This window comes from Rhineura floridana, chromosome 1, assembly GCF_030035675.1.
Source record: "Rhineura floridana isolate rRhiFlo1 chromosome 1, rRhiFlo1.hap2, whole genome shotgun sequence".
NCBI lineage: Eukaryota > Metazoa > Chordata > Lepidosauria > Squamata > Rhineuridae > Rhineura > Rhineura floridana.
Genome location: NC_084480.1, coordinates 104,486,528 through 104,558,616, shown reverse-complemented (window position 1 = coordinate 104,558,616; position 72,089 = coordinate 104,486,528). Strand labels below are relative to the sequence as shown.

Genomic DNA, 72,089 nt, shown 5'->3' with positions numbered 1-72,089 from the left:
TCCACTTTTAGAATTTATAGCCTTTGATGCAATTCCCAGTTTTTGAATTTTGTAATGATCTTTAGTTTTCTCATTCAAAGTCCCATTCTTCAGTCTTCACACTCTCCTGAGGTTGATGCTGTGGCCGTTGGGAAACAGAGGGGATTATATCCTCTCTCTGTCTGCTTTCTATTAGAATGCCGAAATAGTATGGTGAGAAAGTCCTTTAAATCTAAGATTCCAGCCTGGAATTCAGAGTCACATATTCCCTGATGTGGTTTCTGGAACAGAGCTATAGCTATTAAAAATCATAATTCTTCCACTATCCAGAAGAATTAGATTTCTAAACTTTTGCAGATTTTTTTAAAAAAGGAAACAAGCCCATTTGTTAAATGCTTTTAATTGCACCATTTTCACTTTTAATATATATATTATTTTATGAAATTATAAGTGTGAAATTGCATGTGTGTGTTTTAAAATAAAAACATGGGTTGGATCTAAAGATGTCTTCCAAGAGTAGAAGGACACCTTTAGATCCCAACCTATATTTCTATTATTTAAAAAATTAGGAAATGTGGGCTTTAAAAAAGTTTTTATTTTATTTTCCTGCCATTGTTAAAGGATTAAAAAAAATCAGTGCCATTTCCAAAAATTCAGATTTTTTACCAGAATTTAACTCAAGCAGAACTAAGGGATATTGAAATGTTGAAGTAATAACAGAACAGAATGGGGAGGGATCTGTTCCCCCTATTGCCTCTTTTACTTCTTCATTGCTGACTCTGTTGATATATGAATATGACTATTGCCCCCACCTTTCATGCATGTGTTTCTTACTTGTACAGATGTTTTATTTTATATCTCTACCTTGAAATTCCACTCAGAGGTTAATTACTTAAGAGTTTTCTGTTAAACTTCCTAGTGATGTGTTATTGTTGGCATCTGGATTAGTAACCTTCTGAAGGATATAAAGGTAGACCAAAAAGGTGTCAATAATAAACAGACCCGTGCTTTATTGGCAAAATACTTGGCACAATGCAGCCAAACATTTAAGACTTTTAAACAGTATTGATTTCAATGGGAAAGATCTAGGCAGTGCTGAGACTGGGGCTTAAAAGAGTACAATGCCACCTTCTGTGTACAATGGACAATGCAATTCAGAAACAGAGTAATCTACAAATAATTTGTATCACTGAACTGAAAAAAAAAAGCTGTTTTTAAAGCTGCTACTCATTTTTTTAAAATCTTGATTGATTGGCCAATGGATCAAGCAGTCCTATGGCTGGGAACCTGCAGGCTCTATGTCCCTGGTCTACCAGCAGTAGCTCTGCAGTTTCCAAACCATTCCAAACCTAGGAGGACAGGAGGAAACCTTGGATAAATGTGGGATGAGCAAATCTCCTTTTACCTGGTTCTCTCCAATTGGATTCAGTGGTAGGAAGGTTACTTGTGCCATTTCCTGTCTTGCTTTAGATTCCTACTGTTTGCGGGCAAGAGGGGGTTAGGAATCAGCATAGTTGAGCTCCTCCTCCATGCGGCATACTACACCCCGCCCACAATTCCAACCCATCGTCAGAGATCTGCAGGTGGAACTTGGTCAGCAGATGGCTTAGCTGGCAGAGCCTTTTTGCAGTGCTCAGAGACATGGGGGGGCATGTTGGCATTTACTCACTTCTGGTAGTGTCAGGAGCCTTCTGCCTCATCTGAACACTCCCAGACAAAAATCTGATCAGTACTGAATTGCACCCTAAATTATAGATCAGGAAAAAGCATGTATCATTTTTGCATGATAATGCATGTATTGGAGCAGGTATCACGTTATAAAGATACCTAAAAGTCTCATCCCTTATATGCCCAACTGATTACTGTGCTCACAAGGAAAGGGTCTCCAGCAGATCCCATCTTATCAGGAGGTCCATTCTGTATGATACGGGTATCAGACCTTTAGTGTGGTGGCACCTAGCCTTTGAAATTCCTTCCTGTTACATATTAGGCAGGTGCCATCTTTGTTGTCTTTTCAGCATCTATTGACCTTCCTCTTTAGCAAGGCTTTTAAGTGGAGAACTTTATCCCAGTCTGCATCTGTATTAGAACAATTTTTTTGTAACCAATTAATTGAACAAATCATTGATAACACCAGGGATTGGCAAGTTGTAGCCATCCAGATGTTGCTGGATTACAATTGCCATCATCCCTGTCTGTTGGGCATGCCAGCTGGGGCTGATGGGAGTTGGGGCCCAAAAACATCTGGAGGTCCACAGGTACCCCATCCCTGAATTAAACATTGCAGTCCTGCCTATTATAGTGTGATGCCTCAAAGTTTCATAATCTCCTAATGCAGATCCTAGTACACTTAATATTTTACACTCTCCTACTAGGCATAGTAAAAATTATATATAATCTGCTTTTTGTTATACAGCGAAGTGCTGTGCACATGCTCACAACTGATTCCATTTTACAATGTTTCTTTTAAAAATATTTATTTGAACAATTTTAATTAAATAAGAGCAATACACTAAGCAAGCATTTCATCAAATGCCAAACCACCAATTTTCACTTACACATCCTCTGTTCAGGTCACCAGAGATCAAATTCAGAATATAACACACAATATATTTTTAAAAATGCAATGTGTATGTGTAAGGTTGAGTTCAGCAGGTGTTTTACACATCCTCTTTTTAGAGTCAACACACTGGAAGTGGGAAGCATTTCCTCCTAGAAATTATCCTTGAAATCAGGGTGCAAAGCAACCCTGATGTGCATAGATATCCAGTCCATTATAAGCAGTTCCTATACTTTGTCAAACCACCCCTCGGAAGGTGGTATCTGGGGGCATTTCCATCTGAAGTACGTTGAATTTGGCTTCTATTAACAAAAAGGCCTATTAATTAATGTTGGTTAATAGGAATAGTCTCTTTCTGAGGAAGTAACTCAACAGAATGGCAAGTTTTACATTCTTCACTCTGAGAAGCCTTGGAAAAATCTTGTCTTTGCAAGTTTGTAAACAAGCATTTGTAATTTTTGTTTTTGAAAAATCATTAACTCCTAAGTACTACTGCATTACTCAAGCCTTTTGACAGATTGGTTTTCAAAAGGAGAAAATAAATAAGAAACTTGAGATAGAGCAGCACTCTTGTAAGACGACAGAAACTGAGGTCCCTGAAACAGAAACTTTTTAATAAGGATTGGTGCAGAGTACCAAGTAATCTGTTTTTAAAAGATATCTTTGAAGCAGTCATTTTGTTTAACCTTCTGTTTTACAAACTTGAGCTATTTTCGTTTTTGTTTAACTTCCATAAGCTAACTTGGGGAAGCACTAATTGAGCCTTAGGTGCACTATTTTGCTTTTTTTTTAAAAAAATCCACAAATACAATGTGAATGCAGTGCTGCTCTTTGAGATTCAAAAATTGTGTCTGATCTTCCAGAATTACAGGGACTGTTTCCTTGATTTCCTCACTGAATTTCTACCAGTTTAAGAAAAACAGTTGGGCAATGGGCTCAAATCAGTCTTCCCCAACCTGCTGTTCTCCATTTGTTGTTGGGCTCACATGCCCATCAGCCCTAGCCAGCATGGCCGATGGTCAAGTATAATGGGACTTTGTAGTCCAAAAACATCTGAATGGCCACAACTTCTCCATCCCTGGTTTAATCAATGATTGGTTAGATTAACTGATTACAAAAATTTTAAACTGAGACATCTGACTCTTCCAAGGGTAGAGAAAATTCTAGAAATATAAAATTGGATCTCCTAACATTCTGAGCCCCAATTTGATGTTAGGCATGGCTCCTGCTTTTAAGGGCATTCTTCTTGCATGTCTAGATCTGAAAGAAGATGCTGGCGTTATTGTATAGTCTCTCCTCATCTTGGTCTTCCTCCCCATGGTAGGAAAAGAGAGGAATGGTGAATGCTTTGTTCTGGAGCATCACTATAGCTTCAATGGGTGGTGGCAGCCTTTTGCACATTGTGATGGTGAAGGTGTTTAAGGATTGCTCTTCTGGTGATGGTATGTCCTTGGTCTGACATTGGGCTGCTGCCTGCTTTGGAACCTGTGGGCATTCACTCGAAGGTGCTTCTGTCCACTTTGTATTGCTGTAGAACTGTCAGGATGCGAAAGAGGCTTGTGGTGAGGATGAGGGGCACCCTCTGGACTGAGCTAGCACAGGCTGTTCCTAGAGATATTGTGGCAGGTTGGCACCTTTCTTACAAGCAGGGGCCTTGGGATGGGTTGCTATGGATGTTGGCTGAGTAATAGTAATTCTTGACAGTGGTGGCCTTTGCAGAGTTGGCACCTCTCACATTACCCTGAGATTCCCTAGGTGTGAAAAGGAGTCTACCTCAACTGGCCAGAGGTAGTCAGTGTGGGTAATTATTATTATTGCCTGCCCAGGGCAGGTTACAGAAATTTATGATGAAGTTTACCTGGATATTATCCCTGCAATTGCCATTGGTCTGGAACAATGATGCCACTCCCTGCAGTGTATGCTATAGTCATGCCTTTCTGGGCTTGGGGCAACAGTACTGAGACTTCTTGACACAATGTAGATTGTTTGCCAGGTGGCTGCACAAGAGGTGCTAATTATCCTGAGTCTCAAATTTTAAGCAAAAGGCTCTTTTTTACAGGCAGGATTCAGTGTTCCTGAAAAGCTCAGTTTTTTATTTTAGTTTATTGAGTTTCCATAAGGAGTTTAAATTTTTTTAACCTTACCTGTTTTACATGCATCAATGACTGTTGCTTGAATCCCCAGCCACCCAATTGCTGTTCTGTATATACTTTTAAGTGGTTTTAACAATTTGCATATAAGTAATTTTGATAGTCATTGTACACTGATTACGTTGCTGCGTTCACATTCATCCCTTTATATATGTTAGCTGGATGGACTGGACTGCAATCCCTTTACATTTTTTTCTCCACACAGTGCAGTAGCTGCACAGTGAGGCTATCTAGCTTGTGATGGAGGGCTTGTGGAGCAAGAGTGGGGCAAGGAAAGGAGGCTGTTGCCAGAGAAAGTTAGGAGTGAAGTCTTCTTTGGAAACAGCACCAGGGAGAGTTGCTTCATCTTGCAAGCAGTTTCATTTTCCAGTCACTCTTGTGTTATGGTTCTGTAGTTTAACAAGCATCTTCAGTGGAATGGGCAAACAAACCGTAATCAACAGAGGGTGCTGGGTTCAGATATGATACCAAACTACAGTTAAAAGAAACAAGGTGTGTAAGCCAACAACAAACCACGACTTTGGCATAAAACGGTGGTTAAATAGCTAGACAGAGTTTGAACCAACCAACCAACCATAGTTATGCTATACAAGTATGGTGGAACCAAACCATTACCAGCTCAGTTTGTCACTCCTGTGAAAAGTGGTAACTGCCCATTCAAAACACCATAAAACAAACACACACATACACACATCTTAAATTTACAACAGTATTATAATATCATGAACATAATGAGTGTCGATTAAAACAGAGTTGAGCTATGACTGCGATAAGCTAAACTAATAACCCCACCCTTAAATTAAACAAAGAAAGAAAGAAAGAAAGAAAGAAAGAAAGAAAGAAAGAAAGAAAGAAAGAAAGAAAAAGAAAAAGGCAGCAGAGGGACTTGCTTGCCAAGCATGACATGAAAGAAGATGCTGAGAGGGCAAAGTTCTGTAGTTAATATTAAGGGGGGGGGGAAGAATGCATGTTACTGTAAAAGCCTTGTAACAGTTATCCTGCCCTTGAGAAATCAGAAGTAATCACCCGAGGAGAGAAACAGCAGATGCAAAATCTACCAACAGAGTAATGATTGATCAAGAATGCATTGTTACCCTCTTCCCCAGTTTTGGCACAGTCATGGCCTCATTGTGTGTGTATGTATAACGGTCAGCCACACTCCTATAACACTGCCAACAGAGCAGACAGATAACTCGTGGTGCTAGTGTAGTCTTGCAGAAGATTTAGGCTGCAATCCTATACTCACTTACCTCAGAGTGATTGCAAGGAAACTCATTAGGACTTGCTTGCGATTAGACATCTTTTTATTATTGTTGTTGTTGAACAAGGTATCAGCTGCTTAATTAAAAAAACTCTAAGCAGTATACATAATATAAAATAATGAACTATAGAACCCAGATAAAATCATCAACATTCTAAAACACAAGTATATGTAACTAAATTATATGTCTGGGGAGGCTTGTTGAAATAAAAACCTTTTTAGCAAGCATCTAAAACAGTATAGTGTCTATTATGGATCTGTCAATTACAGTGCTCTCAGTTTCTCAGTTTTCCAGCCTTGCATTCAATTTCTTTGTTGTGTTTCCCCCCACTAATAGATTGATGTTGTGCACATTTTCCCCTAATACATGCATTTGTTTAAACGTTGGTTGGTTGGAGAACTGCACTGCAAAATTGGGGTAAGTGTGAATTTCAAAGAACGACTGTGCTTCTGACCTCACCTTGTTTTGGCAAGTGCGAATTGAGTAGTTTTGCCTTTAAATGTGAACTGAATTGAATTCTTCCCTTATCCCTAGTGCCTGCTAATGTTAATAGGTAGGGAGTTCCAAAGTATAGGTGCTACATTGGATTGTTTTGTTAACAAAGAATTTCCCCCCTGTCCCCAAGTGCAAGTGCAATAAAGCTTTCCTGCATTGCTCTGATTACATCTCACAGATTACCACTGTTGCTTTTGAAACACAAGCCTCACTTCATGTAGTGTAATAGCTATAGGAGGAAAAATTGGTTTTGGATCTGTTAGAATTGGAGATATTTGGGTACATTCCGCCCCTGGGCATTTTTAAACATATAAATTAGTTGGGAAATGCCCCACTGTGTGTGGGCTGCCTTCAAGTCGATCCTGGTTTACGGCGACCCTATGAATAGGGTTTTCATGGTAAGCATATTCAGAGGTGGTTTACCATTCCCTTCCTCTGAGAGGCAGTGACTGGCCCAAGGTCACCCAGTGAGCTTCATGGCTGTGTGGGGATTCGAACCCTGGTCTCCCAGGTCGTAGTCCAACACCTTAACCACTAGACCACACTGGCTCTCAGGAAATGCCCCATAGACCTCCTAAATTCTCCACCAGTAAAGTGGCTTTTCCATTCATTCAGCTTCTTTCTTCAACATGAGGATATGGGTCCCTTTGCTCGTCTGCCTATCTGGCCTACCCTGGGTTGTCTCTCAGTAAACTCAAATTGTCACCCTCAAGTGCCCTTTTCAGATTGCCACCTCCAAAGTGTATGGTTCAGAGCAACAGACAGACAGGAGATATACTAAAACAAACAAGAATACCCAGTGAAAACAACTGGATCTCACTGAAGGCCAATTGGAAATAATAGTAGCTATGAATGTCCATTGACACAAAAGGGTCCCACTGAAATAAAGGCTTGAATGTTCAATATGATGAAAACCAAATGACATATTAACTACCTACTTGAATAACTTTCTATCTTAGAATAGGAAGTGGACAGAAAAGAATCTAGAAAATTTCCACATACCTAGGCCTTTGCATTGTTCCTGGTGCTAGATGGGACTGGGGAGGGACAGAATCTAACCCTACCTTGCTAAAAAAGTAACAAATAAGAAAGTACTTTGGAGGTCAAGGGAAAGGGAAAGAGTTAGGCTACTTTGGGGGCTCTCATATACTGTACACATTCCTTGAATCCTTTGCCAAGCCCCCCTTTGTTCCTAGTTTACAAATTATAGAATGGTCTAGTACAGCCTTTCCCAACTAGTGGGCCACCAGATGTTGTTGGACCACAATTCCCATCTTTCCTGACCATTGGCAATGCTGGCTGAGGCTGATGGGAGTTGTAGTCCAACAACATCTGGTGGCCCACTAGCTGGGAAAGGCTGGTCTAGTATGTATGTAACTCCGTGCCCCCTACCAACTGGCCTTGCCCCACCTTCATCGGGAGCTTTTGATGGATCCTTGAATATAAAAAATGTAAATGTACTGCCTTCAAGTCGATTTCGACTTATGGCGACCCTATGAATAGGGTTTTCATGAGGCTGAGAGGCAGTGACTGGCCCAAGGTCACCAAGTGAGTTTCATGACTGTGTGGGGATTCGAACTGTGGTCTCCCAGGTTGTAATCCAACACCTTAACTACTACACCACACTGGCTCTCTCCCTTGAATATAAAAGGGGGGGGGAATCCCAAGATGCTGGAAAATGTGGTGTTTATTTTATAAAATTGTGATTTTATAAAATCATATTCCATGCTGTAATGTACTTTGTTTATTATGTGTAATAATGTAGTGTGTCTTTGCTATTTTATTTATAGCCCTTGACGAAGCCCAGACAATATAGTGGCCGAAACATGTTGGGCTTTTTTCAAAAATAAACACCACATTTTCCAGCATCTTGGGATCCCCCCCCCCATTTTTATTCTCGGCTTTTTGGATGCTCGCCAAATGCTCTGCTTTTGGATCCTTGAATACCCAAAGTGGAACCCACCCAGAAGTGGAAGCTCTGAGGAGCAGAGAACCAGGCAGCCCTAAAGGCCCACAGGGAAATTTTATTGGAATGCAGGAGCCAATTGTAGTGCAAACAAGAACCTTTAGGCACTTCCTGTGTGTGAGCGACAGGAAGGCTTAGGTTTAAATCTGAGACTGAGTCATGCAAACAGCTCACTTTTCAGGATGCTTGGCTAAAAATGCAAAAATAAAGCATACAGAAATGAACTAGGCTGCTGCAAAATGTCTTAAACCATCTGTTTTTTTTTTTTTTGGCTGAACACTGTTCAGCTGCTACTACTGCTACCACCCTAGTGTAAGAGAAAGCTGTTTTAAAATTCCTAAACAAAACCATGAAAACATGATAAAAATGAGGACAAACCACTTCCATCCAACAAGAATTAGAACTACAGCATCAGAAGATAAGCTATGTCAAAAGCTGGCCTGCAGTGCTGTACAAAAAAGGCAATTAATGAAAAGAGAGTCAGTTATTATCAAGGGACTGATCTGAAGTTTATTTAAAAATAAATAAAAAATCCCAGAACTAAAATTCTTTGAAGCTGTTAAGAATGGAAAAAACAACAACACATCTACGGTTGCTTCCAGAAAGCCTGTTGATTGCTTCTGGTATGTTTGCAGGAAGATTAGGTGACACCCCTTATTTATTGAGCATTCATTATGATTTGTTTGGGGGGGGAGTTAGACAACATTGCATCAAAAAATCTGACTTCTGTGGGAAGTGGGTTTGTTGCACAAGAGCTCCAATTTAGTTGTGCAATCTTGATTTGTCGGTATGCGATTCAATCCCACCTAAAAACAGTGGAAATGCCCTATGATGCCCATAAACTATGGCAAGAATAGAGGCAGGAAAAAAACCCGTTCCAATTGCTAGTACTGCAAGAGCTGACAGAGCAATAGATTGTTAAATGTAAGTGTTACATTTCTTTAAGGCTGTTTCTGGATGGGTGTTTGTTGTGGAATGGGTGCCCCTCATGCATGCACTTTTTCCACACAACACCACTGACATCAAAACACCAGCCCATTCTCCCCCTTCCCCCCCATCTATTCCAGATTTACCCTTTCTGGGGGAAAAAATCCAACAAGTTTTTTTAAAAAATAGAACCAAACTGTTGCCAACAACATGTTTTCAATGTTTGAACCTGTTTACAATTTAAAGCCCCTGTCTGGAAGCACCCTATCCTGCATTTAATCTTAAAATACATTTATAACAAATACTATTGGAGGTCACTGATTCATAGGGTCGCCATAAGTGGTAATCGACTTGAAGGCATATAGCAACAACAACAATGGTATTGTTTTATATCATTTATATTTTTAAGAAGTTTGTGAGTGCTTTTTTGCATGGTTAAAAAGTGCCCTTTTCAGTTTATTCCCTACCAGTGAAAATTCCTTGAAAATAATAATAATAATAATAAATTTAATTTTTGTGTCGCCTATCTGGCCGAAGCCACTCTAGGCGACGTACATATTAAAATTCAATAAAATACAATAAATACAGAATAAAATACAATGCAGTCAACACTAATGCAGGCATAAAACTATGTAGGGCAATCAGTAAACAATTTGCACAAAAACAATAAACAATCACAGAAAAATTAGCCCATCCCGGAGATCCCAAAGGCCTGTCCAAAGAGCCAAGTTTTTAAGGCTCGGCGAAATGTATCCAGGGAAGGGGCATCACACCAAATTCCGTTATTTCAGAATTTCTCTTGAATAAGCTAGAAATTCAGAATGGAGACTTAACTAAATATTGCACCTTCGAAATACCAGTACAGGTTTAAGAAGTAGGTATGCAATAACTGCAGTATTTCCCCACGTAGAGAATAATGGCTCTGATCCTAACAAAGCTTCTGCTGGTAGGAGTGTTCCCAGAGTGGAGTTTTGTTCATGATCTGCTCCCACCAGTGGAAAGGCAAGGTGACTTCCAGCAATTTCCCCTCCCCCTGTATCTCCACATGCCCCCCAATCTGCTCTGGAGGATTGGGGAGCCCTCTGGAGCTGCATGACATCTGATGTCAGCTGTGGGGTAGTAAAGATGTGGCTCCAAAGAAATAATCAGGAGCTTGAAGTGATCTCCCCATTTCTTCTTGGCACAAAGGCTTACTGAATGCTGGAAAGAGCTGTACTAAGAGGTTCCTGATGGGGTTCATTCTCAGTGCCTGCAGGGTGTCGGAGAGGTAAGGATCTGGCCCACCAGCCAGATCTAGTTCCCTTTCCTTACATTTATTCCTCCCTACTATTTCAATTTGTGAAAATGTACGTGGGGAGCAACCCTTGGACATGGGTATTACCCAAACTGGGAGGCAGTCAAAGAAGTTTTCAAAATGAGAGAAAGAGAAAAGTGAGGTAAATAAGAAGGAACTGCCTCTCCCTCAAAATGGGCACTGTTGTTAAGCTTGAGAAGACAGGGGAAGAGAAAGAATTAAGACCGTGCATCAGAGCAAATCAGAGGAAAGGATGTTGTAGGAAAAAAAGTATCAATTGCACCTCCTGGTGGCAAAACAGTTATCACTTTTCAGTGAATTTAGAGTATTTTCTGCACAGGGAATGCATGCATTGATAGATATATACAGAGAGAGGAGAGAACAAGTGTGCAAAATACAATTGAATGAAGTAAATATCAAACTTCACAAGGTCTATTTTCAATGAGAATTTTAAATTTATCCACACACCAGGAATACCTGTCATAGTTCCAAAAGTGACAAGAAGCAGAAGGCAATAAAATGTATGAATCTTCCTGTTAAGGTGGGATATATCAAACAAACAAAAACCACAGCCAGGTAGTATAATTGTATTACCACCATACTGATTAAAGGCCAGCTTTGATTCAATGGGTGCAAGAAGAGTAAGGTTCAAGGATGTTTTATGTACATAAATAGGTTAAAAAATGGAGTGGATCAGCACAATACAGGTGCATTTTTGCTTGCCTTTGGTAAGTATTCAAACTGCAGATGGGGACTCACATGACTGAATGCTCTTCGCTTCCCCTCTTCCCAGAATAAACAAGTCCCTAAAAATATAAGAAATTAATACATAAGAAGCTGGTTCAGAATGAAGACCCATCTAGTCTAGCATTCTGAGGCATTCTGTGAGGCAACACTTCTGTGAAGCAAGTGGAACTACACACAGTGCTCCAATTACAGCCAAACCACAGATTTATATAACAGCAGTGTGGTATTGGCATTTTTATTTTCAGTCCCTTTCCTACTGATCCCTAATATGAAATCAGCCATTTACATAGTTGCTGCACATTTTCATCAAGCTATCCATTATGATCCTAAGGCTTAATTCCTGGTCAGTCACCATCACATCAGACCTCATTAGTGTATATATGAAGTAAGGGTTTTTTTTGCCCCAGTGTGCATCACTTCACACTTGCTTACATTGAACTGCAATTGCCATTTCATGAACTGCCATTTATGTTGAATTGCATTTGCCCATTACTCCAGTTTTGAGAAGGAGCTCCTCTCAATCCATTTTTGTTTTAACCACTCTGAACAATTCTGTATTATCAGCAATCTTGGCTACCTCACTACTCACCCCTAACTCTAGATTGTTTATCAATATGTGCAGAACGATAGGTCTCAATACTGATCCTTGGGGGATTCCACTTTCTACATCCCTCCATTGGGAGAACTATCCATTTATTTCTACTCTCTGCTTCCTGTTTTTTTTTAACCAATTACTGATCAATAAGAGGAGCTCTCCTTTTATTCTGTGACTGTTAAGCTTACTCAGGGCAGGAGTTTTTGGTGAGGTACTCAGTCAAAACCTTTTTGAAAGTCTAAGTATACGTTGTTGAGTGGATCATTCTATATGCTCAGTAATTCTATCTTTTATAATGCTTTTCACCAGTTTTCCCGAAACAGATACTATACTAACCAGCCTGTAATTTTCCAAATCACCATGGATCCCTTTTTAAAAATTACTGTTAATTACTTAATGTTAAGAAGAATATTCTAGCCTCCCCAACCCCTGTCATGGAGGAAGAGTCCATTATGTGAGCCCCTACCTGTAGTCCAAAATGCCATCATCCAGACACAAGCTTATGCTTCAGGGCAAACTAGGCCTCCAGGCCAAATTGAACAGGGAAGTACTGTAGCTTAGTGGAAGAACACATACTTTGCAGACATGTTTTTGTAGAGTGCTTAGAGGTTTTCTGCAATCAAGTAGTATATCATTTTCTTAAATAAAAATAACTAAAATGGTTTGATCCCCAGCACTCCCAGGTATGGTCGGGAAACACCCGTCCTAATTTCTGCAGAGCTGCTGCCAGACTGGGTAATATTAAGCTAGATGGAACAATGGTCCAACTCAGTATATAGCAGCTCCCTGGACTGGACATAGAAGACGTGTAAGATGACCTCCCAAGGTTTTTTTTTTTTTAATTAAAAGCATTTGGAAGCAGCACAGATCTCTGGCTCCTTAATCTAGTCCCTAGTCTAGTCCTCCCCAAAAAATCAAAAAAACCAAGGGGGAGGGAATTGGACTGGGGCTGTGACACTGGGAGAGGGGGGTTAATGACCTTCCCAGCTGCACTGTTTCTCTGATGAAAAGCTCCCTCCCCTCACACATACTCAAGCTGCTGAAAAGAGGAAGAAATAACAGAAACATTTCAGGTACCTATATATTTCTCCCCTTTTTGTGGCAAACATCCCCTTGGGGGGATTTTGATTGGTGAAATGATCACCTTAATAATTGCAATATATAATTTTGCACTGATAGATTATAAATTATATCTCAATTTCAGCAAAGCTTTTGAAAAAGTATCCTATGATATTCTGATTAGCAAGCTAGCTAGTGGGTTGGATGGAAAAACTAGAATCGTACTCAAAGAATGCTTATCAATGGTACCTTCTCCAACTGTGGGGAGATAACGAGCGGAGTACTGCAGGGCTTGGTCCTGGGCCCAGTGCTCTTCAGTGACTTGGATGAGGAGGTGCAGGGAATGCTTGTCAAATCTGAAGATGATACAAAATTGGGAGGGATAGTTAATAACCCGGAGGACAGAAACAACATTCAAAGAGATCTTGATAGGCTGGAGCATTGAGCAGAAAACAACAGAATGAAATTTAATAGAAATAAGTGCAAAGTTCTACATCTAAGAAAAAGAAACCAAATGCTCAGTTGTAAGATGGGGGATACTTGGCTCAGCAATACTACACACAAGAAGGATCTTGGAATTGTTGATAACAAGCTGAACAGTATAAGCCAGCCTTTCCCAACTAGTGGGCCACCAGATGTCGTTGGACCACAATTCCCATCTTCCCTGACCATTGGCAATGCTGGCTGAGGCTGATGGGAGTTGTGGTCTAACAACAACATCTGGTGGCCCACTAGTTGGGAAAGGCTGGTATAAGCCAACAGTACGATGTGGCTGCAAAAAATGGTAAATGCTATTTTAGGATGCATTGACAGAAGTATAATTTCCAAACTGTGTGAAGTACTAGTTTCCCTTTATTCAGCACTTGTTGGCCTCATCTTGAGTACTGCATCAATTTCTGGACACTGCACTTTAAGAAGGATACAGACAAACTGGAACAGATTCAGAGGCAGGCAACAAGGATGATTGGGGACTGGAAACAAATCTCTATGAGGAGAGACTAAAAGAATGGGCATGTTTACCTTTGAGAAGAGAAGACTGAGGGGAGATATCACAGCACTCTTCAAGTACTTCAAAAGTTGTCATACAAAGGAGGGCTAGGATCTCTTCTCAATCATCCCAGAGTGCAAGACGCAGAATAACGGGCTCAACTTATAGAAAGCCATATTTGGACTGAACATCAGGAAAAACATCCTAACTGTAAGAGCAGTACAACAAAGGAACCAATTACCTATGGGAGTGGTGGGCTCTCTAGCACTGGAGGCATTCAAGAGGCAACTGGACAGCCATCTGTCGGGTATGCTTTAAGTTTGATTCCTGCATTAAGCACAGGGTGGACTTGGTGGCCTTATAGGTCCCTTCCAACTCTACTTTTCTATGTTTCTAAGTGTAAGATCTTTAAAATATTTATCACATGGCTATGTTATACGATAAATATGTTTATACTATAAGCATCCTACAGGCATATTAATAAGATATCACTATATTTTAAAGATGTTAAATGTATTCTTGAGAAATAAAAAGCACAATTTGTAAACTATTAAAATGAAGCCCTCACTTCCTCAGTGCCATTTTGAAAAGCAGAATGCTGGTTAGGAATCCTCTATTAATAACCCTATTATGGTAATCTGTGCTATTCAACATTTTAATGAATATATATAAGTGACTTGGATGAAAGTAGAAGGGATGCTTATTAAATCTGCCAATGTGCTGAAGCTGGGATGGATAGCTAACACCATAGATGACAGAATCAAGATTCAAAATCAGCTTGACAGTCTGGAACACTGGTTTGAAACCATCAAACTGAAATTCAGTTGAGATAAATGTAAAGTTCTGCATTTAGGTGAATTCCCCTCAAAAAATAAAAATCAAAGGCACAAGTATAAGATGCAAAACACCTAGCTTGGCATATAAAAAAGAGCCAGGTATCTTACCACTGATCACAATTTAAACATAAGTCAGCAATGTGGTGCAGATGCTAAAAAACTTAATGCAATCTTAGGCTGCTTTAACAAAAGTAGGGATGGGGTTCGCTAGCTGGATCCTATCCATTTTCATTCCAACAGTCCGGCTTTCAGTACCGATCCGCCATTTTTTTGTTCCCATTTGTTTTTGCAATTGCCGATCAGCTGATTTTTTAAAGCAAAAAATAATAATGTAATTTCTAACGAAAATGCTTATGAAAATGCTTGCTCTGTAGGTGCTTGTTCCACTCCCAACCCCCGAAAATTAACAAAAGAAAGAGAAATGAGTATGAGTATGAGCAGTTAAGGATGTATCAGCTTAGAGGAAAGCCAATTACTGAGACAATTCGTAGTGGAATTTTTTAAAAAAACAACCCCATGCCGATGACAGCTGCGACCTGCTAGTAATAAATAAATAAATAAATAAATCAGTGCCAGTCTGAAAACACAGTGGCTTGTCGGATGATGACAAAATCCAGTAATCAGTTTGGTTAAGATATTCTCTCTCATCTCTAAATAAAAGCATAATGTCCAGATCACAGGAAGTAATAGTTTCTCTGTTCTCTATTCAACTCTACTCTGAGCTGGTGAGACCACATTGGAGAACTGTGTCCAGTTCTGAGTGCCACATTAGCCCTTTTCAGGCATTTAAAAGAATGTGCAAGGGCTCAAACTGGGCAAGGGATGCGGGTGCACATCCCCTCCCTCACATCTCCTTGTGTGCCAGTCCCTCCTCTTCAGATCTTTGCAGGATGAGCATGAAGGTCTGCTGGCAGATTCCAACCTAATCACATTTAGCCGAAAAATGGTTAGAATCTGCTCTTTGATGGAGAACCCCGACTGCACAGGATTCCTGATCATGTGGACAAATCCTTCTTCAGACCTTCACACTTGGTATGTGAAGGTCAGGAGAGGATGGGGGTGGGGAACGCATGTACACCTATCCACAGCCTCTACTTAGCTTGACCCACACACACACATTATTTTCAATATCTCAAGAGTGATATATTTAAAAGGATATTTACACACTGGAGAGTGTCCCAAGGAAGGCAACCAGAGTGGCAGCAGATCTGGAAACCAAGTCCTGCAAGGAATGGTTGAAAGAGCTGGGAATGGTTAGCTTGTACAAGAGAAGATTAAGGGGGAGAACTGATAGCAGTGTTCAAATAGCTCAATGGCTGTCATGCCGAAGGTGGAGCAGACTTGCTCTCTGTTTCTCCGCAGAGCTAGGCTAGAAATGGCAGGATTGTATCCTCCACTGAACAGGGGTAGGATTGGATGACATCCAAGGTGCCATTCTATGAATCAAGGCAATGATTTTTTTCACCCTAAAGCACAGGTCCCTTCAATGCCTGCCTTTTTCTTTTTTGAAGCAACTGGTAAAACACCCAGCTCACATCAGCCAAGATATTAAGATACATAAGGCAGTTATAAAGTTACAATAAAAGGTTAATTTTCAACATCTGTTCATGCCCATTGCATCTAGGATAGTGCTGTTCAACATTTAATAACATAAAAACACACATTAATATCACAAATCCTCTGATCTACATAATTAGGAGATAGGTGTTCTTAACTGATGTCTATTCCTGATGGGTAAACTTGTTGATCATCTGCCCAGCCAACTTTTTCCAAGCTACCCAGCTGTCACGCTGCGGAATGTTTGCTGAATATCTGCTAAGTCAACTCTTTTCAGAAAGATATTTGGATACACAGCGGCCAGCTAGATGCCTCTGGAAAGCTGGCAAGCAGAACAACGATGTAGAACTCTTGTTTTATTCCGTAAACTAAAAAGCTTTGACCCTTTTAGCCCCATCTTCCTGTTTTAGTTACCTTTCTCTATATACTTTGCCTAGGTCCAGTATGAGTTTTCAGGATGTGTTTATAAAAGAAGAGGGTTAAATCCAGTTTGACAGTGTTTAGTGGAGACAGCAACAGGAAATGTATAGATGTCTATTATCATTAAATTGTAACAAGTATAGTTTTTCTTCTTTACGATTATGTACGCATTTCTTGTTATCCTGTTTGTTTCATCCTATGAAAACCCATGCAAGGACACAATTAAATGTGATATGGGAGATCTATGAATAGCATTTCCTGTTTTTTTAAGTAGCTAGAGCCCCCTTCCTCCATCAGATTGGGACTAACCTCCTCCCCCATGACATTTTTTTATTAACATTGTCCCCTGAAACTGTGTTTGCTGGGGGGGGGTTTCATATGGGTACATATAAGTTTCCTCCTGCAAAATGTGTGTGTTTGGAGGGGAGGGGAGGGTTCTAATTCGGTTCAGGGGGGAAGAGTTGAACCCTCCTCCTCCAGTGTCATAGTCCCAATCTGATTCAGGGATTATCACAGCAGTTAATGATGTTTTGTTGTTGTTTTTTAACTGGGGATCATAATCATATTTCTCCCATGTCACTTCTCATTTGCTTCCAATTCAGTGTACTGTACTGTGTAGCAATAGCAGTGTATATATCATGCTATTAGGATTGCCCACATGCAGCTACCAAAATTTACCAGGTGCAGCTTTTTCTAAACTTAACATGCAGTGATGAAAAAAGCTTCACTTGTTGAATATCTGCCTAACTACTGCTGGGAAAAACACTGGAACTGCCAGAAACCTACTAATTGAGAGTGCGCCTCCTCAGAATGCCTAAAGTGGCTGAGTGCTGGCTTTGTGCCTGAAGCTTCCCAACAACCCATCTGAATCCAGAGTGAAAATTTGGTTTTTTTAGATATACCTTTCTATGAACTGAATCTATGGTCAGTTCACAGTTTTATAAATTCATGAGCAGCTACAGCCGTGCAGTGGGGGAAAACAAGTGTGAATTGAGTTGCAAATGGAGAGATAATGGTCTTGCCAGCAAGGTGCAGTTACAGAGTGACTGTGGTTCTGTCTGTATATAGAATCTCCGTGGCGCAGAGTGGTAAGCAGCGGTAACGCAGCCGAAGCTCTGCTCATGGCCAGAGTTCGATTCCAACAGAAGGAGAAAGTTGAATCTCTGGTAAAAGGGGTCGAGGTCCACTCAGCCTTCCATCCATCCATGGTCAGTAAAATGGGTACCCGGCATATGCTGGGGGGTAAAGAAAGGCCGGGGAAGGAACTGGCAATCCCACCCCATATATATGGTCTGCCTAGTAAACGTCGCAAGGCGTCACCCTAAGAGTCGGAAATGACTCGCACTACAAGTGCGGGCACACCTTTACCTTTTAGAGTTGGAAGGGGCCTATAAGGCCATCAAGTCCAACCCCCTGCTCAATGCAGGAATCCAGCTCAAAGCATTCCCGACAGGTGGCTGTCCAGCTGCCTCTTGAAGTACTCCAATGTTGGAGAGCCCACCACCTCCCTAGGTAATTGGTTCCATTGTTGTAATGGTCTAACATGAATTTTTTCCTGATGTTCAGTTAAATCTGGTTCCCTGTAACCGGAGGCCATTATTCTGTGTCCTGCCATCTGGGACGATTGAGAAGAGATCCTGGCCTTCCTCTGTGTGACAACCTTTCGAGTACTTGAAGAGTGCTATCCTATCTCCCATCAATCTTCTCTTCTCAAGACTAAATATGTCCATTTCTTTCAGCATCTCCTCATAGGGCTTTGTTTCTAGTCCCCTGATCACCCTTGCTGCCCTTCTCTGAACCCATTCCAGTTTGTCTGCATCCTTCTTAAAGTGGGGTGTCCAGAACTGGATGCAGTGCCGAACAGAAGGGAACTAGTACTTCACACGATTCGGAAACAATGCTTTTGTTAATGCAGCCTGAAGTAGCATTTGCCTTTTTTGCAGCCACATCACACTGTTGGCTCATATTCAGCGTACGATCAACAACATTTTCAAGATTCTTCTTGCATGTAGTATGGCTGAGCCAAGTATCCCCCATCTTATAGTACTAGTCACACTTTGGTCTACACCTGGCTGATGACAGGATACTGCTGGCTCTGACTTCTCTCTCTGCAGAAGTTAAATATCTATACACTAAAATATAGAACATATGATGGAATCAACACTGTGCTAACCAAGAATAAGGAGTAATTGGGTACAATATATGATCGTAGGGCTCATCCAGATGATTGTAAAATGTGTGACATGATCACTTTGTGTTTTCATTATTTTTCGGTCGTCCATATGATGCAGCGCGCTTTTGCGCATTTTCGTGCGGTTAAATCCCCTCCTGCAATACCGCAAATCATGTGATTTGCTTTTTTAAACTGGGAATCATCCGCTGTACATTCAGGCGCTCAGATGCAATACCGCGGACTTTACAGCTGTGGGCGTTTGATGGGCGGTCCTTGGGCGGTTCCCCATATCCCTGCCCTCATTCTCAGCCAATCACGTATTTCCTCTGTTGCGCATGTGCATGAATGTCTGGGGAAAGCCCAGGAAAAAGCAACCTATCAGAGCAATGGTGTGGTGTTGCCCCCCCCTGCAACTTCTACTGCACAGATGCAAAACAGCACATTTGCGCAAAAGCAGCAACAGCGGTTAATTTTTAGCCAGCCTGCAAACTGGGCAGCCGCTCAGGGTGAGATCTGCAATTGTGGTTGTTTGTAAACTTTTTTGTGCCGCCGAGCCGCATAATGGTCCGGGGCTGAACTCTGCAGTGAATGAGCCCAAGGGTTACGGGGGGATTCGCCCGGCGATTACAAGCACTGATCCCTTGCACTGTCCACAATCCTTCTGGATGGTCAGGGGCACCTGGAGATACCCCCCGGCCGGCGCTGCTCCAGAGTGGTGAGCAACAAGGAACTCCATTACAGCCACTTACTACCATACCATCAGGAAATTCAAACTTTCACGCTCGTACGTTCAAGCGCATGCGCCTTGTTGTCCTTTATTGCAAAGGGGGAGAGGAGCATACATCATATTTTTGTGGACCAATTGGCTGATGGGGGGAGTGTTATGGGCGGAGCTGGGAAAAAGCGAGAAGAAGTACGGGTCCTCTCGCTGCGTGTGTGGGCGCAAAAAAAGCAGTTTTTTATTGGGAAAGAGTGAACAAACAGGCAAAGTGAGGACTGTCAGATGATGAACCGGATATGGAAAGCGTGGATTATCCCGCTCCATTTGGATGAGCCCGTAAATTCCAACCCTAGAATTACTAACCCAGGAGTAAGCCCCATTGAATTCATTAGTGGCATGGATTGTGTTGTTGAAGAGGCAAGCACACGTTTTGCACCATGCTCCTCTATCTCTTCGTCATTTCCTTTATTTTAATGCACCTTTTATTTGCCACTGGCTCCAATTCTGCCCTTTGGGCTGAGAATTGTAGGGGCACAGCGTTGGAGATTCCTTGGCAGTTTGTTATGGAAACAAAGGTCTGTGAAAGGCTGTGAGATGCGTTAAAGACGTTTGCCGATAGGTGGCCATAATAAGGCCTTTGCTTGCCCTTGATTCGCCATTAAACCTGAGAAGATTGGCTTCAATAACTTCGCCATTTAATTTCTAAGAAGGCACATGCCAAAGTTAGTAGGAAGCCATGGCCTCCATCTTGGGATCCCTGCCCTGGCTCCCCTCGTATGTGGACAGCCTGTGATCACGGTGGTGGAGAAAATAACACTCTGCACATGCTCAGAAATGCTCTCACTTTTTACTTTCTTGTTCATTACAGGGCTGCATCAGGTTCCTGCTTTACCTCCTAAAGCTTTGGTCCTGCAGGCATCCAATCCTCCCCACTAGCAAGAAGCCCCGCACAACGGAGAAGGGAGGAAAGCGTTATGGTGGCGGGCCTGCCGGCATGGGGAATCTGAAGGTGGGGCTTAGAGCTCCCTGGTGGAAGCCTCTGGGAGCGCCAGGGCAGGTGGCGGCAGAGGGTCAGCATTCCTGGGTGCGCCCCCCCCCGTGCAAAGAGCATGAAGAGCCCGGGGCGACGGGGATCAGTCAAGCCAAGCACCGTAGGAGTTGACTTGCAATAGGCAGCTGTTCTGCTGCATCCAAGGGCAGGTAAACTGTGGCAAAGAGGAGCTTGCTTACAGCGGTGAGGTTGGTGGGCTAAGCAAGCGGCAACTCTCCGTTGCACAGTTGGATTGATTTTTCTGCAGAGGGCTTCGCTCCTGTGCTCTCTGCACTCGTTGCACCGGGTTTTGCCAGCTGGGTGTGGTCGGGGTGAGGGAGCAGCTTTTCCCTTTTAGTTATGGGAAATAAAAATGCATGAGAAAGCTAAGCATTAATTTGATTTTCTAGAAGGTTTTTTAATGGCAACTTTTTTTAAAAAAGTGGCCTTTGAGTATCTGCAGAGTCCCTTTATGTCATCTCTGAGCAGATCTTTGCAGGCTGCCATGAAATCACAATAAAGGGCATGCAACTTTTTTCCAGCAGCTTGGACCTCGTCGTAAAGGAAACATATTTATGCTCCATCCTGATGGAGGCGTATTTGGCCCATCTCTTGTATGGCAGATGCAAAAAGATGCTGGGCAAGGCTCGCACATTTTCTAATCGGTTGTTGCTTCTGGTTCTGTTGTGTTCCTGATGGTTCCGATTTCTCCTCTACAAGATGATCACGTTCAGAAGAGGATGCGCTCTGAGCAAGTCCTGTCCCACAACCACTGTTATTTTTACAAATATCCTAGGTTCACAGCCAGCCAGAAATCTCTTAAATTGTGAGATTATGAAGTGTTTCAAGAGAGGGTGATGTACTCAGTGTTGCTGTTGTAATATATATACAGAAATAGCACTTTTGAAGATATGCAGAATGCCTTTCCCTCATTAATGAGTGACTGCAACCAGCCCTCATAGGTATAGATTATATCAGCCTTTGCCAACCTGATCCCCTCTAGATATTTTGGACTTCCGCTCCTGCAGCTCCAGGCAGGGAGAGTGTAAGGCTGGTGAAGTCTTAATTATAGAGTGCAAGCAGTGTGGAAGCCAAGACAATGGGTCGCAGAAGAAGGAGGATTGTTCCTGCCCAGGGGACTTTACTCCCTTTGTTAGAGACCAAAAAACAGACAGACACCACCATCCAAAAACCCAGATGCCATGCTAAGAACACTTTTTTTGTATGTCTTGTGGATGTCTGGTATTCCAGTGCAGAAGAGACACAATTATAATAGTGTACATGTTCTGCCCAATATAGAAAGGGGAAATGCAAAATAACTGATTTAAGCATCAGTTGTGAAAAATGCTTAAATACATTCCTATCTTCTCCAACCCTGATATTTCTATATTGGGAAACATTTAGCTGGATGTAAAAACTAAAAATTTCTAACTCCAGCTCTTTAGAGGAAGACTTTAGAGGAGATTTAAAAACTTGTTTATAAAAGGCTTGCGCCAACCAATGAGTTATCCAGAAATACTGTTCCTAACTTCAGATTCATCACATGCCTCTTCACCATTCAGGTTGTGGGAGTGAAGCCAAGGCTTCTTCCAGGCATTCTACATCAAGGAAGGGAAAGTTTGCAGTAAACAATTTAAGCTTTAGGGATAGAAGCAGGGAAACCACAACTTTGTTCAAAGCGCACACCATGCATAAGCAATTTATTACAACACTACCATAAATATTTAGGTTTCACATTCAGTTTAAGTCATTGTCAAGACGCAGACTTCTACCCCCTGAAATAAAATAATGAAATGTTTTGAGTTTTGTTAGAAAATACCTTGGGATGAATTTGCCACTTCATAACTTCATCTCATTCCATTTCAACGGAAACTAGGTTTCTGTTTTGTTTGCACATATTCTCTAATGAATTAAGCCAGATATTATGGCCTCCCTCTTTGTTCTGATGTCTTCCTTACAAGATGGTCACTTTCAGGAGGGGGTGGACGGTGGGCTTTCCCCCCCCGACTCCCAGCAAATCCTGTTCCACAATTGCTTTCTCCAAACATCCCCCTTGTGGCTTGATTGGCAATTGTGAAGGGCCAGTTGATTGCATTCTTTGGAGCTAGGACTAGATCCAGCCCACCAGTTGGAGATCCCTGGTCAACTTTCTTTTATGGAACAAAGGGGAGGCTATGGGCATGTTTAGATGGCCAACCCCTGGATTAATAAACCAAGATATGGATGAGCCCCAGTACCCCCACAGAGCCCTTTTGCTACTGCTTTGCTTTTTGCTTCCCTTAAGCACAGAGATGGGGGGAACGGAAAAATGGGGGGGGGAGCTTGGGCCCCAGCGTTTTCCAAAGCCTTTTTTTGTTTGTTTTTTCTGAAAAATTGAAAAAAAATAATTATGATATGTGAAAGAGTATAGAAGCTTGTTTCAACTCAGGCAAACTTCAGTTTTAGAAGTCAGTGATAAAAATGATGACAAATGAAAAATCGGAAGTAGAAACTGAGACTGATTACATTTCATGTAGTATTCAATGAGACTTAGTTTTCTATCCTCTTTCTCTTAGATGGAAATGAGTGCTTTATCTCTGTTTGACACTATGGAGGACTATAGGAGACATAATTTCCAGAATTTGTGATTTTTTTTGCTGTGACATTGATGGCTTCTCCTGTTTTTATTATTATTATTTGCCTGCTTGTCATAAACTGGGAAAATGAAAGAGATGCTAGGTTCCTTACAGTTTAGCAGCTTGTAGCTCAATTTGCAACAAAATTTTAATTTTTTTAAAAAAAGTAAATTCGTAATTACTGTCTGAATAAACTGTACTTTGAATATACTACACATGATAATTTAATGGCAAACTAAATTATACATGATACATTTTATGTTCCTAAAGTAACAAAGTGACTTTGGATTTGTAAAAGGTGCTAAACAATTAAGTATAGCATATTTCCCCATTTTCCCCAACATTTCAGTTTTTTTCTCCAGAAAACTACATTTTTCCCCCATGGCTTCAAAATTTCTGGAACTTTTACCTCTCTACTTTAGCAGAGAAACAAACAAGGAACTTGCAGTTAACTATAGCTTCCTGTTATCTGTGAACCATGTACCATGGCTTCCAAACAAGCCAGGATTCATAAGTCAACTTTTTTGCCAAAGGCAAGAACCCATCTTTACACCACATGATGAAAAATAGTACTTATGAGCATATGCAAAATGCCTTTCCTTAACGAGCAATTATATTTAGTCTATGCATATCTTGGGGAATGAGTTCCAGAGACACTTGAGCCTCCTTGTGAAAATGAATGATTGATGATTAATTAACGCTGTGGAAGTGCACATCCGACTCACCAATTTTGTTTGCACATAGTACTGGCTATTTTTTAAATGATGTTGTGTATGCATTTATATATCACTTACATGCCAAAATGACTTCTAAGTGGTTTACAAAATCAATTATAAAATCCATACATAATTAAAATACCCAATAAAAATCCCCATCAAAGTGTTAAAAACACCCATAATTAAAATTAACAATAAAGTAAGCCAGTTAAAAAGCATAACAATTAAAATAGTTTAAAAAAACTATTAAAACAATTAGATCAGGAAGTTCAAGTTCAGGGAAATGGTTGCCTAAACAGGTGTGTCTTCAAGAGCTGGTGGAATGCCAATACTGATAGAGCCTCTCATATTTCAACTGACTATAATCCATGGATAGATAAATCAGCCTGCGTATGAGCTGTGCAGCTAGAGCACTCCCAACTTTGCTTCTCCCTTCCCATGGTGGGGAAACAAACCATGAAACAGCTGACTTAAGAGCTCCTGGTTTGTTGAAATTAGCACAGGCTAATTTCTCTAGTGATGGATGTAGCATAATTGGTTGGATTTATAATAAATCTATATTAGAATTTCAACTATATTGTCTCTACAGAAATTTTAGAACTACTAGTCCAGGAATCTCAATGCTGCTTAAAAGACCTCAGATTTGATTTATTTAAATAACTAAAAAATATTCCACTGCAAATTTATCATCAGTCCTCATGTCTACAAACTGTTTAAAAAAATACAGAGAGACCCTGGATTGCAGCTGGATTGAATGCTGCATATTATTCATATCTGTGTTAGTGAAAAAAGAATGGAAAGTATGCTTTGTTCTTAAGGTGGCTTCTCACTTTAGCTATCAGGTCGATATTTTCAGTGCTTCCACTTCATGGCATGTTTTGTAAAGTCTTTTTCTCTTAGGAGCAGCTGTAAGTGCAAAAGCTTTGCATGCACATATGAAAAGAATGCCACTATATATTTGCTCATGTGTGCTTCTTAAATGTAAATAAAAGCATGACTACTAATTCAGATAGAAAATGCACCTTTAGAAAGGATTTGTAAGCATGTGCTTATCTGTAAAATAAAAACCTTTGCCTGTGCTCCAGACAATGTAATATCTTACAACTTACCAAATCTGTTATGTAGGTTTGGCTGTGTAAGTACAAAGAGCTGTTTGCATCTGGAAGATTTTATATTGCACCTGCACACATTCAAAATTAGTGTTCAGTAGAAAATTGGTATGTACGTAAAATAATAAAAAAGAAAAGATTACTAAGTGCAAATATGACTTCTGTAGATTATGAAGGAGAAAGATGCATCCTATTGGACATAATTCATTGTAGGGATGCTTCCAGATGGGAGCTTAATTGTGCAAATCATTCATTCACATATTGCAAAGAGGTCACTGGTAAAGCTTTTAACATGGATTTTCCTTGGAAAGGGTAAATGCAGAGTAATGAGGGGTATACATTGGTATTTTGATGCCAATTACATAATGGTGATACTGCAAAAAGCTTGCATGCATGAGCAATATCGATCCCATGATAAGTACCCATCTGGAGGTACCCTATGGCTGCTGGCTGGGTCTCATGAGACATTTGGCCCTGGGGAATCTTTGCTGTGCTCACCAGCAGATATTTAGACACTTCTAATTCATTGACTAATAATATGCTATCATTTAAGAGACAGAATTGTGTTGGGATCCTTGTAGAAAACTTCAAAATTAGAAGTGCATGATACTTTGCCATGTGCTTGGGAGCCTTCGGCTCATTAGGGAAAAATAGTGGTTTTATTTTATGAGGGCAAGATTGTGGTATTTCTGATAGATGTAGAGATGTGCTTTCATCCTATGATGGCAACCTGAGAACCTCTGAAACTTTGATTACAAGGAAGATGCAAAAAACCTTGAGATAAGGAGCCATGAAACAAATACATTCTACTGTGTGAAGGGATGCTGAGGTGCAAAATGTTTTACTGGAAATCTACATATCTACACACATCTACAAGAAGCGATTTTTATAAAGTAGGTTCAGTTTCTGGCGCGTTCTTTTTCAGGTACTTTCATTTCCGAAAATGAATTTTGCAACTGAAGACGTGTCCTTTTCAGAGGCTGGCCGACCTGACATGCACACCTTTTCATTTTTTGCCCATGGAGAGAGCCTGTCATTTTCTGTGAAGTATGGAGAAAGCTGGAAGCTTCAGAAGCAAATTGCCAGCAAAGCTTTAAGGTCCCTCGCCAAATCAGAAGCCCAGTCCTCAACTTGCTCTTGTCTTCTCGAAGAGCATGTTTGCGCTGAAGCTTCAGAACTGGTAAAAACCTTTGTGGAGCTCTCAAAAGAGAGTGGTAGCTTTGACCCTGCCACCGCCACTACCTGTGCAGTTGTGAATGTTGTCTGTGCCCTCTGCTTCAATATGAGGTACGACCATAATGACAAAGTTTCTGAGTGTGATTAAGCTAAATGATGATCTTGTAAAAGAAACGACTGCCTTCAATCCAGCTGACTTTATACCCTGCCTTCGTTACCTTCCGCTGCCCGCTGCCAAGATTGTGCATGAGTTTTATGGAAAGTTCAATGACTCATTGCACAGCGTGTAGAAGACCATTATACCACATATGATAAGGTAAGCTTTCAACAGTAGAGGTTGAAAACACACAGCAGGCTTGTTCAGATAACTTGTTCATATCACTACACACTGTGAGATTATGAGCATCAAAATGTGAATAAATAAATGCTGTATTTTTCAGTTCAAGCATATTTCTATACATTGGAGGAGCAGAATGGCAATTTAGCTCAGCTTTCTCATTTAAACATTCCTATATTTCTGAACATGCAGGCACTCTAACTGGTTTCCCTAACAGCTCAAGAATATTTGTTTCCCCACAAAATATTTTAAAATTTATTTTTAAAACATATCCTACTCTTCTAAAAAATGAATCAATGTGGCCCATGTGACTAAAGGTAAAGGTGTCCCCGCACTTATAGTGCGAGTCGTTTCCAACTCTTAGGGCGATGTCTTGCGATGTTTACTAGGCAGACAGTATATATGGGGTGGGATTGCCAGTTCCTTCCCCGGCCTTTCTTTACCCCCCAGCATATGCCGGGTAAATTCTCTATACTTGATTGCTGCAGTATTGTACTTTCGCACCTTCGGTGCATATAGAGTTTTGAGCAACTATATCCCCTGATGAAAGCCCTTGATGGGCTGAAACGCGTTGGGCATTTTATACTATAAACTATTTCTTCAAAGAATTTATACAATAAATACATTAAAACTCCCTCCTTAGGCATTCAGGGTTCACACCCTTTTTTTTCTGCACGTCTGTATTTACCCCCTCAGGTGTTCTGAATAGAAGGAATGTTGCATAACAGTTCTTGGCTCAAAAAACGTAACAAAGTACTTTTGAAATGTGTGACTTGAGGAAATACATTTTGAAATGCAATTTTTCATATACATTAAAACAAATCTCACAGGTTAATGAGATCTGTGGAGTCCTATGTAAGAGTGGAAGAATGTAATACCATTGTATTAGCAAGAGAAATATCATTAACAGTTTTCTCCTGTCTATATTTACTTAGGGCAATGGCTTACTCCCAAGTCAGTGTTTATAGGATTTATTGCTATTCTTAGCATAATTAACCATTGATACTTGCTATTTTCCCAAATAAATTTTATCCATAGATTCCAAAGCCATTGACTTGGCTGGGAGGAGAAGTAACCAGATAAGATTCCCTGCATCATGTGGAATTAAAACAAATAGTTGGTTGCCAAGTACAAAATGATTAGATGAAAATAGCATCAAGGGTTTTGTTTGTTTCCTTTAGAACCATCTCAGAGACATCACTGATGCTCTGATTAGTGTAAGCAATGAAAAAAGAGCGGATGGGAAAGCTGCAGCCTTATCTAATCAGAAAATAATAGTCACTGTCAATGACATCTTTGGAGCTGGTAAGTACTAAACATTTAACTGCTCTGAGACTTTTAAAACATGACCCTTAAAGTACAGTTGCCTGTTGTAGACATCAGACCTTTCGGGTAGAGAAGATGTGAAAGGTTTGTGAGGACCAGAAAAAGGCACCTATTTGTGTTGCTGGACTTATAACTACTGAGTTGTTTTTTTTAAAAAAAACATGGTTGATTTCAGTCTTTCTGCACCAGTATCTTCCAGCCTGGTCCATATGGATGGATTTTGTGTTGAAGTCAGCATGGATACACTTTTACAAAGTATGTTAAATTGGTTCAACATCTAGGGATGTATTCAGCTAAGTCCTACTCAGAGCAGACCCAGTGAAATTAATGAGCCTAAGTTGGTCATGTCCATTAACTGGTTTTCAGTATCAACCATCTCAGACCCTACAACCGGCAGGCGAGGCCTTGTTGGCGATGTTGCCACTGAGCGCTGCCTGCTTGGTGATGACCCATGACAGAGCATTTTCAGTAGTGGCTCCCCATTTGTGGAATACCCTCCCCAGTGAGGTGCGTCTGTCTCCATCACTGTTAATTTCCAGGAAGAAAACATCCCTATTTACTCAGGCATTTGATGGCTGAAGAGGACTGTTCCTGGTAACCTGAAGATCACTGATGAGCCAATGTTTTTAGCTGTGTTTAAGAATATTTTAAACTGAGTTTTAGAATGTTTTTAATTGCAGTTGTGCTTTGGAATGTTTTAACTTTTTAAATATTTTTTCTTCTTTTAAATATTTGTTTATGTTTACGCCCTGGGTTCCTTCAGGAGGAAGGGTGGGATATAAATTAAATAATAATAACAACAGTAATCAATAATTATAATAATTCCATCAGTGGGTACATTCCCCAGTAGCACTAGCATTGACCACCGCAGAACACAACTCAGCATTATCTACTATAAAATTCAACATGAAAAATACTGTAAATCTGAACACATCTTGGACCATTGACCAGACCAGCAGTAGCAGAAGTGCAAAATTGGCTGTTAAAATGGCATTTACTCTAAATTTCACCTAAAATGGATATGGGACCTGAGTTTAGCATTCTGTTAAATGAAATGCTGGCCTGAAATGGAGGGACCTGATTACTGAAATTTGCATATATACTCCATCCTACAAAGCCCATAACACATTGCAACTGTGGAGGAAATGCTTATACATGACTGAGCAAAGTGTTCAGGCATGGAATTATCTAGGATTTGTATTTAAATGAACAATTAGTAGTTACTATTATTTTTTTTTAAAAAGTCAGAATATAAAGGTCTGGTAAATTTTGGATGGAAATGTATGGATTCTGGTCCAGGACAAGGAGCTTCATGATATAATATATCTTGGGGTTGGTATATGGTAACTACTATGGATTTCAACATATAAAAATACCAAAGTGTTGTGTGTAAAGCCCTAATTTAACTATCATATAATCCTAATGCATAATTTCTTTTGTAGGTTTTGGTACACTGTCATCATGTTTGCAGTGAATATTTCTGTACTTGATAAGCAATCCAGAAATTCAAACAAAAATTCAAGAAGAAATTGGTAATGTTCTTGATAGAATTAAAAAGATAAACAAGACTGAGGCACTTAGTTGTAGTGATGCACATTGCATCAAACATGCTCGGTTTTGGTCCTTGCAGATACAAAGATTGGACTAAAACCACCAAGGTTTAATGATCGAAAAACACTACACTACACAGAAGCTTTCATCAATGAATTCTTTAGGCACACCTCCTTTCTGCCGTTCACTATTCCTCACTGGTAAGAAGCAGAGCTGGACAGTGGGTTTGTTTAAATGCAAGCAAGTTCTGCCGGCATGTCTATGTCAAGTTTTATGTGGTACTGACATAGAAGTACCAAAGCTGTTATCTTGAGTGACCATGGTTTACAAGACAGGCCAGGGTTGGCTATGGGCATTGCAGGTAGATTAAGGTACAATGCAGTGACATGATGGGGAGGGGAATTGGTAGCTATGTGTTCTTGTTCAATGTGCATGAGATTTGTTACAATTCTGTTGAAATATATGCAAGAAAAAGGGTGAGGTTTTGTTGAGAGGGTAATTCTCCATCACTAATAACCTGGGGCTTGGCCACAGAAATATCCTGTGAATTCTGTGACCAGCAGAGTCCTGGAACCAACTTCTTTTATAAGGGGTATCCCTAGCTTATAGGTACAGGATATATTTTAGGATTAACAGTTTACGGTTATCTCAGATGTCCTATTCTGAGATCCATAGCTCAGGGGAAGAGCAGTAGTTCAGTGGTAGAGCATCTGCTTTGCCTACAGAAGGCCGCAGGTTAAATCGTTGGCATGTTCAGGCAGGGCTGGGGATATCCCCTATTTGAAACCGTGGAGAGCTGCTCCTAGTCAGCGTAGACCATTGTGGGGAACCTTTGGCCCTCCAGGTATTGCTGAACTACAAGTCCATCAGTCCCAGCAAGCCCCAGGGATGATGGGAGTTGTCATCCAGCAATAATTGAAGGGCCAAAGGTTCCCCACACCTGGTGTAGACATATTGAGCTAGGTGCACCAATGGTATTAGGCATCTTCCTATGTTATTCATCCCAAAAGCCTATACTTTGTGTATCTCCAGAGCAAATGTGAGATATTGTAAGAAAACCACCCCATATAAAATGTGTAATTCACCACCACAATGTATATCTTTAAATACATTTTTTTTTTTTGCAAGTCAAATACATTTATTTACAAAAAAGTAAGGGTATAGATGTCTTTAATGAATCACTTTGAAGCAAATAAAAAGGAATGTATGTCAAGCTTTCTGTATATTAAGGTTTGTAAAGAAGTGATGATCGCTTAACCTTTCTGGAGGAGTAGATTTCCTGTAGTCTTAGAAATAGAAATCTCATCTTGCTTCAGTTGTTGCTTGAGAGCTGGAATTCCTACTGTGCTTTAACAGGTGGTTTCGACAGCATGCCACACCAGAACAAAACAAAACTGAAAAAAACCAACAGCTTGAAGACAAGACATGGCTACCAATCCCACAGTTTGTAAATGAGACTAAGTGAAGTTTGAGGAAGAACATAAGAATATGTGGAAGAATCAGCCAAATGCAAAAAAAGGGTTGTGCGGTTGGTTGATTGGTTTTTTGTTTGGTTCATCTTTTTTTAAAAAAGAATGTTTTCCTTATACAGTCTTCCATCAGCATGAAACAGTAGATAACATTTGGCAAGCTCTCAGACCTGTAATTGGGTAAGCAGAGGTCCATAAGTCTGGTACATAATAAAGTCTAAGGGACCCTTTATGCCAACGATGATGGGGAAGGGTTATTCTTTGTGGTTACTTTTGCTTGTACAAAGGCACCATGACTATTCTAGCAGGAAGTGTAGGTCAACATGGATCAATTCTGAATCTTCTCTCTGATAGGTAGGGGCCAAGGGGTTGATCCCTCACAGTTATTTGCAGATAGTGAGATTATATGAAGTTGCTATGCAGATCTGCAAGTCAGTGGTGAGATAAAATGGTGCATGTGTGTTTTATTTCCAGTACCATCAAAGATGCCATTCTGAATGGGTACCATATTCCCCAAAAGACTTGTATCTTCATTAATATGTATCAAGTAAATCATGATGAATAAGTAGCAGGACCATTTTTTTGTAGAAAGGAAAAGGCATTATAGTCAGGGTCTGTTTTTTCCCTTGTAGTCTACTAGACATAGGTTCACTGCCTATGTTATATAGCTATTTCATCATATAGTAATGAAGTGTTTCTTATGATGGATAAGGTGTGATGGGGAGGGACCCGAGAAAGACATAGTTTTGTGGGAGTCATGGAGGGGCATTTGTTGTTGTTGTTGTTAATAATAATAATAATAATAATATCCTGCCCTTTCTTTCAGTAGAAGCTCGGGGTATTTCTGAACACTGTAGGTAGAAACTCATATTGGACCCCCACCAGATAATGTGGAGGGGCAGCACCATGCACTTGGCCTCCTGACAGAAGGATCACTGCTGCTTACCTGGCGAGAGAGTGTGTGGGGGGATGTGAGGTGGTGGTAAAGTCGATGCTGTATGGGCACTGGCACAGCACCAAACCCTGCCACCTTACCGCTTTCCCTCCCAGTAAGCAGCAGCAATACCACTTCCAGGAGCCCAGGTGCACAGTGACGTGCCTGCACCCTGGCCTCTCCTGACCCCCACCATGAGGCCCCTGGCAGTGGAAGTCATGCCTCCTCCCTGTTTGGTTACTTTACGGGCTTATTTATTATCATTAGAGGTGTTGCCTATGTTCTCCCTGGCCAGAGCACAGCAAGCCCTCCTCTCCTAGCAATGCAGGGTCCTATTTAACCATCTCCTAATGCAGGGGCGAGGAACTGTTTTTCTGTTGAGGGCTGCATTCCTTTGGGGATAATCTATCAGAGGTCCCATGAAGGCAGCAGGCAAGGGCCAAAAGTAGTAAGGGTGAGTGGGGTCAAATCCCAAAGCTTTCTTTCTTTCTGTGCCCATTTCTCTGTGCCCCACTCAACCCTTAATGTATATATGCCATGGATGGGTGCCCTAATCTCTGCTTCCTGTTTGCTTCTGAGTCTTCTTAGCAAATAAAGCTTAGTGCTATTACCAACCCATTTCCAACTCATCTCTGCATTCATGAGGAGCATTGACTTTTTCCCAGTGAAAAGTGGGCTTCTCAGAATTACAATAAAAAATCTCCAGGAGAGTTGCTTTCTTCATTGGTTACATATGCGAATCACAATGTTAAATGAAATGAAGTATCCTAAGTTGGCCGTAGCAGCTGTCTTTGCTTCCTGTATGAGTGACATTTTGCAGAGGCCTCTAAAATATGTGTGTGTTTTTTCACAACATCCTTGTGGGTAGACCCGGACTTGTTTAAACCACAGAGATTTCTGAATGAAAATGGAGAACTCGACAAGAGCTTGGCTGAGAAGGTTTTGATCTTTGGGATGGGGATACGAAAATGCTTGGGAGAAGAAGTAGCCCGCAATGAGGTCTTTGTTATCCTCACCACTGTCTTGCAACAGCTGAGGCTGGAAAAACCTCCTGAAGATCATCTAGATCTAACTCCAATTTATGGTCTGTCTATGGCACCTAAGCCATACCGAATTATAGTAGCATTGCGCACCTGATTTGAAGAAATTTGTGAAGAGGGAACAACTTTGTTTTCCAAATTTAATGATACTGCAGAATGACACAATGTAAAGTAATACATGAGCTTTGTGGGACTACAATATATCTGATAATAACCATGCTTTTTAAAATATGGTTTTTTTTAAAAAAAGTCACGCTGACTACAACACTCATAATGTGAGATGAGCTGGAGTGTGTGACCAGGCTTGTCACTAGCAAGTTGCCCCTGTATCCGTTTTCCCCTTTAGGGCAAATAGATTGAGAAGATGGACAATTGGGATAGGTGAAGGAGTTAAGGCGTATTTCCCAGCATCATGGTCCTGATGGAGAGGAGAGCTGCTTTTAACTTTAAAAACACAGGAGATTTGGATCTCCTGATATCACATCTCGTTTTGCCCTTGGTAACAAAATAACATGCCTGAATTGGACGTTGTTCCTTTCTCTAATCTTTGTCCTGTTTCCATGTTGGAAGGGTGAAAATGAGAGAAACAAGAGCCTCATGTAAACTTTATTAACTAGACTTCATTCCTGGATCTAGTGTCTGATTTCTCCCCTACCCCTCACATTCCAACATCCAGTTTGATGGGGAAAGCATGAATGATAGTCTGTCCAGATGTCAGAAGAGATGGGATGAATAGAGCAAAGGATGGGCAAGAGAGACAATGCAGATAAGAAATAATGAATCAAGGGAAATAAGAGAGGAATTGAAACTGAGAGAATCCTGTGGTGTGTAAAAAAAAAAGGGGGAGGGAGAAAGCTTTCAGTTAATTGTGAAGATAGTGGCAGCATGATGGTAACACTCTTCCAGTACTTGAAAAGTTGTCACACTGAGGAGGGCCAGGATCTCTTCTCTATCATCCCAGAGTGCAGGACACAGAATAATGGGCTGAAGTTGCAGGAAGCCAGATTTCAGCTGAACATCGCAAAAAACCTCCTAACTATTTGAGTGGTACAGCAATGGAGACAATTGCCTAGGGAGGTGGTGGGCTCTCCAATACTGGAGGCATTCAAAAGGCAGCTGGATAGGCACCTGTCCGGTATGCTTTAAGTTGGAATCCTGCATTGAGCAGGGGGTTGGACTCAGTGGCTTTTTAGGCCCTTTCCAACTCTATTAATCTTTTATTCATTCACAGATCTGGTGCCTGTGTTGTGCTGGCTGGGGCTGATAGGAGTCATAGTTCAAAACATTTGGAGGGCACCAGGCTGGCAAAGGCTGGTAATGGAATGAGGTTGTAAGGGTAGGGGTCATCATTGGCCTCATGATTCTTTTGACTCTCTTGTGTCTGTTTCCTACATTAAGGTTTTCCTATGAAGAAAAATCATTAGCAAATGGACATACTTCCCACATGCCAAGTTTCATCACTCTTGTAACATGGAAGCTATTTTAATGAAATATTAGAGCTATAATACTTTTATAAGGTATAATTACCTTACTTTTTTTTGCAAGAATCCATGATGTCTGAGGCCATTTCTGTTGCTTCTCACATGCATCTGACCAAATAGAGTGTTTTGTTAGTCTTTAAGGTGCCACAAGACTCTCGTGTTATTTTAAACTGTTTGCCTGATTATTTTACATTATCACACTGATAATTCTGAAAGTGCTTGCGAAGTCACTGAAGTTTCAATAAATAAATGACAGTGGGGCCAGCTCTATCATAGGCACCATCTGTACTATACACATAAAACACTATTATATCGCTTTTACAGTCATGGGCTCCCTCAAATAATCCTGGGAACTGTTGCTTGTGAAGGGTGCTGAGAATGGTTAGGAGACCCCTCTTCCCCTCACAGAGGTGCAGTTACCAGAGTCCATTGGGAAGTTGGATTGATTGTTAAGCCACTCTGGCAATTGTAGCTCTGTGAGGGGAATCAGGATCTTCAAACTCATACTTGACGTGTGTCAATCTAGTTGGTAGGCAAGGTGATTTTAGTTCATACTTGTAGTAGATAGGCAGAAAAATAAGTTCTGCAGCAATTTTCTTGTACACAAACAACTTGAGTCTCTTATAGTGGGACCTTTTTGCCACCTTAACTGAACTGTTACGCTTTTAAAGGCATTTCTTTATATTTTTAACTTAATCTCCACTCTTGAGTTTTTTGCCTTGTTGAACTGCTTGCACTTACCTTAACTGTCCCTGGAACTGTTGCATTCACTATGTTGAAAAGTGTGGGTAAAGAATGTTTATTACTCTGTGTATTAACTGAGAGGCATATTTCAATGTGTCTCTTTTATTTCAGTGTTGGATGGTTTGCAATTTGTAGGCTCTCTGTGCTATACTTACCGTTTTCTGTCCTCAGAACAATTTCTGTCCTTTTAGCAAAATGAGTACAGTGTTTATTTTCCTAACAAGCTTCATCAATCCATTTGGTAAAAGCATATTCCATGTACAAGAATGAACACAATGTAATTCTGAGGGGAAAAATGGCAAAATTGGTAAGAAAATAGGAAGGACATAGATGACACAGGAATATAAAGAATAAATGTTTGGATGTGGATGACAAGGACCTGTGCTTAGTTGACCTCCCTTGGGGAAAAAAACAGCAAAGTGTCTGTTAGATTGCAACTTGAGTTTGACTGTTAATGCCCTGGAAGAGGCAGTGCTTCCCTGCATGGATGGACTGTTCAGTCTATTTCCAGTCTGTGTCACTTGCATGTCTTCATTTGTAAATCCATTCTGCCCACTTTCTGCATTAATCGGATGTTTTTCTTCAAAAATTGAATTTTTAAAAATGAAAATTAGTATTTAAATATGTATTTTGAGCATGTTTTCTCACAAAATATGCAGGTCTAAATTGCCCCCTCCCCCCAAAAAAATCTATTTTTAAATGTGTGTGGTCCTTTTTTTGAGCCAAGAACTGAAACCCAAAATTTGGAGAAATTTTGGATAACAATGTTCTAGTTTGCATATTAGTCCAGGAGATGTGGATTGGATCAGGTCACACTGCATTCACAAAGTTTGGGTTCCTCAAGTATCCCTACAGGTTCAGAGTCTGGTAATTGGGAGTCTAAGCAGAGGCCAGATCCATGAAAGGATCATGTTTAAGATTTTCTGCAGCATGTGGTTCTGACATGTCTTTTGAAATGGAAAAACCAAAAATGACACTAGTGATGTGTGGAATGGCAACATTCTTTGCACTTAGACCATGGCAATGAAAATTGAATACATTTCATCTAGAACTGTGCACACCTAGAACAGAGCTGAAAGTCACCTCCTCTACCATCATGTACTGCAGAGAGTAGAAAAGACCAGATGCATCAAAGACTATTTCTTGTGCAAGTAGGCCCAGCACCATGGTGAGCAGGACAGGAATCTTCCTATTTTCCACAGTGCAGATAACACTTAGCCATTCTGACCAGAGAAATTTTCAAACATCCTAAACATCTAGTCCAGAATCTTGTTCCCAACAGTAGCCAGCCAGATGTTTTTGGGAGTCCCACAAGTAGGACATGACAGCAACAGTCCACTGTTGTTCCAGCAACTGGCATCCAGAGACATGATGCCTCTGATCATGGAGGTAATAAAGCTATCACAACAAGTAGCCATTTATAAATTTTATCTTCTGTTAATTTATCTAAACTGCTTTTAAAGCTGGTAGCCATCACCATATCTTATAGAAACAAACTTCATTGTTAGCTATTGATGCTGCAAAAGAACTTCTAGATGTAGCTGCCACCAGCACATCTAAGCACCATATTTGCCTTAAGACCTCCCAGAATGCATGTCAACATGTGGTTATGACCACTTAACTGTGAGTTAGAAGCTTCTCCATGGGTGGTCTGTAGAGAGTAGCTTGGTAACGAAGCTGTCTTTACTGGGTCCTCATTACAGAAATGTGAAGGTACTAAGGATGCTGTGTGCTCAGCTTTAGGGCTTATCCACATGGGAGCAAAACATCATATTAAAGACGCTGCTTTTACCTCTGTTTTCTCTTTGCACAGTCCACATAGGGGGCTCAAGGCCAGCTGCAAACACTGTGTTTTTCATTCACAGTGAAGGGAAAGGATTAATCATGCATCCAGGCCCACCCTTAGCATGCCCGGGGCAAAAGCTTAGTTGCCCCCCCCCATGAGCACCACTTTTGTATTTTCTGTTTTTATCTCGATCTCGACTTGCATACATTATAAATATCTAAAATAATGATAATAAATTATAGATAGATCTACGAAATTAAAATGAAATTATCACAGCATAAACAAATGTGGAAGCTTTTTCATCATGCCTGCAGAGACTCAAGGCAGTTGCAGGAGAAGGAGGTGCGTGCTTGGCAAAAGCGCAAGGTGGGTTGGCGAGAGAATCCCCGCGGAGAGGAGCACACAGAATAGAGGCAGGCAGGCTTTGGACCAGGGATGCGGAACCTGTGGACGTCCAAATATTGCTGGACTACAATTCCCATCATCCCTGGCCATTGGCCATGCTGGCTGGGGCTCATGGGATTTGGAGTCCAACAACATCTGGAAGGCACTAGGTATCCTGCATCCCTGATTTAGGCCAGCCATTTCAACAAAAGCTTAACTTTTTTTTGGTGTAACGTATACACCTAAAAGTGTAACACTGGAATGAAGTAAATGAGTCTGATTCAGGCACACTCCTCAGAGTGGAGATTATTGGCTGCAATTTCCTGTCAAGTATATACTCAGTGGCAAACCTGGGTTTCCTTAATGTGTGAAAAGGTGCTCCTGAGAGATCCAGGATTCGCAGCAGCAAGCTGTACTGTACCAAGTATGTTTGTTTTTTGTCACGTCATATGTGGAACTGCCCAGGGTAAAAACAGCCCTTGATCATGTGCAGACGGCCTTGCCTTTGCTGTGTAACGACACAGCATCCCGATACACTTTTTAAGGTAGACAGAATGGCTTCCGGTTACAGAGGGTGTGACGTTTTCAGTCAACCTGGGGCCCTGGGGTCTCTCAGTTTAGTTTCCTGAAAGCCTCTGACTTCTAGAGAGCTCCCCCTCCCACGCCAGATATGTGTGCAGGAGGGAGGCTGCTTTTACTCCGGCAGAGGGCACTCTGCACACACTCAAATGCAGTCTTTTTTAAATTATTTTTTAAGAAAACCTCCAAGTGTTCCAGGTTGAGAGTGGTGATTCTCCTTTACAACCCCTAAGTTGTAAACATGCCCTCCTGACTGCAATTCAGTGCCAAAAAAGGGGTGAGCCAGCTGTCTCCCCTGCTCTCCTTTCTCCTGGAGCACATCTCTCACCTTCCCCCCATTTGCTTCCTTGCTTGCACGCAAACATGCATTGCATTGTGTTGCTTTCCATTGCATCCCTGTTGGTTCGTGTGCAACAGCCACCACCTGCAGTTGGAATTAATCTGTGCTGGCCGAGCCATATGAGCAGCGAGTCAGGTGTCTCCCCACCCCGCCTTGGTTGGGGGCGGTGCCAGTGTCATGTCCATCACATAATTGCCTTGATGCCAAATCTTGGGTGCAGATCGCCAAGCGCGGGGCCCCCCAAAGCGTGGGGCCTGGGGCAACTGCCCCGCTTCCCAGTGCCTAGGGGTGGTACTGCACGCAGCTTCCTAATGACTACACCCTCTTAAGGTCAAAATTTCACTTTCACTGGATACCTTGGCAACTGAGCATGCTCAGTTTGTTCAAGAGTTTCATAAAGTACGATTATTTGTATTTTCACTGCTACAATCCAGTTGGAATGCAAATATTTGCTTTAACAGTGTTACACTTTTGTGCACAAATTAGGGAAGAAAGAAAAATAAAATGCAGTTTGCAGCAGGCTTGCAGAACGGGAGCCAGCAGCCAAACAGGAGATGAAATGAAAGGAGGAGGGAGTGGGTGTGAAGAGGGGAACAATTGACACACCCACCTAAAGCATCAGAGTAAAGCATCTACAAGCACTCAGAGATAGAAACTGAAGTTGTTTTTACTTTCCCTTTTTTGATTAAAAGAGCATTGATATACTACAGATTTAAAGGGGAAAACTGCAATCTAGCTGCTGATTGCGTGCAATGTCGTGTGATCCATGCAAATTAAAAGGGGCTGTGAGTAGCACCAGACCTGCACTAAAGCTCTGTGTGAACCAGCCCATAATGTGTGTACCCAGTTGCAACAGGTGACTGGTTTGATACATGCATGAGATTGTAAATGTACACCAGTATGGGTACTGTTAACTGAAACTAGCCTTTGTTCACATGAAAGCTGTGCTAATTCTTAAGAGCTTCACCCTCTTTTAAAAGGTGCAGTGATATTAACAACTTGGACCAGTTAACTTAAGGGATCACCTTGCTCCATTATGTGCCTATTAGATGGTTTTGATCTGCAGAAGAATTTACAGAGTTGATCCTTTGGCGTGGTAGCATCTGTGCTTTGGAACTTCCTATTGACATTAGGCAGATGCCCTCCCTATACTGCTAAAAACATTTTTGTGAGTCTGCTCAGACATAATTTAGTTAACTAAATTTAACTAAAGATTTTATTGATTTTATCTCTTTTAATTATGTTTTATTTATATTTGCCTTTTAACTGATTGACACATTTTAGCTGTGCTTCATCTACAGTTTTTTGTACATTGCTTAGATAGTCAAGTGGTTTATAAGCCTTGTAAATAAATAAATAAGCAGCTAGGTTTTCCCCTTTAAATGGTTTAAAGGGCAGTGTGGGTTTTTTTACAGTAAACCTAAGATGCATTTGAAAACACAAGAAAGATACAAGCTAGGAACCTATCAAATATATATTCAACAGGTAGTATTATCTGAAGAGTGCACCTTTTTACTTCTTCAAACTTTTAAACTGAAGATAATGCATAATGAAATGCAGACAAGATCATTTATTTGTGACATCTGCTTTAAGTGCTGTAAAATGTCTTGGGGTGAATACAGTGTGGGAGTCTACCTGTAGGAATTGTCCTCAACATCTTATTGTTTGTGGGAAATGGGCTCATTTTCAAGATCCTAGTCATTTTTTCCCATTTCTGGGTCTGTTTCACATGGACAAATCTCCATCAGTACATAATTTTTTGCTGTAACAGGTTTCTCTCCAAAGCTGATGTATTCATTCTTGCTCCTTTGTAGCTTCTAATTTTTTAAATAGTGCTAAGAAAATAAAAACATACATATTTTCCCCAAAATTTAAAACACTATAGTGTTTATACACATTATTTGATCAGGCAGCAGGAAAAACCCAACAATTCAGATTCAAGACTGTATGGACATTAAAAGGCAAAACACAGGAAACTGCTATATACTGAGTCAGACCATTGGTCCATCTAGCATGTCTGCTCTGACTGGCAGGAGCTCTCCAGGGTTTCAGATAATAACATTTTGCAGCTGTGCTTGAAGATTCCAGGGATTGAACCTGAAATCTTCTACATGCAAGGCAGTTGCTGTTCCACTGAGCTACAGTCCTTCCCCAATGGCTTATTATCGGTGCCCTGATAAGGGACTAACTAATGGAGTCTAATTTTGTTCACTATATGATGGGTTGCCAAGCCAGTGCCCATGGGCACAATGGCACCCATGAAGGCTTTCATTGGCACTCCAAGGTTGCAGCCCAGACTGAGCTTTCATTTTTTTAAAAAAGTAAGTCTCTAACCCTCCTAGAAAGAAATTTCTGAAACAAAATGTGCAGATACCCTTCTTAGCGATTTCCGTGAAATGAACTTGCCTGGTCACTCCAGCCTGTCAGTGTTTTTAGCCAATCAGTTGGTACAGGATGACAGCCTAGGCTTTGGGTGAGGATTGTCATTGGGGAAAGCTGGATAATTGTGCCTTTAACAGTAACAGCTGTATCTCCACAATCAGAAACAGCAGGAAAAGCTAACTTCCCCATGGTAAATGTGTTGTCCAGGGAGAGGGGGAGCAGCAATGACTGTACTCTCTAATTTTGTTTTATGCCATGCCCACAGGGCAGTCATTCTGTATTATGCCATGCCCCCTGATGGCAGCCATTTTGTGACTGGCACTCAGCACTCTCTCAAGATGGGGCCACTGGTCCAAAATGTTTGGCAACCCTTTATATAAGAGATGGAGAGCATAAGGTAAATCCTAGTACAAAGAGTGCTTGGGGCAGGTGTGGGGAATCTTTGGCCCTCCAAACTATGGTGAACTGATGGGAATTGTAACATCTGGAGGACAAAAGGTTCCCCATACCTGGCTTAGGGATCAAAAACCATCCTGTTTCTTGTCTGTGTCACTTTCACATTTGTTAATTTATAAAATTAAGTGTTTTCCATCCCATTTCCACATAAATTATTATTATTTATTAGATTTATATCCTGCCTTTTCTCCCAGTAGGAGCCCAAAACTGCAATAAAACACACACACAAAATAATTTGAATTTAAATAATATTTTGAGTGTATTTTTTTAAAAACATATGCATTTCTAAATGCATTTTCTCTCAAAATACACTGAATTATATCCTAAAATATGTATTTGCATTCACATTTTCTACTCTATTTGAGCTAACTACATCACAAAAGTCAGAGGATTGTAAAATACACAGGATAACCACTCCAATCTGCATAATAGTCTGGGAGGTGTGAATCAGGTCAGTTCATATCACAATTCACATATAACAGTTCCTCAAACATCCCAAGGAGTACTGACTGTATACCTGCTTCAGATATTGTACCATTTTTTTCCTGTTGCAACTGCCAACTTCTTGCACTGCATCGGATGCTACTCTGGACACTTTCTCAACACTCAAGAGTGGCTTTTCAAGGAGAGCAATAAATTCATGGGATGGGAAACACACTTTAAAGCACTTGTGTATGCAAAGAAAGTCATGTGCAGCTGTTGGGATCCTGAACATTGTATTATGACGACTTAGTATTAGATGTGAAGTGTAAAAATGCACTGATAAGAAGAGACTTTGCTATATTCACATTTCTAGAATGGGTTAATTTAGTATAGTGGTAGCTAAATTGTGCCCCTCCAGATGTTGTTAGACTCCAACTCCAGTTAGCTCCAACCAGCATGGCCAGTCATTGGGGTGATGGGCATTATAGCGCAGCAACACCTGGAAGGCCACAAGTTCCCCAGCCAGTTTTAGTATATTTGCAAGGTACAAACTTCCTTGCCAGGGTGGGATGAGGAGGCTCCATTAGGAAACTTGGGAAACTTCCATAGTGAATATATGCAGACCTTGTTGACTCATTCTGCCAAGAATGTTTCTGTAATTTGAGAGTTACACCAATGTTCATTTTGTAGAAGTTCACTGATCTCTGTTTCTTGTTTGTGTAAAGACCCTTTAATCAGCTCCAGTGTGGTTTTTACTTCCAACAGCAGTTTCTTTTGTGGCAAACAATTATGCGCTTCCTCCATCTCCACCTGAGAGATATCAACACATTTGGTCACCTTCTCTGACAACTGTAGCACCTGGCATAACATGCAACAATGTATCTAAATTAGTGAGACAGGACAAAACTTCAGCGGAGCAAAAAATGTTATAAACTAGCAAAGTTTAGAAGCAAATGAAAAAAATGACACACTGAAAAATCTGAAGTGGCTGTTTTGAGTGTGTCCACTCAGGACTTTTCCAGATTCTCAGCGTACAGTGCAACACATAAAGAGCTGTTGCTTATTTTTTTTGTATGAAATCGAAATGCCTTCCTAGAAGAAAGTACTTCTCTTTTTAGGATGTCACATTTTCCTAGTATTCACATCACAATATCTTGAGGAAATGTGAGTCTCTGCTCTGGAACAAGTGCATCTGAAGTGCACCATGGAACATGGTTGCATGAGTGTAGTCACGATCTCTAGATAGTGCCTGCAGCATCCCTGCATGGTACAGCTCCTCAGCCCAAGACATCCTGTGACCCTAATGCAATTTGCTCAGCCTATAAAGGGGGGAGTCATGTTAATATTCTCAGCCTATTTGTTTCAAGGCAAAGTCTAGAGAACCCCCATATCCATTTCACCTCTGGTACTTAGCTCTGCTTCAGTGGCAACCTTAAGCAACAGGGTTCATGTGCAGAATGTGAGTTCCAGCTACCAGAGCCAGTGCTCCAGTAGCTGGAATATGGGTAAGTGAATCTGTCAATTTTGGTTCTCTCTGTTTCTCATTTTTCCAATCTTAAATTCAGTTCTCCGTATTTCTGCAGCAATTTGTGACTTTGTTAAAAAAAAAACACCCTCATCAATATGTGTCAGCATTTTAGTGTGAATTTCTCCTAATCAACACATTATTGCATGCAGCTTTGACTAATACACACATTTCCCCTTAATTTAGTGCATATGTCTTTGTTATTTTCACTAATATATGCATTTTATGCACATTTCCCCCTATTATATGCATTTTTGTACATACTGTTTGGTTGTAGAACTGCATCGCAAAATTTGGGGAAGTGCAAAAGTCTTTCAGTTTGTATAAAGTGCAAATTAGGCAGTTTCAATTACAATGCAAACAAAATTGAATTTCTCCTCCATCCCCACTCTGGAAAGTACCTGCATGAATATAGTCAGGCTGTCTGGATAACCTGTAGCAACAGGTTTCATGTGAAGGAGGAGTGGCACGGGGACCACTCATTGATCTCAAGTAGTATGATTCAGACATCTTGCAGGTTGCCCCATTTAAAGGAGAGAAGAGGGCACCCATGGCATTTCTCCTCACAAAACTGGTCACTGTGACCAGACTCTTTTGTTCACTGAGGCCAGACTCTTTTTGCTTTAATGCTTGAGCTAGACTTGCTGCTGAGGTGAACTGACCTCAGATTTTCAGATTGTAACTGTGGCAAGGCAGTTTTAGCTCCCATATAAATTCCATTTATGCAGGTTGAGCATTCTATTCCCCACCCGCCATGTGTTCTAAACATCACCTAGCTCTTGAAACAACAATGAAAAGGAAGGTACAAGCAGTGAGATTATTGCTCCTGAACCAACTCTATTTCTAATCCATATTTATTTATTTATTTGATTAATATCATGCTCTTGCTCCCAGTAGGAGCCCAGGGCAGCAAACAAAAGTGCTAAAAACACTTTAAAACATCATAAGAACAGACTTCAATATATATTAAAACACAACAACCATTAAAACATATTAAAACAAAAGATCTTTAAAAACATTTTTTTAAAAGCTTTAAAAACATTTTAAAAAGAAGGTTTAAAAATATATTAAAAAGCAATTCCAATTCAGATGCAGACTGGGATAAGGTCTCTACTTAAAAGGCTTGTTGAAAGAGGAAGATCTTCCGTAGGCACCGGAAAAAATAACAGAGATGGCACCTGTTTAATATTTAAGGGGAGGGAATTCCAAAGGGTAGATGCCACTACACTAAAGGTCCGTTTCCTATGTTGTGCAGAACAGACCTCCTGATAAGATGGTAGCTGCAGGAGGCCCTTACCTACAGAGTGTAGTGATCAACTGGGTATATAAGGGGTAAGACAGTCTTTCAGGTATCCTGGTCCCAAGCTGTATAGGGCTTTATACACCAAAATTAGAACCTTGAACTTAGCCCGGTAGCTAATAGGTGACCAATGCAATTCTTTCAGTAGCGGAGTGACATGTTGGTGATAACCTGCTCCAGTGAGCAGTCTTGCTGCTGCATTTTGCACCAGCTGCAGCTTCCGGACCTACCTCAAGGGTACCCCTCATAGAGCACATTACAGTAATCCAATCTGGAGGTAACCAGTGCATGGACAACAGTGGTCAGGCTATCCCGGTTCAGAAATGGCTGCAGCTGTCTTACCAGCTGAAGCTGATAAAAGGCACTCCTAGCTATGGAGATCACCTGGGTCTCTAGCGACAAAGATGGATCCAGGAGCACCCCCAGACTACAGACCTGTTCTTTCAGAGGGAGTACAACCCCATCCAAAGCAGGCAACTGACCAATTATCCGAACTCAGGAACCACCAACCCACAGTGTCTCCATCTTGCTAGGATTGAGACTCAGTTTATTGGTCCTCATCCAGCCCACCACCAAGTCCAGGCAGCGGTCCAGCCATCAGTTGTAATTGAATATTGTCTTATGTGGAAGGTGAATGGCAGACTCACCACAAAAGATGTAGAACTTTGACCAGGTTCTGTAGTCCTTGAACCATGTATTGTGACATCAGACTTTTTTGTTTACATTGTTGTCTAATGGTTTTATTTAGTATTTATTTATTTATTAGATTTATATCCCACCCTTCCTCTCAGTAGGAGCCCAGGGCGGCAAACAAAAGAACTAAAAATACTCTAAAACATCATAAAAACAGATTTTAAAATATATTACAACAAGACATCTTTTAAAACATATTAAAACAAAACATCTTTAAAAACATCTTTTAAAAAAAAAAGGTTTAAAAACTTTTAAAAAATAAATAAATAAAAAGCTTTAGAAGCTTTTGTTTTCTGTTATCTGAAAGAAACTTGCCTTTTGGTATATTCCAAGTTTAATCATAACTCTTTTACCACCCAAAGTATTTTTGTTTACTAAAGAAGTCTTTGATAAAATGTTTTATGTTTATGTCCCCTGTATTTTGGACAGTACAACCTTAGAACTGGTTGAACAAAGCAGAAAGTGAAGTTGGTAAAATTTTGGGGCCAATTCATTAAAGAGGAAAAAGAGCACTTTAAACTAATAATAAAAATTGAGTTCTAAAGAACTGTAACATTTGCTGAATCTATAACAAGATGGTGGCTCAGTCAGGCCACATTAAATTCATGTTTTTGAGGACACTCCCAAATCAGGCACAATGGAATTCTGGTACTAGAAAAACATGTTATCTACCATTTACATTATTTATAAATGGATCAAATATTACTGAGCATCGTATTCTCAAAAGAAAACAATGACTGTTCTACAGCATCATCTGAAGCACAAAGAAACTTACCTCATCTGATATGATTAATGCTCTTTGCTGATCACAAGGTAAGTCCATCTGGAAATCTACAATTTTCTGCACTTTTTCAAGATTCAGTCTACTCCTCTGAAGTTCTTTGATAGCTGAGGGGGAAAAAAGAGGGGAATGTAACAAAAATTGGTACCTTTTAAAGAAAAAACAATTCTAGTGAAAGACTTGTAATGTTAGTTCTGAATAATGTCCTTGACTTGGCCACTTACTTAGCTGTAACTTCTATTGTAGCAAATGGAACTTTCCAGATTAGACGTGACACTATTCACACAATTAGCAACTGATGTCTTGTCTGGTTTGGACCTTACATCTCCAGGTAATAATATAATGCTTTGGATAGTCTAGCAGTGATTTGTTTTCTGCTCTATTTTTCAGTTATGACATGATTAAAAGCTCACTGGGAGACTTCTCATTGACCAAGAGACATTAGACTAGAGCTACAAATTAAATGTAAAATAGGTACAAAGACATGTGTAAAGGGCACATTGTCTATAATTCATTCAAACAGGAATGGTTTTGAAGCAAAACACTTACTTAAGGTATGTTGAGTAAACAGACAGTCTAGCTTTTGAGTGTTTCTTTTTAGCAGCCAAGCCTGCAAAATATCATAACAGTTCATTTCTTTCACAGATCTATAGAAAAGTGACATAATACACACATTGTAGCTTTTTTATTATTTAAAATATTTATATATCATCCTTTATTACCAAACAGTTTACAAAATATATTAAACAGTATATATTAAAACAACAATAACTCAGAACATCAGTGCAAAAAGCACAGTAGAAAAATAGAACATGTTACTAAAAGCTAGGCATTACAACTAGGAAATGCTAGTTCTGATCAAACCTGCTCTGAGCTGTAGACCAGAGAAGACTTTAATACAAATCACAGTTATAATACTGCTTTACAAATAATGCATACTTTAAGTGAGGGATGAGGAAAGCCACCTGCTTATCTTGCAGTGTAGCAGACAATACGGATGGCTGCTAGGTTAAAAATCAAATGTGGTCTGTGCCCTAGAGAAGGATGGATCAGTCTTTTTCCAGTCTGTCACTTTCACATGTATTTATTCATATATTTGTTCTGTCTCATTTCTGCATTAATCTGCGATTTTTTAAAAATGCATTTTTGTGTGTATTTTGTCCCCAAATACCAACCTGTCCAGATCAGTGGACAGAGTCCTTCTTGTTACCTCCCTGGGGAGTGTTGCTTGCTGTGTGGGGATGTGAGATTGTGCCTTCTTAGCAGTGGTGCCCCAGCTCTGGAACCCCCTTCCTCTAATGGCTTGTACAGCCACATTCCTGATGAGCTTCTTTTGCCAACTCAAGACATTTTTAGTCACTTGGGCTTATGGTGGACCTTGTTAGCCTGCTTTGATCCATGGACTTTGTAAGCACTTTGTATGCTATTTGGTACTTGTCTTTTCTTCTTCTTTGCCAAAGAACTGGATCACAAAATTTGGAAAAGTGCAAAAGTCTAACTGTGATCTGATCTGCATATTAGCCCAGGAAGCATAATAGCATATTTTCTCTTAAAACTGTGGACGAAACAAAATTCTCGAGCATCCCTACTGTGCCCAAAATGTCTATTTCTCCAAACCACTGGAACACATTATACATGGAGTTGCCTTTGAAGACTTCTCAGAAACTTCAGTTGGTCCAGAACTGCTAGGTTTCTAACTAGACTGGCTGGAGGGAACATCTGTTGCGACTTCTCCAGCAACTTTACTGGCTGCCACTCCTGTTCCAAGCACTATTCAAAGTGCCTCTACTTATCTTTAAAGGTTTACATGACTTGGGGCCTGGGTACCTTTTCCACTATGAATCTGTTCATGCACCGAGGTCATCCTTGGAGGCTGCCTCTGGGTGCCGCCCCCTTCTGAGATGAGGTAGATGATGACAGGCAAAAGTGCCTTTTCTCCCCACTTCTGATGTCCTTTTAGTGCTATATGAAAAGACCTTTTATTTTTCCAGGCTTTTTCAACAGTGCAGGCCCATGTACATTTACTCAAAAGTAAGTCTTGTAGCATTCAGTGGGACGTACTCCCAAGTTAAGGACAATTTTGCACTCCACAATGGAGCTTACAGCATCATTGAACATGATGAGTTTTGCTTTTCCCCCCTCTCATGAGTTTGCCAATGGGAGGAGTTTGACTTTTAAAAAGCTGAAATTATATCAACTTTTCCTTTTGTTTTTGTGACTAGCAAAGCTATGCAGATCCAATCCAATCCAATCTTTATTACGGTCAAAGACCAGAAGCTGTGCAGATGTTTGCACATATGTAGATTATTTTAACTGGGGCCTGTAATTTTAATTAATGGTCCTTATATTAGTCTACTGGTATCAGATCTCTTGATTTGCTCTCTGTGCTTTGAGGTGAATCAGGTGAATATGTACATTCAGTGGAGACTGATGGCCCCAATGTCACTGCTCGGGCAGCTCCTTGAAAATTCAGACTAAAACCTAGAGCAGATTCACTGTCCCACTGCCATTGGAGCTACCAGTTTCCACTCCATACATTGATCCCTGCCAAATCTATCACTTTCCTGGTAAACCATGGAACTGATCCATAGGAATCATGTGTGCTACAGATGACCGATTCAATCTCAGTTATACATCTCATTAACCTGAGGTGTAGGCATAATATACCTGGCTGTTACACTGATATATACCTCTTACTCAAAGGGCAGCTAATAATGCTAAACATTTTCAACAATAAAACAACATATATCAATAACAAACTGAAAAATGTAATAAAAAGAGCCGAACAGCATAAAAGCAGTATAGTAAAACTAATGTAGATATTAGCAGCACAATTCTATGCACTCAAAAGTAAGACCCATTTTGAGTTACCTTTTCGTCACCCCAGTTCTCCTTTTGCAGTGTGATCTGATTTACAAGATCTTCTTTTTCTTGTCTTAAGTTTCTGTTTTCTTCCTTTAGTCTCTGGATGTACAATAATACAGAAATGGGAGTAGTATTGTAACAGGTTGTGGGGAGAAAAGACCTGCTTGCTTATTCTGATCACTGCAGTAATTGGATCCCCAATTGGATCCCCAAGTTTTGAATAACTTTCACCCTATTTCAAATTTACCATTTCTAGGCAAGGTCATTGAGCGAGTGGTGGCTAATCAGCTGTTGGCACACTTGGATGAAACGGATTATTTGGATCCATACCAATCGGGTTTCAGGACTGGACATGGAACTGAAACAGCCTTGGTCGCTCTGGTGGATGATATGAGGAGGGCATTAGATAGGGGAGAATTCACCTTTCTTGTCCTCCTCGACCTCTCAGCGGCTTTTGATACTGTCGACCACAGTATCCTTTTACATCGCCTGGAGGGACTGGGAATAGGAGGCACTGTACTGCAGTGGTTCCGCTCCTTTCTCTCCGATAGGCATCAACAAGTAGCATTGGGGGAGGAGGTTTCAGACCCTTGGCCTCTCAATTGTGGTGTGCCACAGGGTTCTATCCTCTCTCCCATGCTATTTAATATCTATATGAAGCCGCTGGGGACAATCATTAGGAGATTTGGGCTGCAGTGTCACCAGTATGCAGATGACACTCAGCTCTATCTCTCGTTTAAATCCTCACCAGAGTTGGCTGTGGAGACCATGTCCAAGTGCCTGGAATCCGTGAATGGATGGATGGGAAGGAACAGGTTGAAGCTGAATCCTGATAAGACCGAGGTGCTACTCGTGGGGGACAAGGGAAGGTTGGGAGATATTGACTTGATGTTTGATGGGGTGAAACTGCCCCTAAAGGACCAAGTCCGTAGCCTAGGGGTTGTCCTTGATTCCAAGCTGTCCATGGAGGCTCAGATTTCGGCAGTGAGCCGGGCAGCTTGGTATCAATTACACCTCATACGTAGACTGCAACCCTACCTCCCTGTTCATCAGCTCCCATTGGTGGTACATGCCCTGGTCACCTCTCGTTTGGACTACTGTAATGCGCTCTACGTGGGGCTACCCTTGAAAACGGTCCGGAAACTACAACTTATACAAAATGCGGCGGCTCGACTACTTACAAACTGTCGTCGCCGGGAGCACATTACCCCAGTGCTGTTCGATCTGCACTGGCTCCCAGTTGTTTTCCGGGCCCAATTCAAGGTGTTGGTATTAACCTTTAAAGCCCTACACGGTCTTGGCCCAGTTTATCTGATGGAGCGCCTCCAACGCCACCAATTATGCCGCCCGACAAGATCAGCCACACAGGGCCTTCTCTCAGTCCCACCAACTAAAACAGCTAGGCTGGTGGGGACTAGAGAGAGGGCCTTCTCTGTGGCGGCCCCCACTCTCTGGAACTCCCTCCCATATGATCTTTGGCATGCCCCTTCCCTGAATGTATTCCGCCAGGCCTTGAAGACCTGGCTTTTCAGACAGGCCTTCGGGACTTCCGGGGAGGGTTAATCTTTTTGACTAATTGCCTGCTACTCTGAACTGTCACTGTTTTACTGTTTTATTGTTGTACTGTATTTATTATGATGTATTTTAATTGAGTTGTATGTCGCCTAGAGTGGCCATTGGCCAGATAGGTGACTTATAAATTAAAATTATTATTATTATTATTATTAATTATATCGTACAAATATAATTTGTACAGCTACTCTGTTCAATTCCTACCCACCCCCAGTCAGTCAGCATTCCATGACCACTGAGAACACGCAGTCTTCATATTCTTTCTAAAATCTTCTCTTTCTTTGTAAAGACTTTCTTGTACATCAAATGTCAGAGTTCTCCTTAAGCCTGCTCATACCTCTTTCTTGTGCATGGATGGTGCCATTTTTGTGTACAAAAACAACGGTGCTCACAGCATGAACACTGGAAATAGAGGGAATGATTCTTCTATTTACCTTGCTGACTCAACTACAGAACAAGCACAAACACATATAAAATCACAATAGAATTGAAGGCACCCAACTAAGGTTGCTTCCGGTCCGGATATCTGTTTATTGAGCATTCATTCTGATTTGCTTGCGGGGAGGTTGTATGATGTTGCATCAAGAAATTTTTTATCTCACACTCATTAGTATATTTCCCCATCTCTTTCTTTACCAAGTCCCCTTTTTTAAGGTGAATTTGTCACACAAGAGCACCAATTTAAAGAGCATCCACTTTAACTGCCCAATCTGAATATGCTGGTATGTTATTGAATCCGAAGCTGGTATGGCACAGTGGGGAGGAGAGCCTGGCTGGGAGTCTAGAGTCTGTGAGTTCAAATCCCCTCTCATGTCTCCTGGGTGTCAAGGGCCAGCTAAAGATCACCCCCACAGTGAGTGGCTCAAGGGTTATGTGCCCTGCCACCTGTGCAGCCTTGGGATAGCTGCATAGTCCCAAGGAGCCCAGTTTCCCCCCAGCTGGCAGTTGTGGACAAGAAAGGGGCTGGCTTGTGCAGCTGTGGCAAGCTGAGCAGGCCCTAGCCAGCTGGGGAGGACTAGCCTCAGAGGGAGGCAACGGTAAACCCCCTCTGAATACCGCTTACCATGAAAACCCTATTCACAGGAGAGCCATAAGTCAGGATCAACTTGAAGGCAGTCCAGTTATTCAATCCAAGCCACAAAACAGCAACAGTTAGTTGGAAGTGTCCTAATAGCCAGTTAATCACTTCGCCAAGAGATACAAGAAGAAGATTCACTGTCAATACCAGTTTCTTGTTATGTTCTGCATGTGCAGGGTGATCCATACATCATAACCACCTTAGAATTCCCACCTGGCTTCAGCATAGGCGTCAGCATCCATGATCTACAGTTATATTCTCAGTTATTGCTATGTATGAATTCATGACTGTGAAGCTGTGACAGTGGGATTTCTGTAGCCATAATGAAGTGAAAATATTTTTGTGCCAAGGAGCCTACTCTTCACTTCCTTGATAAGGAGAGCAAATGTGCAGTTGTTGCAGATTAAAATAGCTAACCTACTAATCCTGAATCTTGTTATTGAAACTGTGGGAAGCAGCTCAAAACAGCATACACTGTTCAAAGTGAATGTTTTTTCCTTTTTACCTTTGTTGTGTCTTGCCAGTATTGGTTTTTCTTCTCTACTGTCTCCTGATAGGCCTCCAGATGAGCTCTCAGGTTCTTCATTTTGTTGCTGTATTGATTTTTCAATGTCATTATGGCTTGTTCCTATCCAAAATATAATGATTAAGACAATAACCTAGGTCCAAGACAATTGAAAGGGGAGGTTTGGACCAAAACCTTTGATTGATGTTTCTTGATACCTGCTCTGCTTCCTATAGTAGATTTACTTACTTAGGAGAAAGCTCTACACAATGGCTTCAGCTTTGAGCAAATGCTACCAGGAGTTCATAAGCATCTGGATAAATATAATTGTTGTGACTTTTTTGTATTCAGCATATGAACAGTTGGCAGTTCACAATAGCTATGTTTGGACAGAAGGCTAAAGTTAATGCTAAAGTTAATTGACCAAACTATAGTTTAACATCACAAGAATAAGCCATAGGGACTTGGGAGCCTTGGGCTCACATGCTCCCCAATCCATCTCCTCGTTCAGCATTCACGAGGAGACCAGAAGCTTCTCCTTCTATTTACTTTAATTTCAGATGAATATGTCATCTGAATCTTAAACTATGGGTAGTCTTAATGAAAGTTAGTTGAAACAAGCCAGCTTCATAAACTGTGGTTTGAAGTTGGTTTGTTTCTACTAATTGTAGGTAAGATTAAATTTCTTAGAACAAAACATTCCCACCCCTATTGCCATGTATAATATATCCAGTTCAAGCTCAACTACATTTGTTCAGGCCCTGATTTGACGCTTGCTATTAATAGTGTGTCGTGTCTGACACTACCACACAAGTCACATATTTTAGAAAACAAAAGTGATAAAATTAAGCAATTTTTGTTTGCAAATGTGCACCTCATTCTGTTCTTCATTATGCAGTTTTAATAATACCAGCATTAAAAATGTATTGGGATGTGATACAGAGGGCAGATGATGAAATCTTTATATTTGCAAGTAGTCAGCACAGGGCAATTGTGTGAAGGCATGATTGTGCCTGACTCAACTTGTTGATGATAACATTTCCCTGGTGGCATCCGTTTTTCAAATGGCAACTATTACCAGGTGTGCACGACTTAATGAGACCACACAAATATGTGGGCTCCCAGAGAGGACCTCAAGCTGCTTTTGCTCCTCCCTGGTCCTTTTTGTCAATGTTTGGCTTAGCATGTTGTCTAATCACAGGCATGTGGTTAAGTTTTCTTCTCACTAATCTCAAGCCGTAACCAAGAACAAAGCTTAGGAAGATAGGAAGCTGATTTACAATGTATCAGACCATTGGTCCATGTAGCTCAGTGTTGTCTACACTGACAGGCAGCAGCTGTCTAGGATTTCAGACAGCGGTCTGTCCCAGCCCTACTTGGAGATGCCAAGGACTGGGAAGGAGCAAAACAGCTGCAAGATTCTCCCAGGAAACCCACATGTTTGAGCGGTCTCATTAAGTCATAGTTTGACTTGTCATGTCATGTGAACCAACTCAATGTCATCCGTAATAAACTTGCACAAAATGTGTTGTGTAAAAGGTGCTTTGTCTCCTGGTCTTTAGCAAGGAGGAGAAGCTAGACTGGTAGAGAAAATGCAAACATTGGAACAGTTTCTGCTAAAGGCTCAAAACTTAAAGGGTGTCTGAATAGTCCATCTGGTGGACAGATTAAGATGGTCCATCCCCAGAGCCTAATGGAATCCACAGGATTCCTGAATGCCCTGGGGGAGTTCCCAGTAGATAGAGCAGGTGACCCCTTTGAAGCCCTTGTCACTCTGTGGAACAGTGAGGCGCGTCAGACTCTTGACACGGTTGCCCCCGAGCGCCCTCTCCAGCATTGTGGAGCCCGGTTTGCCCCTTGGTACACCAGTGAGCTAAGGGCAATGAAACAGGCTGGACAATGGCTAGAGCTCAAGTTGTGAAAGACGTGCTGTGAGGCTGATTGGGCATGAGTAAAACATAACCGTGCCTACTGTGTGGTGGTGAGGGTGGTGAAGAAGGCCCACTTCTTTGCCTTCATTGCATCCTCAAGTAGCCATCCGGTGGAGCTTTTTCATATTGTCAGGGGTCTGTTGACATCAACTCCAGGAAATGGAGTTTCAGACCATTCGGAGGCCCACTGTGAATTGTTTGCAAGGCACTCCATAGCAGTCTTGATGCCCCATTCACATCTACTGTAGTCCCCAATGAGGTGTCCAGTGCAACATCTGCTGCAACTTCTTGGGAATGGTTTCAGTTGATGTGGCCTGATGATGTGGACAAGGTGCTTGTGATGATGTGGCCAGCAACGTGTCCTCTCGACCCTTGCCCTTCTTGGCTTATTAAAGTTTGCCAAGGGAGTCTGACCGAGTGGATCCAGGGTGTGGTCAATGCATCATTGCAGGAGGGAGTGGTTCCAGCTGCCTTGAAAGAGGCGGTGATCTGACCACTCCTGAAAAAGCCCACCCTGGACCCATTGGTTTCTGACAACTACCGACCGGTTGCAAACACTGCCTTTTTAGGGAAGGTGATTGAGAGGGTTGTGGAGCAGCAATTGCAAGTACTTTTGATACCATCGACCATGGTATCCTTCTGGAGCGACTTATCGAGTTGGGAGTGGGAGGTGCTGCTTGGCAGTGGTTCTGCTCCTACTTGGTAGGTCGGCTCCAGAAGGTAGTGCTTGGGGAGCATTGCTCGACACCCTGGGTTCTCCAGTATGGGGTCCCGCAGGGGTCAGTTCTGTCCCCCATGCTCTTTAATATCTATATGAAGCCGCTGGGGGCGGTCATCCAGAGTTTTGGAGTGTGTAGTCATCAGTATGCTGATGACACGCAGCTCTACTTCTCCTTTTCATCTTCTTCAGGTGAGGCTGTCAATGTATTCAACCGTTGCCTGGCCGCAATAATGGACTGGATGAGAGCTAATAAATTGAAGCTCAATCCAGACAAGACTGAGATGCTGTTAGTGAGCGGTTTCTCTGATCAGATGGTGGATATTCAACCTGTTCTGGACTGGGTTACACTCCCCCTGAAGGAGCAGGTTCATAGTCTGGGAGTTCTTCTAGATCCTTCATTGTCACTTGAGGTCCAGGTAGCCTCGGTGGCACGAAGTGCGTTCTATCAACTTCGGTTGGTAGCTCAGCTACGTCCCTATCTGGACAGCAATGACCTTGCTTCAGTTATCCATGCTCTGGTAACCTCAAGATTGGACTACTGCAATGCGCTTTACGTGGGGCTACCTTTGAAGACAGTTTGGAAACTGCAGCTCGTGCAAAACGCTGCGGCCCGATTGTTGACTAGGACCAAATGATCCGAACATATAACACCTGTTCTGGCCCGTTTGCACTGGCTGCCTATATGTTTCCGGGCCAGATTCAAAGTGTTGGTTTTGACCTATAAAGCCTTACATGGCGTGGGCCCGCAATACCCGATGGAACGCCTCTCCCGATATGAAACTACCCGTACACTGCGTGCAACATCGAAGGCCCTCCTCTGGGTACCGACTCATAAAGAGGCCCGGAGGATGACGACAAGATCTAGGGCCTTCTCAGTGGTGGCCCCCGAACTATGGAATAGTCTGTTTGATGAGGTGCGCCTGGCACCAACTTTGCTCTCTTTTCGGCGCCAGGTTAAAACGTACCTCTTTTCCCAGGCATTTTAATATTTTAATATTTTAATATTCTTAGTATATTTATTACATCTTAGTATACTAGAACAATTATGTAATATGTTTTTAGTCTTTGGAATTTTGTTATGTATGTGGTATTGATATGTGATATTATTATATTGTGTTTTAAATTTATGCTGTTCACCGCCCAGAGAGCCGTTGGCTGTGGGCGGTATAGAAATTGAATAAAATAAAATAATAATAATAATAATACTCTTGGATGAAATAGATTATCTTGACCCATCCCAGTCTGGGGTCAGGCCTGGTTATGGGACTGAATTGGCCTTGGTTGCCCTGATGGATGACCTTTATTGGGAGAAGGACAGAGGGAGTGCAACCCTGTTATTCTTACTTGATCTCTCAGAGGCTTTTGATACCATTGACCACGGTATCCTTCTGGGCCGACTTGGTGAGCTGGGTATTGGAGGCACTGTTTTACAGTGGTTCCAATCCTTTCTCCAAGGTCGCTCTCAGAGAATAGCATTGGGTGACTGTCTTTCGGCCCCCTGGCAGCTGTGCTATGGGGTGCCACAGGGTACCATCTGGTCCCCCATGCTGTTTAACATCTATATGAAGCCCTGGGAAGCAGTCATCAGGAGCTTTGGGGTGACGTGTCAGCAGTATGCTGCTGATACCCAGCCCTATTTCTCCATAACATCTGAATCAGGAGAGGCCGTGCAAGCCCTGTACCGATGCCTGGACTAGGTGGTGGGCTGGATGAGGGCCAATAAACTGAGTCTGAATCCTAGCAAGACAGAGGTGCTGTGGGTTGGTGGTTCCCTAGTTCGGATAATTGGTCAGTTGCCTGCTTTAGATGGGGTCGTACTCTCTCTGAAACAGCAGGTCCGTAGTCTGGGGGTGCTCCTGGATCCATCTTTGTTGCTAAAGGCCCAGGTGATCTCCATAGCTAGGAGTGTCTTTTACCAGCTTCAGCTGATAAGACAGCTGTGGCCATTTCTGGAGCAGGATAGCCTGACCACTGTTGTCCACGCACTGGTAACCTCTAGGCTGGATTACTGTAATGCGCTGTATGTGGGGTTGCCCTTGAGGTTGGTCCGGAAGCTGCAGCTGGTGCAAAATGCAGCTGCAAGACTGCTGACTGGGGCAGGGTATCACCAACATGTCGCCCCGCTGCTGAAAGAACTGCACTGCCTGCCCATTTGCTACCAGGCCAAGTTCAAGGTTCTAGTTTTGGTATATAAAGCCCTATTCAGCTTGGGACCAGGATACTTGAAAGACTGTCTTACCCCTTATATACCGAGCCGATCACTGCGCTGTGCATGTGAGGGCCTCCTGCAAATACCATCTTATCTGGAGGTCCGTTCTGCACAATATAGGAAATGGGCCTTTAGTGTGGCGGCACCTACCCTGTGGAATTCCCTCCCCTTAAATATTAGGCAGGCGCCATCTCTGCTCTCTTTTCGGTGCCTTTTGAAGACTTTCCTCTTTCAACAAGCCTTTTAAGTTGAGACCTATCCCAGTCTGCATCTGTGTTACAATTGCTTGTTAATATGTTTTTTAATAATGTTTCTAACCCTTTTTTAAAAGATGTTTTAACACTTTTTTTAAAAAAAAGGTTTTTAATGTTGTTTTGTTTTAATGTATTTTAAAGTCTGTTTTTATGATGTTTTAAAGTGTTTTTAGCACTTCTGTTTGCCACCCTGGGCTCCTGCTGGGAGGAAGGGCGGGATATAAATAAAATCAAATGATAAAATATATAAATAGTATGAAGCAAAAGAAAGAACTCTTTTTACTCCTCAGAGCACTCTCTTTTCCTCCTTTTGGTTGTTTGATTGAACTATACCCCGAGTCCACACTGAGAAGAAAGAGAAATGTAAAAAAGGAAATCTAAATTTGCTTTGCTTCTTGTGCAGGGCTGTTGTCAGTGGCAAGGTAAATCCTTGCCATTGCTTTTGTTCACACATCAAAGAAACCACCAGAGGGTGCTACCATCTAATATGAAAACTGAAGCCTGGGCTAAAGTTTGAAAGATTCCACTGTGTACATTGTACTTTGCATTGAGCTGGGAGGAGGAAAGTAGTGAACACAGCATTTGATATTGTATAAATACAGATAAATTTAGTGGAGGCTGGTCCATTAGGGTGAAGGGGGCACTGTCCCACTAACCTAATTATTCTTAGGCTATAGTAAAGAATTCTCACTGGCTGTTTCCCCAAAAGGAATTGATTCTATCAACTTAATACAACCATTCCAGAAAGTTAGAATTTATTCAGAATTTAATGAGCCTAAATCCATTATTTTCAATAGGCTAAAACAGAGGTAACCAGTGTGGTGCCCTTCAGAAGTTGGACTACCCTTCTTATCATCCCTGATAATTGGCCATGCTGGCTGGGGCTGATGGGAGCTCAGCAACATCCAGAGGGCACCACATTGGCTTCCTCTGGGCTCAAGGCTAAAGTATGTCTGTCTCTGCGTAGGATCGGGCTGGATGAACTGAAAAAGCTCCCTAAACCTAGGCTGGTTGGCCCTACCTATTCAAGACCCAAAGTTACCCATACAGAGTCTACATGCATACATAGGAACACAGGAGCAGAGGAAGCCACCTTATACTGAATCAGACCATTGGTCCATCTAGCTCTGAATTGCCTACACTGATTGATCTCAGTGGAAGGAAGAACTGCAGTATTTACACCTGCATCCTAAGGAAATTAATGGTAACTAAGTTCCATTGATTTGAAAGGGAATTTACTTTCAGGTTGAATGTGTTTAGGTTGCGGTCCAAGTGCCAGCAGTGGTTGGATTTCAGACAGGGGTCTCTCCCAGCCCTACCTTGAGATGCCAGGGATTGATCCTGGGACATTCCTCAGGTAAAACTGATACTCTGCCACTAAGCCTCATGAATCCGCATGAAAATTCTTTAGCATTTTAGTGTGAATTTCTCCTAATAAACACATTTTTGTAAGCAATTTGACTAAAGCACACATTTTTGCAAGCAATTTCTCATCATATAATGCATTTTTGTATGTTATTTTCACTCATATATTCATTTTTATGTACACTTTCCCCTAACATATGCGTTTTTGAAAACGTCGCTTGGTTGGCAAACAGCATTACAAAATTCAAATAAGTGTGAATTTGAAAGGATGGTTATTGTTTTAGTCCACACCTTGTTTCAGAAAGTGCGAATTTGTAATTTGGCTTCAAATGTGAACTGAATCAAATGTCTTGCCCACCCGTATGAAGTGAGTACAGGTGATGAAACAAATATGGAGCCATGAATGGGCAGAGCACAGGGAGTATTATTAATTATTATTATTATTATTATTATTATTATTATTATTATTATTATTATTATTATTATTATTATTATGTGTTACTGTTTACTTTCTAGAATATTATCTGAAGAATAAACAAATACATCTGGAAATCTAGTGTTCTTCTTCACACCTTATACTTTTATAGTAAATCTGACTTTGCACTAAAAAGAAAAAGACCATTCCGGAAAGTTAGCTAAACCTGTGCAGAATTTGGCAAGCTTAAACCCATTATTTTCAATAGGCTAAGGGATGCCTATCTCTGCACAGCATTTGGCTAAAAATGATAGGGTGGCCACTTATGCATCATCAAAAAAGAAAAAAGGAAAGAAAAAAATGATACAAAATTTGCAAAAGCTAATTTTTATGTTTAGACACACATCTATAATTACTATAATTTAAATAGATATGCAAAACATCTCACTATAGTGGAGAAAGTGCGACCTCTATGCTTGCTCAATCTGTCCACTTGCTAACTGTTGATGTGCAACTTTAAGGCCCCCCATCCCCCTTCTTATGGTTTTATAAATTGGACTTCGACCAGATAGCCTTTCAAACAGAGGGCTGTGCTCTGTAAAGTAGGATACATGGCCACCCTAGCAATCTTATACATGTCTGCTCAGAAGAAAGTTCTCTTGAGTCCCAGGAACGGAAGGAAGGATATGCCAGTTTCAGTTTTCCTAGTTTCTCATTTTTCCAATCTTAAATTCAGTTCTCCTCATTTCTGCAGTAATTTGTGAAAGTTTTTTTTTAAATCTTCAAGAAAATTCTTCAGCATTTTAGTCTGAATTTTTCCTTATAAACACATTTTAATAGGCAGTTTTGACTAATGTACACATTTTTGCAACCAATTTCTCTTAATATAATGCATTTTTGTCTGATATTGTCACTAATATATAATAACAATAATAATAATAATAATAATAATAATAAAATTTTATTTTTCAGTCGCCTATCTGTCCGGGTTAGGGACACTCTAGGCGACGTACAACAGAAATAAAAACAATACATATATATATCAACACAACCAAATTTAAACTAAAAACGATCCTTCAGTTCATATAGCATGGAATTAATCTGTCCCAATCTTGTAGGCTTGCCTGAATAGCCAGGTCTTTAAGGCTCAGCGAAAGCTTGACAAGGAGGGAGCATGTCTGAGATCAAAAGGGAGGGAGTTCCAGAGGGTGGGGGCCACAATAGAAAATGCCCTCTCTCTGGTCCGCACCAGCCTAGCTGTTCTCACAGGTGGGACCGAGAGAAGGTCCTGTGAGGCTGATCTCGTCAGGCAGCATACTCGGTGATTCTGGAGGCGGTCCTTCAGATATATTCATTTTTATGCCCATTTCCCCTATCTATGGATTTTTGTAAACCTTGTTTGGCTGGAGAACTACACTGCAAGATTTGGATAAGTGCAAATTTCAAAGGATAGCTGTATTTCAGTTCTCATCCAGGGTATCCGCAGGGGAGGGCAAGGAGGGCCTTTGCCTCCCCTGGACTTCTACATGCAGTGGTAGGTGGAGTGGGGTTCCAATGATCTATGCCAACAATTCATAGACCATGTCCCTCCCTGAAATATTTCTGTGGATACTCTGGGTTCTCATTTTTTTTAAAGCGCAAATTTGATTTGCTTTCAATGTGAACTGAATCCAATTTCTCCATCATCGCTAGTCCGAGGTAAGCAAAATAACAAATATATTAGTCTGACCACATTTGATGTTTCATGTGCAAGTGTATCTAATGTAGAATGTGGTTTGTTGAGCCATGCTTGTTCTTACAGTAAAATGCAAGAATTAGACGCATCATGAGAAAAATCACCTGATTTTCTTTTCCTGCATGCTCCAGCTCTTTGATTGCCTTCATGTACCCAGTTTTCATCTGATGCATGTCTTTTGCAACCTGTTTTTTTTAAAAAATAGTGTTATACTTTAAGTTAATTCTATTGTGTATCTTATTTTTTATTCTGCACTTTTTGAAATTTATAATTTTGTATCTCCCAAGAGACATATCTCTTATATATATATTGTGTATTTCTTAAGATGTAAGTTTTTGTAAAATGTTTAAATTTTATACATTTAATAATGTATACATATCTGACATATTTAAATTTATTTTACTGTGTAAATAAAAAGTTAATTAAAAAAATCAGATAGAAACACTTAATTCATCCCTCTCAATAACCAGCTATTATTGCAAACTAATCAACAGGATGATAAAAAGTAGGGTGGACAGTTACAAAATAGGGCATGACTCCTGCTCCTTTAACAGCTGTGTACAAGAGGGAAATTCAGCAGGTGTGCTAGTTTGCATGACTATACCTATGACATTCTCTCTTCTGATAACTAAGAAAGATGTAAGAGCCCTGTCTTTTGCATCTGCTCACACTAATAATAAGTGTGTTATGGACAAACACGTAATTAAAATTTAAATGTAGTATAAGGGGGGAAATGAACAAATAAACCTAAAGTAGTAGAACCAGGCGGTAAGGTCAGAATAATGATTCTATTTTAGCATGCCATAAAATGTATTACATTTTAGAATATTGTCTTTTTTTGGGTTACAGCACAATCTAGCTCGCATTTACACTGGGCTGAAGGGAGTTGGATACAGCAGGGAGTTGGATACAGGAGGAGGGGAAAAGGGGGAGGGAAGTGGAAGAAGGGTACAGGGATGGGGAGGGAGAGGGAGAGAAGGAGGCAAGGGAGAAGATTGGGTGGGTGAGCACTGGGCAGAGGGAAAGCCCCTTTCCTTTCCTTTCCTTTCCTTTCCAAAAGGAAAATATTGTTAACGGTATCATTTCCAGCTTCCAATGGCAGCAGCACAGAAACTAGCCACACCGGGTATTTTTTCACTTTAAACAGTCATGGCTTCTCCCAAAGAATCCTGGGAAGTGTCGTTTGTGAAAGGTGCTGAGAATTGTTAGAAGACACCCTATTCCCCTCACAGAGCTAGAATCACCAGAAGAGGGGCTGACTAGTAAACCTGTCTGGCCACTAGAGTTCTGTTGGGGAAATAACTCTCAACACCTTGCAAACTACACTTCCCAGGATTCTTCGGGGGAAGCCATGACTGTTTAAAGTGGAATAAATGTCTGGCATGGGTGTGGCCCCTTAATTAGCCAAATCAAACACTTGTGAGTCTGAGAGAACACTGACAATTGGTTCTTACTGAGCATGCCTGCACTATCATTGACTCCAATGTTAAATTTCTTAAATTAATTAAATATCAACCATGCATTTTTTAATTTTTAAACTACACAAGCTGAAGGTCAGAGTATGGGGCAAGGTCTGTAATAGGATTACAGGTACTCTGTGAACATAGCTGATTTTTAATTAATGTCAACAAATTATGAGACCACTGACAGAAAAAAGTCCAACAAGGGTCTGGATTTTTTCCTCTTATTTTACAGTTTGAACTTTCGATTCTCTCACTGTTTTGTGTATCACCATGAAAACTTAGAGAGTTGTTATGCAAGTGTTTCTGAGTTCAGGACTATAAGTTTTGTAAGATTTTGTTTTGAAATGAACTTATGGGAAGCAGCAGATTGGCAATGGGGGGTATTTTCAATTTAACATTGTGGAATGCGAAAAATCCATGCTGGCTATAGTGTACAGCCACTCTTGTGGCTGTATAATATGTTGCAGGATCATAGCCCTAACAAACCAAAGGTATTTTTCAAATATTTCAACATGTAATGGCAATTGTATCAGCATCTCTGAGTCCCATGGATAGTGAAGTTCTGACTGTTCTGCATGAGATTTTTTTTCGTGAGGGGGCTGGTGAGACTGGCCGAAGGATGTACAGTGAGGCCTAACAAGTGTAGGGATGAACTTTACTAGAGTAAATCACTGTCCCTTGGGTAGAATGAGATATTTGCTGCCAAATTCTGGATTTAGCAGAATTTTCCTGGTGTGTTATGGAAGACTTTAAAATGGTAGCAGACTACAGACACATGGTCAGAAAGAATGTAATCTGATCTCAGTGGAAAGACGAACTGCAATATTTACAACTGTATGCTAAGTAGATTAATGGTAATTAAGTTCCATTGATCTGAAGGGGAATTTACTGTCAGGTTGAGTGTGTTTAGGTTGTGGCCCAAATGCCAGCAGTGTAAGTGGAGCAGGGCAGCCACACTTACCTGACCTCCTATGACCAGCATAACTGTGGCATGCAGGAAGGAGGGACGAAGAGTGAGGCGGCAGTGAGGTCAGTGTGAGGCAAACACACCTGTGCAATGGCGGCTGGTAGCTCCATGTCAATGGGGCAGTGGAATCTGCTCTGGGTCTAAACTTTCAAGGAGTTTTCCAAGGTGAAGCATCTTGGACAGCACCTTGAAAGTTTAGACTAAAACTCCGGGCAGATTCCACTGCCCTACTGACATGGAGCTGACAGTTGTCACTGCACTGGCGAAGCACTGGATTGGCTCCACCAGTGTGTTTGCATCACGCCAACCTCACACTGGCCTTGTCCCTCCCCTTCCTGGTATGATGCAGTGACACCAGTGATGGGAGGTCAGGTAAGCTTTGCCATCCTGCCAATTGCTGCTGCCTTGTGCTGCACAGACACTTGAGAGAAGTGATGCAGAAATACTTGTCATAGAAAAGATGGCTACCAATAACCACAGGTGTTGGTGCTGTTGCAAATGACTGAAGTGTAGGTTTTATTTCTTTTTTATTGTTATTAAATTTATATCCCACCCTTCTTCCCAAAATGAGCCGTGGTTCTTCCCTGAGAGGCTGCAGTTATGTGGTGGCTCACCAACAGGGACAGTGGTCAACAGTTCCTGAACAGCAACTCTGTGCTTCAACACACAGGCAATGGAGAGGAGGAAAAGAGCCTAATTCCCAGTCAGGAGCAGCAAGGCTAAATGGAACGATGGAGCCACTGCCATATCCAAAGCCCTGCTGCTCACACCAGCCAGGACAGACAGTGTGTGTAGGAGTAGGTGCAGTTCCCCCACTCCTTTTTTTTGTTATACCATCTCCAGGCTGGCAGAGCACAGAGGTTCGCACTGGGGATATCACCAGTAGCTGGATTGGCTTAGGAGCAGCAGGGACTTCTGTGGTGGTGGAGGGGCCCTGTCAGTGAAGCTGGATGGTGAGGCACCTCTGAAATGTCAAAGCACTGTCTAGCACAGTGGATCAACAATTTAGATTGCTCTGTTTTTCACCATTGTAGACAACATTTTATATACATTTTTCTTTGGTTGAAATATAGCAACTGAAATATGATCAGATTACATTTGTTAGAACACAAAGACTAAGGATTTTGCAGTCTACAGAATTATGAAATACTTGCTTTGTTAGTTTGTTTCTGCTAATAAAAAAGCAGGCTTGTCTATACAGATAACTAACATTCATCCTGAAGCACTACTCAAATGAGAATGCATTATGTTGTATTTGCGGGTGCCTTCGCTGTTTCCTTGTTTACTTCGTATGCCCACAACACAAAGTTGTGACTAAAGATGTTTCTTAGGGGCAAATGTATTAGGGCTGAAATTTCTAGTTTGAATAAGCACTTCAAGCATCTGATGTATATTGGATGTGAACTGAGATTCCACCAATGCAAGCCCCAGTAAAGAAAATGTGCCTTATCCTGGCAGAGATTTACAGGGTCAGGATCTGAAAATATTACCATGTTTTAACGATATTGTCAGTTAAAACTCGTACATTTCATCATCATAACCATCACCATTATTTCTGAGTAAATTGGAATTCACTTATACATATACATATGTAGGCTAAAATGAGCCAATAGTGCTTTAGCAGTAAATTATCGGCTAAAGTCATTTCCTATTCAGAAATTACTTCCATTGTCTGCTCACCTTGGTAATATATAATTTCGCTAGTCTGTATGGAATATAAGGCTGCTCTTCTTTGGACAGGCATCCATCTAGTTTACTGTCATGAGAAAGTAGTCGAGGAGAACTTGGATCACCTAGAATATATAAAAATATAATTCTTCACTATGTGAGGCATGAAGCAAAATGAACTAGAAATGCTCATAGCTAAAAAGATCTTCTAACATCATCTAAACCCTCTATATATTAATCACTAAACATGAGAAGCTATTTCAACAACCCAACCAACATGAAGAATGCAGTATTTATGCATTCATCAGTAGAGAGGACAAATATTTTAAGTAAGGTGAACTCAAATCATACATAATATAACTAAGAAATCCTGCAGACCTGACACTAGAGATACCCTAATTCACATGGCACAAGCTAAAGAATCTAACTCAGATTGGGCTAATGCAGGGGTGGGGAAGATGTGCTAGACTACAATTCTCATCATCTCTGAACCACGCTGGATGGGGTTGATAGTAATTTGAGTCTGTAATGTCTGGAAGGCCACAGGGTCTCGATCCCTGATCTAATGTGTGTAAAATTACAAACAATGATGGTGGTGAATTCTGACTTGGAGGACCTTGATACACAAAGGCCACCAATATGAGGCAAGCATAGATCTTCTAAGATTTGCCCCTGGGCTTGATTTGCCTCATATTGGGTGTATTTGTTAAATTTTTATTTAGCAAAATGTATTTGCTTCTTACACAAACAAAGGTTTCTAAGTGGTTTACAAAAGACCATCCAAAATATTCATTAAAATTGTAATAAAAGCAAACATTAAAAACAAGTTATATAATTTAAAATACAAATATAAAATAAAGTCTGTAATTTAAAAACAATTATACTTACTAAAATGACATGTTAAAATTGCATGCTATAATTACATGCCTTGGTAGGTTTGCTGGGTTTTTTAAAAAAATCAGGTGCTGAAAACAAAACACCAAAAGCGTCTGCCTAATAATAATGAGCAAGGACATCCAAAGTGTGGATGCTGCCAGAGTAAAGGATCAATATCTTGCAGGTGCTGAACGAACATTATGTGGCGCTTGTAAAAGTGCCATTTCCACAGATCTAAGCAGTCAAGTACCCAAGTAACACTGCTGCCCACCAATCAGCCCTCTGCACTTCCTTCCCCGCCTCATTTCCTTCTTGGCAACCCCTTCCTTTCCCTTCTTCCAAACTTGCCTGGCAGCAGGGAAGTGGTAATGGTGGCAGCAAGTTCTTTCTCCTCTTTGCCATTGGGACACCACTAGACTCAGGAGCCCAGGGTTCCCTGGGAAATGTAGGTCCCTAGAACTCCTGAGTCTAATGGAGTCACACACAAAAAATGAGGAGAGTCAATGGGAGTTCACACTTACTGTAAACAAGAGACATGTCCAGGGAAACACCCATGCCTCACTGTGAGAATCTTACGATGGAATGTCAGCCAGACTATTTGCTTCTGCATATGTTGTTGAAGTACCTTTCTGTGTCGTTGTTTCCTTTCCTTTCCTTTCATTGAGGCATTTTACAAATGACAGCGTGTTCTTGTTGAATCTAAGTTTGTTCAACAAATATTGTCCCTGTCCGATCTCACCTGCAAAAACAACGCAAGTTCCTAAAGCAATGTGGGAAACCCTATATGATTCTGTAGGGAGTAGCCACATGGATCTTGAATAGAAAGATCCTTTTGGTTTTAACATTTCCATTTCAGTCAAAACATCCCTTGTTTTACAGTGTTCTTTATCTTTGGCTTAAACAGAAAAGGAAATAAATAGCACTCAAACATTTTTGTTTGCAGTTACATTTGAGGACAGAGTGCTCCTCTGAAGTCTGTAATGTTTATGATGCCTAGACGGTAGCACAGGGGAAGTCATTGTGTTGCCCTCCAGATGCTGCTGGGCTCCAACTCCCATCGGTTCCAGCCAGCCTGGTCAGTGGTGAGGGATGATGGGAGCTGTAGTCCAACAACATGTTCCTCACCACAGCATCTGAAGGGCATGACATTGGCTTCCCTGGCTTTATTTATTTATTTATTACATTTATATCCCACCCTTCCTCCCAGTAGGAACCCAGGGCGGCATACAAAAACACTAAAAGCACTCTAAAACATCTTAGAAACAAAAGACTTTAAAACATACTAAAACAAAGTATTTTTAAAAACATCTTTTTAAAAAAGCTTTAAAAACATCTTTAAAAGCAGTTCCAAAAATGCATACAAATATATGCTTGGCACAGTTGTAGCCAGCATTCACCACAGCAGGAGAGGTAGGTGGCACATGTGGGTGGGTGCTGTGGGCCCAGGGCAGACTGGTGCCCAAGGGCCCAGCCATGCCTCATGCCAGCCCTGCATGGAGGTTATTTCCAGACAAGCAGCGGAAAAGAATCACTGTGAGAGGCAGAAATTAGACTGAGAAAGTGCAGGGACTGACAGTCCTTGGTATTTCACAATTTTAGAAAGAGTTGGATCTAAGGCTGATATGCTTGCTGGTGGTCCATATGACTGGGAGTAGCCATGATAGTTGGAGTCCAGATGGATTGACAGTTTGCAACTACACACGTGATCAAAACTAGAGACACTACTACTGTCAATGTGAGGTGATGTAAGCAGAACCTGTATAGGCTGCCATTGTTACTGTTCACAACCAAAGCAACATTCCATATTCACATTAAGAACACAAGAAGAGCCCTGCTGGATCAGGCCAAAGACCCATCTAGTCCAAAATCCTGCTCATAGGAGCCAAATGGATGCATGTGGGAAGCCTACAGCAGGACCTGAGTGCAACACCACTCTCCTCACTTGTGATTCCCAGCAACTTTCCTTTGTCTGTCCTGAGTCTTGCAAAATTCAGTTTTGTCGGATGGCCCCAAGTTCTAGTATTATGAGGATGGGAGAAAAACTTCTCCTTATCTACTTTCTCCACATCCGATCAGGTATTGAGAAATGGTTAAGGATGGAATGAAGGCACATAATCTCACACTTCAGGGTCATCTGCAATGTATATTTAAAGCACTATTATACCACTTTAAACATTCATGGCTTCCCACATATAATCATAGGAACTGCAGTTTGCTAAGGGTGCTGAGAGTTGTTAGGAGACCCCTATTTCCTTCACAGAGTTACAGTTTCCAGAGTTCCTTGGGAAGAAGGATGGATTGTTAAACTATTCTGGGAAAAATTAATCTTAAATTCAGTTCTCCACATTTCTGCATACGTTTCAATATATATTAGTCCTCATGAAAATTCATCACCTTTTTAGTGCAAATTTCTGTTTACACATTTTAATGCATTTTTGCCTGATATAATACATTCTATATGTTACTTTCACTAATATATGGATTTTATGCATACTCACCTAATACGTACATTTTTGTACAAATTAGTTGGTAAGAGAACTGCATCACAACATTGAGAAAAGTGTGAATTTAGAAGGATAGTGGTGTTTCAGTTTCCATAATGTTTTGGAAAGTGTGAATTAGGTAGATTCATATTAAAATCCTAACCTAGCCGAATTCCCCATCCCTACAACCAGTTTACCTGGGACAGATGTTAAACTTGTAAATCTGCAATTTCCTGTATTATATTGTAGCTTGGTGTTAAACTGGCTGCCTTCCAAACAGAAAGGTGGTTGGTTTTAATGATAAACAACATAGCATTGACTTTTCAGCTATTTATCCTCAGAATTTCCAACATTTTTCCTCTTGACAGGTGTTCTGTGCCCTTATCAGGTATATGGGAACTCAAAATTCAGCAGGAGATGCTTTTCCAAGTGAAAGATGCAGTGCTGGGAAACCCTCCCCCGTTGAATTTCTAGCTGTCATGAAGCTTCTAAAGGTACAGGACTCCTGTCATTTTTTTAAAAAATGTCAACCCTACTCAAACTTCCATACCTGATTTAGCACCTGATGCAGTTATGTTCATGAAACAAAACTGGTCTGGGAAGCAACCTTGGCACTCCATATAGGGTTGCCTGAATGTAACCCAGAACACCTTGCAATACCATGGATGATGCAGTATGGAGAAACCTTGCCTCCCACCTGGTCCTTCACTCCCTTTCCTTCCCCTGTCTGCTGCAGTAAGCAAGACTTGAATATATTCTCCAAACCAGGCAGGGAGGAGGCTAAGTGGAAAGATCAGCAAAGGCAGTGGCAAGGGGTGCGGCAGCTGGATAAGCACATCCTGTCTAATTAATGTTAATGTTAGGTTTTCCACGTTGCAATCTGGCAACCTTAAGTACGTGAATGTAGCTCTAAGTTTTTAGTTGTATACAAATGTATCAAACAGATGGGATCTAAATATCTCAATCATTATGTAATACAGGGCATGACAGTCTAATCTTCCCTGCCGACCCTTCATTGGCTTTGGCAGAATGACTATAATTCTCACCATAGAAGCTTTCCTATCTCTGAGCATCTAAAATAGCTGCCATGATTGGGAAATCTCAATTGAAAGTCTTATGTAGATCTGCATAAATTGTATTAAAATGTAAGGTTGGATACAAGGAGCTTCTTCAAGATGTGGAAGCTACTCTGTATCCAACCCATGGAGTTCGAACATTTTTTGTGCATTTGTGTAAGATACTAAGGTGCTATGAGTGTACAATATGGATATGAACCATGTGATTTTGCTGGCCAGTGACTGAATGCTTACCATGTCCAGCTTCCTCATCAATAGCAATGCTGTTTGTTGTACATGAAGGATGGATTTGTAACTCATCCATGTAGTCAGTAATACTGCCTGGCAGAGGAATAGATGAGTTGATGGTTGTTTGTGATTTGGGTTCAGCATCGCTTCTCAGTGACTCTTCAGTTACTTGTGAACTTGAGGGGATAATTGTTTGTACCCAGGCCTCTGGAACAAGAAGTCACTGGTCATTCATACAGAAAGAGCAGAAGGCTAGAACTGGAAGGGCTATGAGACAGAAAGAATCACATTGTGCCAAGCAAAGAGCACACAGAGCAAACATGTTCCAAACCTCTGCCATACTGGGATGCAAAGATGTACCTGCTGCAGTTTCCACTTCTGTTAAAGAACCCCTAAAGTCCCAAGAATGGCTCCCCTGGCTTAAGGCAATGTGGCAGGTCTATGACCCCACCCCACCCTACCCATGGCAGTCCATACCTGCTGTTACATTTTAAAGCTGCAGAATTTTGCAGTTTTCATCATGGTGCTGAAAATGCACATCACTTCGAACAGAAATTATTTTGCATCAATTGTTATTTATAGTGAAGATTTCATCCCCATCCCCCCATTATAAACTAAGATGTTCCTACCTGGAGCCTTCACACCTCCAGTTCTGCTGCCCCTCAGTCAATCAGAAGTTCTCTGTTCCCTCTTCCTTCCCCCTTGCTTCTGCCTGAAATGTCTGCCCAGGCATCAATTTGTTCCATCCTTCTCTCTTCCTTCAGAGCTCTCCATCAATCTCTCAGCAATTCTGTGCAACCTTGATAAACTTAACTCTTCACCCACATCAGCAACAAAATCTATATGTGCATTGCACATATTCATTCTCTGCTATCCTTCCCACTCTTTTTCCTCCCTCCCTCCCCCTCTTTGTTGAAATGTATTTTGTAAGCTCCTTAGGACACTGACCTGTTTTTGTTGTTATGTTATACCAAGCTAGTGGTGAACTAGTTTGTGAACTAGCCTTTGAGTAAATAGAAGTGCCTTTGAGTATGTGCAGAGATCATTTATCTTACCTTTGAGCTGAGCTTTGTAGTTTGCTATGAAATGACAATTTAAAAAAATCACAATAAAGGAAGTGCGGGGACACCTTTACCTTTACCTTTAAATCACCTGTGCATTGTTTTTCCAGCCTCCTGGATTTGTGCACAGTCAAAGTATGTATATGCTCTTGATGCAAGTACCATTAGCACATGCAATAATATATAACAGCTATATAATATATAACAGCTCGGCCAATCACTTTTGAGTACACTTCTCTAGTTGCACACTAACAGCTATATAAACTATCATATATAAGCTGTAAGACCTTATCTTGGAAGACAATCTTACTCGGCCACGAGTGATCGCCAATGATGAATGATGAATTAATGATAAGCTATACTATATAACAGCAATATAAACTATATATGTTATATGCTATAATAGATAACAGCTATATAAACAACTGCCACAGCAATTTGATTTATTTCAGGATTTTTACCCTACAATTTCAAAGGAGTTCTCAAGATAGCTGCTCCTATTATTATTACTTTAATTATATTTCTATCAGCCTTAGACCTGGCATTTTCGGGAATTATAAGAAACCAAAAAACCAGTTCAATTTAAAATCAGTGGTTAAAATCCGTGCAGTTTTGAACAGTTTGTTTCACCATCTTGATTCAAAATTGTGTGCAATTTGAACCATCATGCAAAATTTGGCTATATATCTCAAGAGGTCTCCAAATGCCTAGAGAACAGACAGACTAAATGACTTTCTAAAATGTATAGTATTCTGTGTAGAGTACAAGTGGGCAACCAATAGTCTGGGGGCTGCATGTGGCCCTAACCTCATTTTATGTGGCCCCCAACACATCCTGATGTTGCCTCATTATGAACAAAAGAAGAGCTTGCTGGATCAGGCCATTGGCTCATCTAGTCCAGCATCCTGTTCTCACAGTGGCTAACCAGAGGCCCATGGGAAGCCTGCAAGCAGGACCTGAGTGCAAGAGTAGTCTCCTCTCCTGTGGTTTCCATCAACTGGTATTCTGAAGCATACTGCCTCTATAGAGCAAAGCCATCATGGTTAGTAGCCATTGATGGCCTTTATTCTCCGTTCTTTCATCCCATCAGGATCCATTTCTTCCTGTTTATTTCCTCCTTATTTTTCCTGGCCTTTTACAGTGATTTCTCTATGTAATTTCAGAACAATTGGAAGGGGCAGTATTTTATTTAATCAATATAAAAGTATATTTACTTCTGGTTTGCATGGTTTCCTGGTTGTATAGCTTGGGGAAAAGAAGCCCCTCCCTGCCCACATCTGTATGAAAACAAATTGGCAGGCTTCTGTCGTGTTTGTGTGTGTATGAATAGCCCAGTAAATCAGAAATCAATCACCTTCACTTGCTTTCAGAACAGTTGCTGTATTGATCTGTTGTGCTAAACAAACATACCAACAAATCCTTTGCATACTTATTTGAGAATAGCCCTTGAGGATTCTAGTCTGAGATAGCCACAGTGAAATTTTTTTGTAGGGTAGTCTTTATTCTGTATTAGTTAACACTTTGGTCTCATTGGCTCCGGCTCCATCTCCATCTACCACTAGCCAAAGTTCCCCAGCAATTATCTCCAAGAGAATGTGCTCCTTGACAGATAAAGGCTGTCCACTCCCCCCCCCCAAGCTAAGATTGGCTTGAAAATAATTTTGGAGAGGAAAAATCCCATTTTAAACATTTGAAATCCTAGTAGTAAACA

At 41.0% G+C, this 72,089-nt stretch overlaps 1 protein-coding gene and 1 pseudogene across 1 annotated transcript; one reads left to right on the top strand and one right to left on the bottom strand.

The window, feature by feature from the left end:
• Positions 1-12,979: 12,979 nt before the first annotated feature.
• Positions 12,980-33,129, top strand: LOC133385260 (cytochrome P450 1A5-like; annotated as a pseudogene).
• Positions 33,130-42,240: 9,111 nt separating this feature from the next.
• LOC133385269 (uncharacterized) lies at positions 42,241-66,124 on the bottom strand. The gene is made up of 8 exons (XM_061627935.1): positions 66,052-66,124; positions 64,667-64,779; positions 60,661-60,741; positions 51,927-52,049; positions 48,778-48,870; positions 46,456-46,516; positions 45,901-46,013; positions 42,241-42,417 (listed from the first exon to the last, which is right to left on the bottom strand). Exons 1-8 carry the CDS (start codon positions 66,083-66,085, stop codon positions 42,241-42,243), a joined length of 795 nt encoding a protein of 264 aa, XP_061483919.1. The 5' UTR covers positions 66,086-66,124.
• Between the last annotated feature and the right edge of the window lie 5,965 nt (positions 66,125-72,089).

Excerpts from the sequence above, each read along its gene's own strand:
- LOC133385269 (XM_061627935.1), bottom strand. The coding sequence starts at position 66,085 with ATGGGTGTTTCCCTGGACATGTCTCTTGTTTACA. Across the intron at positions 52,050-60,660 it reads ATGCAGGAAAAGAAAATCAG|GAACAAGCCATAATGACATT; the intron begins GTGATTTTTCTC and ends TATTTTGGATAG. Across the intron at positions 42,418-45,900 it reads CATTAATCATATCAGATGAG|GTGGAGATGGAGGAAGCGCA; the intron begins GTAAGTTTCTTT and ends GATATCTCTCAG.